General features: G+C 37.7%; 2 protein-coding genes and 1 non-coding gene across 3 annotated transcripts; 2 read left to right on the top strand and 1 right to left on the bottom strand.

The window, feature by feature from the left end:
- Positions 1-11,168: 11,168 nt before the first annotated feature.
- LOC136225263 (small nucleolar RNA R71) lies at positions 11,169-11,275 on the bottom strand. Its single transcript, XR_010686987.1, has one exon. It is a non-coding gene; the product is annotated as a small nucleolar RNA R71 (small nucleolar RNA).
- Positions 11,276-53,295: 42,020 nt separating this feature from the next.
- Positions 53,296-57,749, top strand: LOC136221626 (ent-kaur-16-ene synthase, chloroplastic-like). The gene is made up of 13 exons (XM_066009020.1): positions 53,296-53,461; positions 53,656-53,699; positions 53,783-54,074; positions 54,169-54,349; positions 54,450-54,658; positions 54,742-54,862; positions 55,107-55,204; positions 55,296-55,629; positions 55,803-55,901; positions 55,996-56,211; positions 56,713-56,854; positions 56,953-57,198; positions 57,272-57,749. The coding sequence occupies exons 1-13, from the start codon at positions 53,416-53,418 to the stop codon at positions 57,569-57,571; spliced, it is 2,328 nt and encodes a 775-aa protein (XP_065865092.1). The 5' UTR covers positions 53,296-53,415; the 3' UTR covers positions 57,572-57,749.
- An 8,001-nt stretch (positions 57,750-65,750) lies between these two features.
- On the top strand, positions 65,751-68,105 carry LOC136224317 (cytochrome P450 CYP82D47-like). The gene is made up of 4 exons (XM_066012613.1): positions 65,751-65,828; positions 65,945-66,191; positions 66,546-67,240; positions 67,323-68,105. Exons 2-4 carry the CDS (start codon positions 65,960-65,962, stop codon positions 67,956-67,958), a joined length of 1,563 nt encoding a protein of 520 aa, XP_065868685.1. The 5' UTR covers positions 65,751-65,828; positions 65,945-65,959; the 3' UTR covers positions 67,959-68,105.
- Positions 68,106-72,089: the final 3,984 nt, after the last annotated feature.

Below are 72,089 nucleotides of genomic sequence, written 5' to 3'. Positions count from 1 at the left end.
GCCTTATAAGAATCATCTGTGACAAAGGTGGTCCCAAACCTCGGGGTAAAGTATGAAGAAGTCCACGAAGCAAGGACCTATGGAGCGTAATTGGGCCAAGAACAACAACTATAGATATATGAGCAGTTGTCCCAGTTAACCTCTAGCATCGCCAGGACCTGGGCCGTCAAAGGGTGGACCTCTATCGTCCCCAAGTCAGGAATAAATGCTTGGAACACATTATATTGGTGCGACATCCGAGGGGCATAATAGCAAGAGGATGAGCGAACACCAGCGCAAAACATTCTCCTCCCGCCAAAGCCGGTCGAAACCCTAGTCAAACGCCACCAGGGGCACATCCACATGATATCTTGATCAGAAGCACCCTCTAAGAAAATTCTCCATTGATCAAAGGACAAGCCTCGCACCCTCAAAGTCCGATGGAGGTGCCACTTGGGGGAATACGACGAATAGGGTCCACCGAGGTCATACCGAGTCAAAGGGGGAGTCATCATTTGGAACTTCTCTTGAAGCCAAATCTAAAAAGGAAAAGGAAGAAGGAATGAACCGATGGAACTCAAGGAGATACATACTGAAGCATAGAGTATACCTGAAGTAACAAAGGGCTCCCAGACAGATGGGAGGATCGTCCAGCCATCCAACTTCTCTGGCAGTCATCCAAGCCTAACAGCGTCTCCATGAGGATGGTGGGATAAACTGAGTAACCATTTCCCATCCAGGAAAGCAAAGTCAGAATATGATAATCCCCCTTTCCTGTAGAAGATACCAAGAGGTAATGGCTGAGAAGGAGGAATCTCACCGAATTATTGAAACCAGCAGTTGAGGGGGAAATGCTCAGTATATAGGAGAGGAGATCCGGCAACTTGACGAAGTGGTGCTGGTCTGTCAGAGAATGAACCCTTGCCTTGGAAAGCTCGAGAAGGGAGCACATCAATTTCGGGTACGAGGGGTTAGGATCAGGAAGGGCTGGTCGAAGAGGGGTAACAAAGTGAGAATCCATAATGGCCTCAAACTCCTCTAGGAGGGGACACAACTCCTGGGGACCGAAGCGGAACACATGGTAGTCATGGTCCCAGAAGGTGATGGCAGCTCGGATTAAGAAGGCGTCTATTTTGACTTCACATAAATATTTTAAAGCAGCTAGCTGTGGACAATCGAGAGCGTCCCAATCTAGGCGGCGCAGGAAAGAGCGAAGAACATCAGAATTGGAATTAGCCATGATGAGAAGTGTGAGAGAAATGAAGAGAGGGAAGCCTTTTTATAGGAAAATGGAATGATGTCATGGGCGTGAATGATGTCATGGGCGCAAATGATGTCATGGGCGCGAATGATGTCATGGGCGCGAATGATGTCATGGGCGTAAGGACAAATGACGTCATGGGTGTAAGCGTAAGTAATGTCATAAGTATGATGGATATGGGGAAATTAGCGCAAATGATGTATTAAAAGGCGAAAGAGAGATAAAAATATTGGGATGGACGGAAGACTGGTTCAGCAGAAGAATACAGTGGTAAGGCTAGTCGACGAGAGACGACCGGAAGATTGAAATTGATGTAAAACGTCATTCATGCGCATTCATTTCATACATACATGCATATACCACTACACGAATACAAAAATAAAAAAAAGAGGGTAAAGAAAAAAGAAAAAGGTACGACATGATATAAAGGTAAAAAGTAAATAATTAATTACCGGGTGCATAGACCTCCGATTTGCAGTCCGTTTCAGCCTGCGTTTCTGCCAGGCGGTGGCCAATACCCCAAGGGGATAACTCTAAATGACAGCCGAAATTTACAGAACAGTGGTGCCAGTTAAAATAACAGACAACAGTCAACAGAAAAATAATTTTTAGTCTAAAGTGTTCCAGACGAAAGGATAAGGACATTCCTATCAACAACTCCAGTACACGAGACAGTATCTCCAATCAGAAATACAAACGACAGTGTCTTAAAAATTGCTATAGAGAGCCATTTTACCCACGGTCGATGACCAGGGTTTCTAGAGAGAGCCATTTTACCTACGGTCGATGACCGAGGTTGCTATAGAGAGCCATTTTTACCACGGTCGATGACCGAGGTTGCTATTGAGAGCCATTTTACCTACGGTCGATGACCGAGGTTGCTATAGAGAGCCATTTTTACCACGGTCGATGACCAAGGTTGCTATTGAGAGCCATTTTACCACGGTCGATTACCGAGGGTGCTATAGAGAGCCATTTTACCTATGGTCGATGACCGAGGTTGCTAGAGAGAGCCATTTTACCTACCGTCGATGACCGAGGTTGCTATAGAGAGCCATTTTACCCGCGGTCGATGACCAGGGTTGCTAGAGAGAGCCATTTTACCTACGATCGATGACCGAGGTTGCTATAGAGAGCCATTTTTACCACGGTCGATGACCGAGGTTGCTATTGAGAGCCATTTTACCTACGGTCGATGACCGAGGTTGCTAGAGAGAGCCATTTTACCTACGGTCGATCACCGAGGTTGTTATAGAGAGCCATTTTACCCGCGGTCGATGACCAGGGTTACTAGAGAGAGCCATTTTACCTACGGTCGATGACCGAGGTTGCTAGAGAGAGCCATTTTACCTACCGTCGATGACCGAGGTTGCTATAGAGAGCCATTTTACCCGCGGTCGATGACCAGGGTTGCTAGAGAGAGCCATTTTACCTACGATCGATGACCGAGGCTGCTATAGAGAGCCATTTTTACCACGGTCGATGACCGAGGTTGCTATTAAGAGCCATTTTACCTACGGTCGATGACCGAGGTTGCTAGAGAGAGCCATTTTACCTACGGTCGATCACCGAGGTTGCTATAGAGAGCCATTTTACCCGCGGTCGATGACCAGGGTTACTAGAGAGAGCCATTTTACCTACGGTCGATGACCGAGGTTGCTAGAGAGAGCCATTTTACCTACGATCGATGACCGACGTTGCTATAGAGAGCCATTTTACCCACGATCGATGACCGAGGTTGCTATAGAGAGCCATTTTTACCACGGTCGATGACCGAGGTTGCTATTGAGAGCCATTTTACCACGGTCGATGACCGAGGTTGCTATAGAGAGCCATTTTACCTACGGTCGATGACTGAGGTTGCTATTGAGAGCCATTTTACCCGCGGTCGATGATCGAGGTTGCTAGAGAGAGCAATTTTACCTACGGTCGATGACCGAGGTTGCTAGAGAGAGCCATTTTACCCACGATCGATGACTAGGGTTGCTAGAAAGAGCCATTTACCTGCGGTCGACTTAGACTAGGGTCCCCAGGAGAAGCGTCCATCGGCCCCCGATTCAAAGGCAAGGACGGGACAGACAAGGCGAAAATCGAAGACAAGGCATGAGCGTGCGGCGCGGAGATCAGGTATTCCTCCTCCTACTGTATATGTGTCTTTTACTTTAATATATTTCCATTGCATGTGCTGCGTTAGCAAAAAACTTTTTCAAAACACACACATCACTGTCAAGATAGAAAAGTAAGGGCAACTGTAGACACCGAGTCGGAGGACCTGTGATGAAAACCCACGACAAACGGCTAAAGCGGTTGATTCCGTTAGTAAGGAAATTTAAAAATCAAAGGGAAACTCAAAGCGCCGGCACGTGATAGCCCCGCTAACAAATTCAGCGTCTTTTGAGTGAGGTCGGGCATGTTCATCGTCGTGTCGATGTATGAGAGGGCCCCGGAAGTCGGACGTTAGCCGACGAGTGACCAGTGTCGCTCCCGGTGATAATCGTCGGTCCGCAAATAACGGCGCGCGACGCGTCGAATGCCCGCCCGACGGGCCGGGTGTCGAACGTCTCCCGTCGGATGACGGGCGTCGCTCGTCGAGCGTTGGGCGCAGCCCGAGGCACGTCGACGTCGCCCGACGTTCGACCAGCGGACGCCCCGCGGCGTCGGGCAGACGCCCAACAACGTCGGGCGAACGCCCATCATTCGTTAGGCGTACGCCCAACTATTTTGGGGGTGCACCCAATGTGATTTGGGCGTCGCCCAATTCCCGTCGGGCGACGCCCAAATCGTTTTGGGATCCGTGCCTAAATTAGTATGTAATTAATAGATTTTTTGAATTTTTTCCCAACTAAGCAGTTTTGTATAAAAACTAATGGACTTGTATGCTTAATCACGTTTTTTTGTTAAAGCTTCTTATCTCACGTTTTCAAACGCTCGAGTCGTTCCAACGGCGATTCGAGTCGATATCATGTAAATTGATGGGGTTTTGAAACGTACCTAAATCGTTCCAACGGCGATTAAGGTACGAACCGTGTAAATAAACTCGTTTTTTGGGGAATGAGATTAGCTTAGAGTTAATATATAAATTGAAGCATGAATCACACTGTGAATAAATCAATTCTTTCTTCTCCCTCTCTCTCCTATATACTTTAAATTTATGCAAAATGGGTGATTCTTTACTAAAATGGCTTTCAAAGCGAGAAAGAAAAGGTTTCAAATGAATTTTAAACTTAAAGAAATATGCGATTAGTCCGTTATCGCCTAACACGCTAAGTAGGAGGCCGGTGGTTCATAACCGGGCGATGTCGGGGTACCTAGTAGCCTTTCTCTAGAAAGGAGCTAGCCTTCTCGGCTCGTACCTAAGTTCCCCGAACCCTCACCGGTCTCTCGCAAGGGATCGGTGTTCATTTCCCATTCGTGGGTGGCGACTCTTCCATACTCCAGGCTCCGATCCTACCGAGCAGCTTGATTCTGCGATTGGTTGCTTTCGGCGCCAATCACAGCATCTGTCGTCAACGGTGTCCACCCCCAGGTCTGTCCGGGCAAGGCCGCGGCACCTACAACTGGATCCCATATCACACAAGAGATCCAAACGCGTACTTAGATAGTAACACCTTACCCGTCGAAATTACATTGTAGAGGGTTGACATTGAGAACAATGTCGCTGGTCAGTTTACCAAGGCAATTGGTAGTACTAGATCTATAGTGGTTAGGGCAACACCCGCTTGGAACTAGTTCAAGTGGGAGACTGTTGGTGTGCCCTAGTTCATAGGCATTGGTTCTTATAAAATGTATTTGTGTTACATTAATAAAGGCATTAATCTAGTTCATTTATATCTTGTGCTATAATATGAATAGAGAATCTTTGATTGATAATCGTAAAACCATATCCCAAGTCTATTCTATCATGGGAATGATTAGGACCACAGACTTGTATATTCGACGACTGTATGGTGGTAATTGATACTACCCATAGCACTTGATAAGTCAGTTGTGAATATGGGTACATGTTGTATACATGTGACTGGATCGATCCGCTCGAGAAAACTATATGGTGGTTGTGTCATTAGTTGTTTTTTAAGTAGGTCTCTAACTGTCTTCAGACCAGATTTCATTATAATATCGATGTGGGATCCGGTTCACTTTGACATACGCCTAACAGGTCTATAACAGGATGCCAAATACGGGTATGATTGGGTGAACATGTGAACACGTTGGTATTGATAGTGAAGTGATGGAATTACCACTCATGTAACACTGAGATGATATCACATGCCACTTGATAAGTGAGATTGATAAGTGTTTGGCCACACCCTGATAAGTAGTTTACTTATCTGATTCATTAATCTACTTAAGATCAAGAAATATCATAAACATCAGAGAGGATGACAGCCGTCATGCCTCTAGTTTATAATATCGACATCAAATGGTAAAAGACATTAAGAGGTAACTACAGGGTCTCTGCATCTTTAGACTGCTGAAATTCTGTCTTGGTTAGGGGCAGTAATGGTTTTCTAGAACCCACTTACTGTCTGTGGACCGTGACCCATAGGATCGTGCACATCTAACATCTGAGTTAGAACTTATAGAACGGTACATTGGAGAGATGAAATTAATTAATTAGTTGATTGATAGTAAAATGTCAAGGTAATTAATTAGTGGTTGATTAATTGATTAATTGATACTATGTATCAAGGTAATTAATTAATGGTTTTAGGGATTGAGTGTTTAATTGATTAATTAGTTTGCGGGATGTAATTAATTAATTTGTAAATTAATAAAGTTGCATTCGGCAAATAGTTAATTAAATTAATATGACAATTTATTAATGAGTGTTGTTTGTTTAATTAGGGTGATTAAATTTAATCCAATTATAACTAATTGAATAAAATAAATACTATTGGTATTTATTTAAATGATTAGGTTAGGATTGGATTAGTTTTATAATTAACCAATTAATTCTAAACCAATTAGGTTTAGGAATACACTATATATATATAAATCAAAACACTCTAAACCTAATCAACCTAACACATAATTCGGCCACCATACATTCACAAAGAAAGTGAATTCGCAGACACTGATTCAAGTGGGAAAAGTGGGTTTTCTTGGCTAATTACATTATCTCTCCTGTTCTTTCTCCGTTCTTCGGCTAGCACTGATTCTAGCTCGATAGCTGTTCGTGCACCTGACTACGGAAATCTTACTACCTTGTGGATTCTTCAGCCGTCTCTAGAAGAGACAGTCCGGGTATGTTTACATCCTTAAACGGTTTAAAAGATTTTATTCAATCAATGGTTAACGGACAAAGATCAAACTATAAGGGATTAGAAATAATTTTTAAACCGCAATTCCGATGCGTTACAGTTGATTAACTGGCTATAAAATTAATCTTAGCGCCACAATATTAATTTTATAAATAAATACATTATTTTTTTTTATGTTTTTTAACTCATTACGGCGCCACAGGTGCCACTGCCCCCTAACAATTATAAAAAAAGTTTAAAAATAAAAATAAAATTTATAAAATAAATTAATTTATTATTTTATAAAAATAGAAATAAAATTTATAAAATAAATATAAAAATAAATTATATATAAATTATACGGATATCGTTGTATTTGTATAATTTTCAATCAAGATCAATTTTAATCACGTACTACCGAAAATTTGAAATGACTTGTTTAAATGTTATTTAGCTACATTGTACCTTCTAAATTAGTTTGTAGATAAATTGAACCAGTTTCATACAATTTATTTTTTAACTATATTAATAACACGGTAAAATATTTTAGACAGTTTCAAAAAAAAAATAAACCTACTACATATAAATTAATCACATTTTTTTAAAAATTGTCTAAAATATTTTACTGTGTTATTACTATGTTTTTTTTTTGTTAGTAATACACTAAATATTTAACCTTAACGTGTCAAGCAAAGTACAGATTTAGTTCTAACGTATGAAATTGTGCAAATTTAACGCTAACGTTTCTAGGCAAGATCAATTTTAACCATACGCTACCAAAAATTTGAAAATATTTGGTTTACTGTTATTTAGCCACGTCGGACATTCTAAACCAGTTTGTCAATAAATTGAAGCAGTTTCATACATTTTTTGTAACTATATTAATAGGGATAAGATGCAAAAATACCCCAACGTTTACATATAGGAGCAATTTTTTTGTCCAACTCGTACAAAATATAGTATATTTTTTAATCTTTTTCACGTTTAATGATATGTTTGTGATCTGTTACTAATGAGTGATAAAATGATGCAAATGTGAAGTGTAGATGACAAGATTTATGGCCGAGAAGATAGTTTTATAAATTATTTCTTAAATGGTCCAACTTTGTAAACGTTATGGGTAAATTGCTCTTGACTGTCAATGTTAGGGGTAAAATTGCACCATTTTAGATGTTAGTGGTAAAACTGTACCTGGTTGTAAACGTTAGGGGTATTTTTGTATCTTATTACATATTAATAATACAGTAAAATGTTTTAGACAGTTTCAAAAAACTAAACCTGTTACATATAAATTAATCACATTTTTTTTTTGGTAAGAGTCACAATTTTTTTTTGAACTGTCTAAAATATTTTACTGTGTTATTAATGTACTAAATAACAGTTAAAATTTTTTTTTCAAATTTTTAATAGTGCATAGTTAAAATTGATCTTGATTGAAAATTATACAAATACAATGATATTAGTATAATTTATATATAATTTGATTTTTATAAAATAATAAATTAATTTATTTTATAAATTTTATTTTAATTTTTAATTTTTTTTCATACTTGTTAGGGGCAGTGGTGTGAATCCCACTGCCCCCACTTGTTTGGCAAGAATCCCTTTGGATTCCTGCCATTAACTCATTACGGCGCCACCTACACCGTAATGAGTTAAAAAAAACATAAAAAAAAAATTTAATATATTTAACCCTGGTTGGGAAACAACCTCTTCCAAAAAAAATTTCCAACCAGATATTATGGGGTAATTTTTTATAAAAATTACTCCAAACTAAGATTTTAATCCGTCACTTTAAGTGGTAGTTGAACTTTCAATCTACAAATGGACCAGGTTTGGAAGAGAGAAAGAAGGGTAAATTACACCCATGGCCACTGACCTTTTTTAATTTTAACATTGCAACCATTGAACTTTAATTCTTAATGGTATAACCACTGAACTTTACAATTTTTAACAATGGTGGCTACTCAACGTCTCAAAACAACCGTTGAAGGTCTCAAAATAAAAAATTCGAAGAGTTAATGATATTTTAAGGAACTTTAACTCTTGAAAATTTTCATTTTGAGGTCATTTATGTATTGTTTGGTTAGGAAATAGAGTGAATTTTTAGATTGAGGAACCTAAAAAAAATGATTTTAGATAATAAAAAATGTGGTTTCATGGTAAATGTCATTCTGAACAACTTTAATTCTTGAACATTTTCATTTTAAGACCGTTAACGGTTATTTTGAGGAGTTTGTTAAAGTTGAGTGGTCAACGGTGTTAAAAAATGTAAAATACAGTGGCCATACCGTTAAGAACTTTAAAGTTTAGTAGCCACAATGTTAAAATGGGTAAAGTTCAGTGGCTATACCGTTAAGAATTTTAAAGTTCAGTGCTACAATGTTAAAGTGTGTAAAGTTTAATGGTTACAATGTTAAAATAGGTAAAGTTAGTGGCTATGTGTATAATTTACCAAGAGAAAATAAAGAAGAAGAAGAAAGAGGAGATGATTTTTTGGATTTTTTAGGCAACTGGTTTAGAATATAAAATATGTATAAATATATAGCTATAAAAAACGAAGTTCTAAATTATAAAGAGATTACTTGATTTTGGAACTTATTAATTATTAAAAAAATGAAAGAGAAAAAAGGGAAAATTATAAAATTGGGTCAAATGGGAGATATATTTACACATTTAACTCACTTACTCAACATACTACAGTTAAACCTCGATAAATGAATGTTTGATAAAGTAATAACCTCGTTTATATAATAAATTCTTTCGGTCCCGACTTGGGTGATAAGTGCAAAATGTGTATACTACTCTTGGCAACTTTGGGCATAAAAAGAATAATAATACATCATATTAATATACGTTCCACAGATTGTTTGTGATAAAGCAGCTGTCTGTTCAATAGCAGAATCCACACGGTGAACAAGTAGGAAAGGAGTGCAGAAAGAGCAGAACAAGGGCGAGAACAAGAACCCGCGAGTGCAGCTTGTATCCGAAATCGTGTAGATCAATCATCCCTAAAATCATTAGAGACCTTTCCTCAAGAAGAGTTAATGTTGGAGGCAGAACAACCATCCCTCACAAAAAAAAATTGATAAAGCATGGATTGACTGATGTGATGCAGACTGTTTCAGACTATTTAAGGAGCACTCATTTTGTATGTTGAGCATTCAGATTCTTGGATCTGAACCTTAGCTTTGTAATTTGTTTTATGTGTTTGAATGAATTGTTGTTTTCCTTATTATAATTTTATCTTGCCTCATTCAATCATGAGTGAGTAATTCATTAAACATGTATGCAGCGGAGCAGAAACAGGTAAAATGGCAGGTTAACTTCCCTCTAAACTCATTAAGTATACTTAGCTTGGTTGTTCAATGAGTAATTAACGCTAAATAGGAGTAGCTAACCTGTTTCTTAGCAGAGCAAGTACGAGAAGACTCTCTTTACAAAGCTGAACTTTCATTGAGCACATTTAATTATGAAACGGAGACGTAATTAATTAAATGTTAAAGGTTTTAGTTGTTCCAATTAAATGCTTTCCTGTTCTTAAAGCTTAAAGATAGATCGATTTCAAGGAGACTTATTGTTTTTAAAGAATGTTGAGAACAAGGGACACCTGACTCGACTGGTTTTCGTGAAAGACACTTTAAGCCAAAGTTGTTTCTACTTAATGAACAAGAAGTGGAGTGTCTGTTCTAAGTCATTTCTGTGCATGATGTGTACCTGTTCCTCTCACATCTGGAGTTAAATTCATTTTCTTTGCTTGTTTTAATATTTCATCGTGTCAAATTACACCACAACTTACCTTAAGCGATTGGTTACTCTTAAAACTTGGCTATACTCATCTTTACAAGTGTTTGTGTGTGCTTGTTCTATCCTCGTGGAGATGATATCTTACTTATCACTTTATTACTTGTACCTAGTGCACTTGCTAGTGTTCACATTTTAGGACAACAAGTGTTTAGCGCCATTGCCGGGCGATAGGAAATCCAATCATAATACTTTTAAAGTGTATTAGTCAATTTGACCTGTTTGTTCTAGTGTGCAGGGTTCTAATTGTTCTATTCACTTGTTCCTAGCGTATGCGAAGAACAGGTGCCCTACTTATTCATTTTGATCCTGAAATCGAAGCAACTCTCAGACGAAGAAACACAGTCAGGAGAATAAGAACAAAGCAAAGGCTGGCGGAACCAAATCAGCCTAGAATAGAACAACACCCTGAAGCTGAAAGGCAACCGGAGGAACCTCAACCAGAACAACCGGAGAACAGGGAGGAACAGCAAGGAGATAATATAGATGAAGAAGAACAGCGTGCTGGTCCCCCACTCAGGATGAAGGAATACTCAAAGCCATCAACAGAAGGCCACTCATCCTGCATAGTAATTCCTGATGAAGGAAACAATCTCTTCGAAGTGAAAACCTTCATGATTCAAATGCTCCAAACAACTATTCAGTTTGGAGGACTACCAAATGAAGATCCAAATTCTCACATCCAAGACTTTTTCACAATGTGCAATACATTCAGAACAAACCGAGGAGTATCAGACGATGTCATTCGACTCAAATTATTCCCCTTTTCTCTGAGAGACAAAGCCAAATGTTGGATGAAAAACCTTCAACCAGGCTCCATAAGCACTTGGGATGCCATGGAGAATGCCTTCCTCACCAAATATTTCCCACCAATGCAAGCCATCAAATTACGAAATGTCGTATCCCATTTTTCACAGCAAGAAGATGAGTCTTTATCTGAAGCCTGGGAACGATATAAAGATCTGCTGCAGAAAGTTCCAAATCATAAAATCCCCATGTGGATGCAAATCCAAACTTTTTTATCATGGTCTTACTAACATGCATAAGATGCAACTTGAATCAATGGAAAATGGGGATCATGAAGAACTTGAGCCAGAAGCACTATATGAACTGATCGAGACACTGGTCAACACCAGTTACAAATAGCATGCAAGCAGGGAGGATGGAAGAAGGGAAACTAATTCACTAGTAGCGGAAGAAGTGTCCAAACTCGTTGCCCAAGTAGAACTCCTGAGCAGACAACTTACACGGCTAAACGCACCTCCAGTCAACAATGTGCAAGTGGTTCAATACGATTTCTGGGAAGGAAATCACCGATCAACCGATTGTTTGTGCAGCCAACCGAGTACAAATCCAGAACAATGTGATTATGCAGGAACGAGTCAAAGGCCACTAAATCCTTATTCCAACACCTACAATCCTGCTTGGAGAAACCATCCCAATTTTGGCTGGAGCCAGCAACCAGACAAACAATCAAGTCAACCGTACCAGAGCAATAAGAACAACCATAGTGGGTACCAGACAAACAACCAGCCCAGAGAAGACAAGAAATTGGAAGACATGTTGATGCAATTCATGCAGCAAACACAAAATTCCTTCAAGTACATGGAAACACAGATCCATCAGCTCACCAACATAGTCATCCTAAGGAACAAAGGAGTCCTCCCGAGCAAAATAGAGGTAAACCCTAAGGAGGAAGTCCAAGCTATCATGCTGAGAAGTGGCACAGAACTACCAGATCGAGCAGTGAATTCACTCCCTATAACCTCTAAAAAGCATCCGAATGCAGGAGAACATAATGTTGGTCCCTTATAACATGACAAATTAGTTCCAAGGGGGGGGGATAGGAACTATTTAAAAATTTGTCCGTTGAGGCTGACTTCTTTTTCTATGAAAAGATTTACACAACGTCACTAAGTAGATTCAAGACACAAGCTTCGTCAACTTGTGACTAAGTCTGCTTCTTTACTTGAGTCAGGAAATAGCACTTAGAGTCTATTCCTGAACTCAGCTTCTTAGTAAACTTAACTCAGCGTGAGTTCTTTACTTAGTCAATTTTATAGCAAGCAATATATATTAAAGGAGTTTAAGGGTTAGAAAGATATTACTCAGCAGACTTATCCTAGTTCGGCCTCTCCGCCTACGTCCAGTCCCCGGAACTCGTTCGGAGCTTTTTGAATTCTCTACTGAGCTCTTTAAAGGTAGAGCACGAAACCTTTTACAAATAGAAGCTGAGTATAACAATAGTACCTTCCTCTATACCTCTACTCACTCCTATATCTACGTTGAGTACTATAACCGAGTACTCAGCCTCTCCTTTCTATTCTTCTAGAAATGATAAAGTGTTTGTCCTAAACAACGATTACTAAGACACTTTAGATGATTGGAAATCACTCTAGACTTTTACACAATAATATGGAAATTGGTGTAAGGTATTTCCTTTGCTTTTCTCACAGAATCTTCGAGTATGAATTTGGTCAGCGTTTTGACAACTTGAAGTTCTGTGTCGATTGAAGCAAATGGATGGCCTTTATATAGTGACACTTGAGGCACCTGGTCATTTCGAATTTTGAAATAACCGTTGGAGGGAAACGGCTTCCTGTCATTGTCACTCTGGGCGTGCTCAGTGTCGTTGGCCAATAGGATTCTTGCATCTTCTGTCTTCGTCAGTCTTCGGCAGAATGTTTCGCCATTTAAGGAAAAGTCCACGAGACAGCTTTCTGCGCTTTCTGAACTTTTCCCAAAGTGGAAATACTTTGTCTGGAAGTTGAACATTTGCCTGCCGCTGTCTAGACTGCTTTGTCGTCCAACTCAGCAGCTTGTTCTTGAAGTTTTTGCCACGAAGGCTTCTCGATCCTTCTCTTGCTGAGTCGTCGTTTTAGTTGATACGGCTTTGTTTTGAACTCTTGGGCCGAATGGTATTGATGTGTTGACTTGGGCTTGACTTTCACTTTATGGGCCTTTGGGCTTTTTAATCTCAATGTCTTATACACAATTAAACTCAACATTGAACAAACACATTAGTGTAATAAATCAAAGCATTTTAAATTTAATGTGTTAGAATATTTTTAGCATTGCTTAAATAATTTTGTCAAATCAAAATCATGTGGAAAGGTGTTTCAACAAACTCCCCCATTTTGATGTTGGTAAAAATATTCAGTCGAAGAACTCAGTGTTGAGCTCCCCCATGATAGTTAACCTTATTTTATCAAATAACTCCCCCCATAAGGGTTGAGCTACTGACTTAGTTTTACTCTAAACATTTCAAGGTTTAATTGAGTAAGTCTAAGGTCAGTTTTCAGAGATAGGTCAGCTCATGGAACATATTCTATTTAACTCAGTTTTATGCAGAAGGTTTAAATATCAGAGAACGCTGAGTATTCTTTGTTCAATGAGTTTTAGTTAAGTGGACATATAAGAAGTGGTCAACATGCATGATCAACACAATAGACATATCATCAATTAATATAGACAGTGTGGCACAGTTGATTTAATGAAGATGCGTTTTAACAAATTATATCAATCACTTAAGTAAGCATCGCACAAGAGTAGTCAGTATGAAAGAGATATAGATGCATATAATTTGTTTTGATTTTAAAGTCAGCACAACAGAGTTCACAAAAAGAACACAGATATAAAGGATCAGAGACAAAAGCTAGCTATCCTAGACAATACAAGTTAAGCTACTTTTGTTTGCCCTTGCCCTTGTGTTGCTGACTAACTGAAGCTTGCTGAGTTCTTGGGGCTTGTTCTTTCTCCCCTGTTTTGCCATCATCAGGTTTGGGAATGAAGGTGGCTTCAATTGCAGCTTGAGTGAGGCGCTGAGAAAATGCCTTTAGCTTTCTCGTGCTTTCATTCATTCCGTCGAAAATTGGAACACCATCATCCACAATGGATCGAGGAATTCCGATTGATGCAGCACTCAGCATACTTAAGACAACGGCTTGAGACTTACCAATCCAGTGCATGGTTTCAGTGAGCATGGCGAAAGCTTAATGAAACATCTTGAGCAACGAGGAGTCATAATACTCACGCTGATCATTGATTTCGCACACATTGCTAAAGGTTGCTCGAGAATACTTCAGAATCTCGTTGGTTTTAAGCTCGTCAGTTGCCATCTCTTGTCTGTTTAAGTTCAGCAGATGCACAGCCTCGCTAATTTGCTCGATAGAGCATTGAGAGGAGTTGGAAAGCTGGTGATTGGTTTTCTTTTGCTCAGTGTGAAGCTGGCTGAAGAGTTTATGTACTTCGACAGAAGTGGCATATGCTGAGTTCGCAGCTGACAGTTGATGAAACTCCCTTTATAGTGAGTTTATATGGTTGACCATGGTCAGCTGGAGTTCGGCCAGCTTTATAATAGAGTCCTTCCTGGGATGTTGAGATTTTAGTATGGTCATGACACTCAGAAGATCCTTCATACCTTTGATCTCGGTGAGAAGCTGAGTGACAGATGAAAATGGAGTTGTCTCAATAGTGTTGGATTCAGCGGCATTGGCACTTGATTGATGGAGGTCCTGGATGAGAGCTTGAGCTGAGTCAACAATTCTTCGACCAGACTCAGAAGCAATAAGATAGCTAAAGGATCCATCTTGTGTTGGCCCAGATGCCAGAGGTGGAGTAGAACCGAATAAGGGCAGTGTTTGGTTATGCTCAACATTGGAAGGCCCAGCATTGTCAGTGGCTGGCCTGGAATTAGTATTGTCAGTGGAAACTAACTGAATCTGATTATGCTCATTGAGTTGGGGAAGTGGAGGATCAGCAGAAAGAGTTGCTTGCTCAATGTCAGGCTGAAGCTGACTAGGTGATGGAATTTGAGGAAGTTCAGCGTCCACCTGAGCAGGAAATTCCTTAGCTTGCTCAACAGTTTGAGGAGCGGAATCTTAGAGCACTTGCTCGGCATTACTTTGATTGGCGGAGGCATTTAAGCCGGCATGTTCCTTTGGAGAAACAGAGGCTTGATTTTCTAGTTGCCCTTGGTGAGACTCAGGAAGGATTGAGAAATATTTAAGTTGGACATCTGTAAGATCGGGAATCTCATCCCTCAGCGGCGAGTCACCCATGAGGTCAATGACGGGTGTTTGGAAGACTTTCTTCTTTCTCAGTCTCCTAAGCTTCGGAGGAGTAGGGTCACACGGAATAGACTCAATGGAGTCAGTGGGTGAGGCATCCCTTTGAACAGCAGGAGCATTTTCTTGGTTCTCAGTTTCTTCTTCATCAACCAACTCAGTGTTGATTGGTTCAAGATGCTCATCATCTGCTGGTTCCTCAGTGTCATCCTGACCACTTTCTTCTTCTTCAGACTCATCATCCAGTTCTTCTTCTTCAAACTGGTCATCCAACTCTTCCTCATCAAACTGACCATCCAATTGGTCTTGGTCTTGTTCTTCCTTAACCTGTTGCTCAGCGTCAATTCCTTGACTCTGTGCATAGTGTGAGTTAGGAGGAACGATGAAATTAGTTGGCACGGCCTCAATGGGTCTTAACTCAAAATTGAGCTTCTTCTTCTTCCTTAATGGTTCATCAGCAACCTCTCTTTCTTCTGTTTCAGGCTCAGCTTGCCTAGGTCTTTTCTCAGCTGACCTAGATCCACCCGGATTTTGCTGAGTTTGCGACTTTGGTCTTTTACATACAACTTTGATCCTCTTTGGGGTAGAGGCATCTCCTTTAGAGGTGCTTTGCACAGCTTTCCTCTTTCTTTGTGTTCTGCCCTTTCTAGGCACTTCCCCCTCAGCGTTCTGGATAGCTTCCCCTTTTCCTTCCTTCGGCACAATTGGTAGGTCATATGCCAAACCAAATAGGGCAGCAGCTGTAATTTCAATTCCATGAACTTGGATTTCCGAAACCGTGTCTACTTTGTGATCCTGGAGGATTCGAGTGATGAAAGAGCCCAGCCTAAGGGTTCCTGTACTTCGTAGAAACCCACCGATGATGAAGACATGCATATTTATCGGCGTGTAGGTCAGCATGTGCCATATGAAGCACTGCTCGAAGTTGGTTGCTGAGTTGGTGCAGTTTATTTTGGGGTAGAGGAAATTTGTCAGTATGTAATGGGCCATCTTTTGATGCTGACCCATGGAAGTGCTTGAAATTTTACCTACATGACCCTTAGGTTTGCAGAAGGTCTAAATGTAGTTGGTTTTGGTATGGTCACCGGATTTACGAAGTATAGCTCCTTCGTTTTTCAGCTTGAACAGTGAGGCTAGATATGTTGGGTTGATGGAGATGTTCTTTCCTTGAACATGAGTTGCTAGGTAGTTCCTGTTGTCATTGGCGACTTTCAGGTTGGCATAAAATTCTCATACCAACTCAGAGTAAGTGGGATCCCGAACTGAGAACAGCTCGGTCCAGCCATTGTTCTTGATCCACTCACAGAAAGGTTGCTCGGCATCCACGAATCCTTGTGAGAACCACCGAGAGTGGTCAATCTTCCACCCCCTCACACTCTCGAAGACTTGAGTGTAGGTGCGTTGTACGACTTTCTTACCCTTGTCCTTTTGCTGTTGTTTCTCTTTGGAAGAGGTGGCTTGGACAACTTGAGATTTCTTGCTCGACGTAGTAGCTCCAGTGAGATTACACTGAGTGGGAGAAGTAGGATTGTCATCGGAGCGGCTATGGGAGAGACCGGCACCGGAGATGTTCAGAGAAATTTTAGTCATTTTCTCAGATAGGTTTTTAGGAGGTTTGGGAACTTTGAGAGAGAGAGTATGAGTGCCAAAGATTTCTAAGCGTAAAGAAATAGAAGTGGGAATTCATCCACTATTTATAGAGATGTTGAGTTAATCCAAGGCGTTGAGTAATCCATTTCGCCTCGAGATTCTCAATTGACAAAGATTCTGGCATTTATGACACATACGGCGCGTGTGTTTTCTGATTATATCCTATACGTCATCCTAGGTGGCTATTTAATTCGCGTGCTTTGCATTAAAGTTTGCAACGGCTCTTTTACTCAGTGTTAAGAATTTCAAGCGTTTAAAATTCTGAGTAGTCAGTGTTATGGAAAGGAATAGATCTTATGCGTAGAAGCTCAGCTTGAGGTAAATACTCAGCATATATATTTATCTACTCAGCAAGTAATTACACAAATCATTCAGCATGGTAATTCACTCAGCATGCATATTATGCTTGGATTTTATTAAAGAGGATTAAACATACCAATGGCTTCTCTAAGTATGTTGAATTGCTCACAAGCTAGTGGCTTTGTGAAGATACCAGCAAGCTGCTCATCTGTTGGGACATAGGTCAGCTTGATCTCACCCTTGAGTACATGGTCTCTAATGAAGTGATGTCTGATATTGACATGCTTCATCCTGCTGTGCTGGATTGGGTTCTTTGATAGATCAATTGCACTTTTGTTGTCACATTTGACTTTAATTGTCTTAGTCTGAACGCCATAATCTTTAAGTTGTTGCTTAATCCATAGGACTTGAGCAATACAGCTTCCAGCAGTAATGTACTCAGCTTCAGTGGTTGACAGGGCTACTGACGCCTGCTTCTTGCTGAACCAGGACACAAGACAGCTCCCAAGGAAGTGGCATCCTCCTGAGGTGCTTTTTCGTTCAAGCTTGTCTCGTCCGTAGTCAGCGTCAGTGTATCCAATAAGTGTGAAATCTGAAGTATTAGGATACCACAAACCTGCATTCATCGAGCCTTGCAAATATCTAAGGATTCTTTTTACAGCTATGTAATGAGATTCCTTAGGGTTAGATTGATATCTAGCACAATAACATACTGAGAACTGAATGTCCGGCCTACTGGCAGTTAAGTAAAGTAGAGAACCAATCATACCTCGGTACAATCTGCTGTCTACTGACTTACCATTCTCATCAGCACAGAGGACAGTGTCAGTGCCCATTGGAGTAGATATTGGCTTACAATTTTCAAGTTCATATTTCTTCAATATCTCCTTAGCGTACTTAGTTTGACTTATGAAGATGCCATTTTTCCCTTGTTTGATTTGAAGTCCAAGGAAGAAGTTGAGTTCTCACATCATTGACATTTCAAACTCAGTTTGCATCTGCTTGCTAAATTCCTTGCACATTGACTCGTTAGTGGCACTAAAAATAATGTCATCAACATATATCTGAGCCAACAGGGTATCTTTACCCTTCCTCTTAATGAATAAGGTTGTATCAGCTTTACCTCTGACATAATTTCTAGTCAGCAGGAAACTGGTCAGCCTCTCATACCAAGCACGTGGTGCTTGCTTGAGGCCATACAGAGCCTTTTTGAGCTTATAAACGTGGTTTGGGAATTTAGGATCCTCAAACCCTGGAGGCTGATTAACATAAACTTCCTCGTTTATAACTCCATTAAGGAATGCACTCTTAACATCCATTTGAAACAATTTAAAGTTCATATAGATTGCATATGCACATAAAATTCTAATAGCCTCTAGCCTTGCCACTGGGGCAAAGGTCTCACCGTAGTCAATACCTTCTTACTGACTGTAGCCCTGAGCTACAAGTATTGCTTTATTTCTGACCACGTTCCCTTGTTCATCCAGCTTGTTGCGAAAGACCCATCTTGTTCCTATGGTCTTCTGGCTTCTTAGTTTTGGCACTAGATCCCATACTTCATTTCGTCTGAACTGATCAAGTTCTTCTTGCATTGCATTCATCCAGAATTCGTCATACTCAGCTTCAGCGAAATTCTTTGGTTCCTGGATTGAGACGAATGCTACGTTGCTGAGGTATCTCCTGAGTTGATTTCTCGTCATTAGGGTATTCTCAGCAGCATCAAGAATGGCACTCTCTGAGTGACCTCTTGGTATCCTAATCTCCTTTGGTAGATTGATGTCTTGCGCTGGTTGTGTTTCAACAATCTCTGTAGGTGTAGATTGGTCAGTGAAAGTAATTTGAGTTTCACTTTTACCTTTGGTCAGCCCTTGAGGAAATGACTCAGCGGCTGTTTCTTGGTCAGCGGGTGCTGAGTGTGGGTCATCCTCGGTCAGCGGCTAGTATCTACCTGCAGGGTTAGTTTCATCGAACTCAACATGTACTGACTCTTCTAAGACTTGAGTTCGTTTATTGAAAACTCTGTATGCTTTGTTGTTTGTTAAGTAGCCTAAGAAGATAGCTTCATCAGCTTTTAAGTCAAACTTAGCTAGGCTATCTTTGGTATTTAAGATAAAACATTTACAGCCAAAGGCACGAAAGTATCCAATGTTGGGCTTTCATCCTTTCCAAAGTTCATAAGGGGTTTTCTTTAGTATAGGTCTAACAAGAGCCCTATTAAGAATATAGCACGCTGTGTTGACAACTTCTCCCCAAAAGTACTTTGGAAGCCTATGCTCACTCAGCATTGTCTTGGCTATTTCAACCAATGTTCTGTTTTTCCTTTCAACAACCCCATTTTGTTGAGGCGTTCTAGGAGCAGAGAAATTATGGTCAATGCCGTTGGTTTCACAGAATTCAACCAACTGTTGGTTCTTGAATTCTCCACCATTATCACTTCGGATGTGAGCTAACTTAAGGTCTTTATCATTTTCAAGTTTTCTTACCAAATTTGAAAATGTCTCAAAGGTTTCATCCTTGCTACTCAGCAAGATGATCCAAGTGTACCGAGAAAATTCATCTATAATGACCAAGGAAAATCTTCTTCCACCCAAGCTCAGCGGTTGGACTGGACCGAAGAGATCCAAGTGTAGTAACTCTAATGGACGTTTAGTTGAGACAATGTTTTTACTATGAAAAGATTGTTTGGTTTGTTTTCCAGCTTGGCAAGTGTGGCATAGTTGATCTTTTTCAAATTTAAGTTCTGGCAGACCCTCAACCAATTGCTTTCTTGCTAATTTGGCCAGGAGGTCCATGCTTACATGACTAAGTCTCCTGTGCCATATCCAGGAATTTTCTTCCTTTGACACTAAGCATACAATTTTTGAAAACTTCTTTTCTAAGTTCAGCATGAAGACATTATCAATACGAGGGGCAGTTAAAATTAACTCATTTGTTTTACCCTCGAATATTTTACATCCATTGTCACCAAATATAACTTTTCTCCCATTGTCACATAGCTGAGCTACGCTGAGTAAGTTATATTTGAGTCTGCTGACTAGGGAGACAGACTCAATAGTAGGATTACCACCAACGGTTCCTGACCCTACTATCTTACCCTTTTTGTTGTCTCCAAAACTTACGCTTCCTCCTCGTTTACGCTCAAATGTGATGAACTGAGTTTCATCACCAGTCATATGCCTCGAGCATGCACTGTCAATGTACAACATCTTTGACTTCTCAGCACACCTCAGGCTTACCTGCAATATAGCTAGTTGCTTTTAGGTACCCAATTCTTTTTGGGTCCTTGCTTGTTAGGTTCAACAGGTAATGCATCATATTTTATTTTATGACGACATACTTGGACAGTATGTCCATTCTTTCCACAAAAGTCACAGCTGACATTCCATTTAGGATGTCTCACTAACTAGTCAGCAACCCAGTGTTGAGCGTGCCAGCACACCTTTGTGGTGTGTCCTTTCTTCCCATAGAAGTCACACTGGACATTCCGCTGAGGATTCCATCTCTGCTGACTAGTACTTCGGTACTCAGTGTTCAGAGGATTATTTCTTTTATTCAAAACCTTAAGTTGGTTCTGAATTGATGTGACGTCCTTCCTCAGTTTCTTAGAATCTAATTGGACCTCAATGACAAACGTTTGCATGATTTCCACATTACTATGCAAAATCGAGGTGTCCTGGAGAATATATCGAAGGTCACTCAGTTTGACCTCCTCAACCTCGTCACATCGCTTGCTGAGTGCTCTAACCTTTTTATTACATTTTTTGACAAGTGTGTAGAGATCACTCAGGGCATTAACCATTTTATTTCTGAGCAAGGGTAGTGATATTACCTCAGTTGAGTGTTCCTCATCGTCAGATGCAATGGAGGGGTCAGCATGCTCAGAAACACACGGCTCAGCAAGCTCATCTGCCATGAAGCAGATCTTTGATGACTCAGTGGCATCAGCTTCAGATGATGATGAATCATCACTATCACTCCAGGTTGCCACCATTGCCTTCTTCTCGTTCTTCATTTCTTTCCTCAGCGAGGGACATCTTGACTTGATATGGCCAGTTTGATGACATTCAAAGCATGTAATGGGCTTTGAGCTATCTTTCTTGTACTTGCTGTCGCTGGAGTCAGCTTTGTACTTATGAAACTTCTTGTAAGGCTTCTTAGAATATTTGTCATTCTTTTTGAACAGCCTTTTCATCTTTCTAGTGAACATAGCCATTTCTTCATCGTCTGTTGAGCTCCCATCAGTGGAGTCAGCTTTCATGACAAGAGACTTTTGCTTCTTGTCTTCAGACTTTTCCTTCACCTCGAAATTCTTCATTGAGATCTCATGGGCCAGCAGTGAGCCAATGAGTTCATCATACTTGTAGGTGGTTAAGTCTTGAGCTTCCTCAACAGCAGTTTTCTTTGCTTGCCAGCTTTTAGGAAGACTCCTAAGAATCTTCTTGACTTGCTCTTCCTCAGTGAAGATCTTTCCAAGTCTCTTGAGCTCGTTGATGATGTTTGTGAACCTTGCGTTCATGTCAGAGATTCCTTCATCATCATTCATTTCGAACAGCTCGTACAACCTCATATGCTGGTTGACTTTGGATTCTTTCACCTTGTTGGTTCCTTCATAGGTAACCTCGAGCTTCTTCCAGATCTCCTGCGCTCATTCACAACCTGAAATCTTGTTGTATTCTGCAGCATCTAACGCACAGTGAAGCATGTTTATAGCCGAAGCATGATTTTGTAGCTTATTGAGATCATCCTATGTCCATCTAGTCTCAGCTTTGACAACCGTTTGGCCATCAATAGTTTCAACAGGAACAAATGGGCCTTGGACTATAGATAGCCATGCGCTCATGTTTGTTGCCTGAATGAAATTTTTCATTTTATTCTTCCAAAAGGTATAGTTAGACCCGAAGAATAGAGGAGGCCGAGTTATGGACAGACCCTCAGGTAAAATCTGAGTTGTCAGATTTCCTAGGAGAAACCGAGTGCTGTTCTCAGCCATAGTGGGGATCAGCTCAAGGTAGTTAAACCATGCACAGTGAGCTTTTAATCTCTGATACCACTTGTTGGTCCCTTATAACGTGACAAGTTAGTTCCAAGGGGGGGGATAGGAACTATTTAAAAATTTGTCCATTGAAGCTGACTTCTTTTTCTATGAAAAGATTTACACATCGTCACTAAGTAGATTCAAGACACAAGCTTAGTCAACTTGTGACTAAGTCTGCTTCTTTACTTGAGTCAGGAAATAGCACTTAGAGTCTATTCCTGAACGCAGCTTCTTAGTAAACTTAACTCAGCGTGAGTTCTTTACTTAGTCAGTTTTATAGCAAGCAATATATATTAAAGGAGTTTAAGGGTTAGAAAGATATTACTTAGCAGACTTATCCTGGTTCGGCCTCTCCGCCTACGTCCAGTCGACAGAACTCGTTCCGAGCTTTTTGAATTCTCTACTGAGCTCTTTAAAGGTAGAGCACGAAACCTTTTACAAATAGAAGCTGAGTATAACCAGAGTACCTTCCTCTATACCTCTACTTACTCCTATATCTACGCTGAGTACTATAACCGAGTACTCAGCCTCTCCTTTCTATTCTTCTAGAAATGATAAAGTGTTTGTCCTAAACAACGATTGCTAAGACACTTTAGATGATTGGAAATCACTCTAGACTTTTACACAATAATATGGAAATTGGTGTAAGGTATTTGCTTTGCTTTTCTCACAGAATCTTCGAGTATGAATTTGGTCAGCGTTTTGACAACTTGAAGTTCTGTGTCGATTGAAGCAAATGGATGGCCTTTATATAGTGACACTTGAGGCACCTAGTCATTTCGAATTTCGAAATAACCATTGGAGGGAAACGGCTTCCTGTTGTTGTCACTCTGGGCGTGCTCAGCGTCGTTGGCCAATAGGATTCTTGCATCTTCTGTCTTCGTTAGTCTTCGGCAGAATGTTTCGCCATTTAAGGAAAAGTCCACGAGACAGATTTCTGTGCCTTCTGAACTCTTCCCAAAGTGGAAATACTTTTTCTGGAAGTTGAACATTTGCCTGCCGCTGTCCAGACTGCTTTGTCGTCCAACTCATCAGCTTCTTCTTGAAGCTTTTGCCACGAAGGCTTCTCGATCCTTCTCTTGCTGATTCGTCATTTTAGTTGATACGGCTTCGTTTTGAACTCTTGGGACGAATGGTATTGATGTGTTGACTTGGGCTTGACTTCCACTTTATGGGCCTTTGGGATTTTTAATCTCAATGTCTTATACACAATTAAACTCAACATTGAACAAACACATTAGTGTAATAAATCAAAGCATTTTAAATTTAATGTGTTAGAATATTTTTAGCATTGCTTAAATAATTTTGTCAAATCAAAATCATATGGAAAGGTGTTTCAACACATAATACAATCGAAGAAGCCAAGGAACAACCCATGACCCCGGAGAACAACCTTAGAGATAAGAACAAACCTACATACCTGCCACGAATCTTGTATCTAGAAAGGCTTAAACATCAGCAAATGGACAAGCAATTCGGGAAATTCCTAGAAGTGTTCAAGAAACTGCATATCAACATTCTATTTGCTGAAGCATTGGCCCAAATGCCCATGTATGTGAAATTCCTGAAGGAACTGCTTCAGAACAAGAAAAAGCTGGAGAACGTAGCAATGGTACAACTGAATCGAGACTGTTCGTCCATCTTGCAGAAGAAGCAACCTCTTCCGTAGAAATTAAAAGATCCAGGGAGTTTTTCGATTCCCTGCTCCATTGGAAAGCTTAACATGGATAATGCATTATGTGACTTAGGTGCAAGCATAAATCTGATGCCTTATTCAATTTACAAACAGCTAGGATTAGGGGAACCCCAACCTACCAGAATGTCTATTCAATTAGCTGATAGAACAATCAAGTACCCAATAGGGATCATGGAAGATGTCCTTGTCAAGGTTGATAAATTCATTTTACCCGTGGATTTTATCATCATGGACATGGACGAAGATGTACATGTACCAATCATTCTAGGGAGACCTTTCTTAGCCACTAGTAAGGCCCTAATCAACATCCAAAATGGAAAATTAATTCTAAAAATCCATGATAAAAAAGTAGTGTTCAAAATGAATGAAGCTATGAAACATCCCCCATCTAGTGATGATGCCTGCTATTTCATGGATTCTGTTGATGAAAAAATCTTTTTTGCAGGACCAACTGAACTCTGAATAAGAGAATGAACAAGTGTTCGAAGATGAGACAGTGGCTCATCCAGTCATGTTTGCAAACCGGCGACCACTCTTTGAGCCTTTGAACAATCCACCAACAACTGCTATGAAACCATCCATAGAAGAACCACCCTTGCTTGAGTTCAAGCCTCTCCCATATCACCTAGAATATGATAGGGGCATTTCGTCCCTATCTTTTAGCGTGATTTACCGTCTAATTTGAGACTAAATAAATAAGTTTAATTACAAAAATAAAGTGTTTTAATAAAATAACAAAATGAAAATAAAATTCGTACTGTTGGTTAATTATCTTTATTTTCAAGTGCATTTAGGAAAAAAACGTCAAGCTAACTCGGCTCTCGAGAATTGTATTTCAGATAAAAACAAGGAGCAAAAATCCATACACATATGCGGGGCGTATCACTCCTCACGCGGGGTGTGGAACACTGAGTCAGAAATAATTTCCTTATCCGCAGGCACCACGTGGAACTCAACCACTGATACGCGAGACGTACCCTAGTCTACGCGGGGCGTAGATGCAATGATTAGCCCAATCGTAAATGTCAGTCTGTATTGTCTCCTAAGTCAACCATCGTACGCGAGGCGTGTTTTAGGATACGCAGGGCGTAAATAGTGTAATTCGAGCTCTTTTAAGCCAGGAACCCAAACAGGCGCGGCGTATGTCAATGTACGCGGGGCGTGGTTGAGACAACAAGATCCGATTTAGGTCCACATGCAGGAAATTATTAAAGGAATGGGTGAATACGCGTGGCGTCCTCCACCATACGTGAGGCGTATCATGGGAATTCTACAGAAAATGATGTTGCTCCATGCTTGTACTTTGTGAAATTACAATTTTACCCCTAGCTTGATGTGTATAAATAAGAGTGACTAGCACTCATTTGGGGATATACCTCTTGATATAGCTTTTGATATACAATTCTTGTTATAGATTAAGCTCTTGCTACTTAGTTTTAGATTCAGATTTTACATAGCAAAAACTCTATCCCCTTGAGAGCTTGTTCGTTCATTCCGGCATTTCGTCAAAGTTCCGTCCCGTCTTCGTTCACCAAGCTCGAGAGTTCCACCTCCAAGTCCTAAGAGACGGCTTTGAGTCTCGTTAGCTAGTTCCGAGGGCGAATTCTTCCCTTTTCATTTGCTAATTAGCCTGCACTCTTCCTATGTACTAGGCTTGGTTGTATTACATATTTACATTTTCCATATTTATAATTTATGATTTACAATTTCTACTTCTTTATATGTGTTGATGTTTGCTACTTGTTTTGATATTCGTAATTGATTATTGTGTAGGAAGACGCGATTTCCGATGCCATTCGGGTTATCTTTAGGGATTCATATAGGTGTTGCCTTACCAGAAGTGACAAACTGGAAACCGTAGGAATTGACAAGCCATGGAACTTACGGGCCCTAATTTCTGATCCCAAGCATTAGACACGCCTTGACTAGGAACCACGTAGTCTAAGTACTTCACGGGTCGATCACACTACACGTAGTCCTCATTGCAAGAGTAAGCCATTAGCCGTATATATTTAGAATCATTGTTTATCATATTTATAACTTATCACCATTCATATCACTTCGTGGAGTTTTTGTGACGTAAATCTGTCTCATTAATAGCTTAGGAGTAGTTTGTAGTTGGTTCCCATATCAAACCCAAAGTATTCACCGCTTAGATAACGTATAAAACTGATTCGTTTAATACTTGTAGTTATAAATCTTGTGGATTCGATACCCGGTCTTAACCGGATTATTACTTGATACGACGGGGGTACACTTGCCCCTAAGTAGTGACGTCTAGTAGAGATAGAGAATTTAGAAAGATCACATCCATAGTCGTAACACACTTATCATAATATATATTTCGTAAGCTCTACCAAGGCGCCACACACATCAAGTTTTTAGCGTCGTTGCCGGGGATTTATAGTTTCTTGCAATATTAGACAAAAACATTTTATTGTTAGTCTAAGCATTTGTAGATATTACTTTCTTTTTGTGAATAATTTATTTTGTTTCTTGTTGTTACTAATGATTTTTTCCATGGTATGATGCCTCATAGTTGTCATCTGTGGGACGACCGCATGGATGACGAATGTTCGCACCAATAATCAACCTCGCAATTCGATCTGGTAATCTCTATGCTTAAAGATATCCACATAAGATTATCTAACACTGAGGCATATTGTAGGGATTTGGAAAATCAAATTGCCAGATTGAAATCTCCTCTTGATTCAACCGCGGACGAATCAATTAAAGACGCCAATCTGGTTGGTCAAATTGAGGAGCTCGAGTTAATTGAGCTTTCTCAAGAGGATTCTCCAAATAATGAAGGTTGTCTCAATTACGAGGAAACAGAAATTCTAATCGAGGAGCCAGTTGAGTGTGAACCCGTGGAAAAGAATCCAAAACTAGAAGAGATTGAGGTTCCTTCTAGCTCAGAATATTTCACTCTTTTTGAACTACCAAAAGAGTCAAAAAGGGAGCAAACTAAACTCTTCAATAATTTGTTTAAATATAGCTTTTGGTTTTCGTTAAATTTCTTTGAAACTAACAACCCGTTTTGTAGGTACGGATTGTTTATTCAAGAATTTGCATTTTTAACGCGAATGGAAGCATACACCTAGGAGGAAATTCTAAGTCGAGCTCACCGACTATAAAGTAGCGCTTCTTGGGAGGCAACCCAAGCTCGAATAAAGTTTAATTTTATGTCTTTAATTTACCTTTTAAGCTATACATTATTGTGTGCTTAATTATTTCTTTCTACATTTTATTAGGTGTTCGTGTAATTTTGTGTCAGTTTGATGGGGCGATTTGGAAGAGAATTGTAAGTATTGACGTTGGCAGAAACAAAACAAAAAAAAAATAATAATAATATATGAAAAAAATTATTTTATTTTTATGCTATTATGTTTTATTTTAAAAAAAATATATATATATATAATATATATATGTTGATTTAAAAAAAATTATTTCATTTTATTTTTATTCTATTTTATTTTATTTATTTTTGGAATATATAATATATATATATGTTGATTTTTAAAAAAAGTGCTGCTGGCCGCTGCGGCACGCTCCGCGCGCAAGGGCTGCTAAAGCTCCAGGAGCTGCGGCACGCGGGGCGCACGGCATCACGCTCCGCGCGCAAGCGCTGTCAAAGCTCCAGGAGTTGCGGCACGCGGGGCGTGCAGCGCTGGCAGGCAGCGCTGGGCACCACCGCTGAGCGACGCCCGCCGGCCGCAACAGGTTGAAATTTTATTTTTATTTTTTTCTTTCTTTCTTCTCTAATTTTTTTTAATAAAAAATATATATATAAAAAAATCAAAAAAATAAATAAATTAATAAATTTATAAAAATATTTACATTAATAATCTTCCATCCAATTAAAATTTTAAATTTCATATTTTAAATAAATACCAACCGAGTTCGAGAGTTGATGCCTCTAACACTTCACAAGTCATTACTATCGGGAGCAGACCATTTCCACCACCATCGGAAGATTTTTGAGGGAGTCTTCTCTACCTTACTCTTTCTCTTTACACATTGTGCTTCAAATTTAACTAATTTATTTAGTTTGCTTGAATAATTAATTACCCCATAATCAACTCACCATTCCCAAACCTTTCATTCCCTTTAACTCTCTTCCCCACCTTCATTCACTCCCCAATACAAACTTTTGACTTTCTCAATCATCTCTCACTCTTCCCAAGCTTCCTTTCACATCTCACTCTTCCCAAACTTCTTCTTTTCTTTTCCCCATACACATCAATTAATCACATGAACCAAAATGATAATAATAATAAGAATAAAAAAAAAATCATCCCATTGTAGTTTTTGTAATTGTCATGTTTTTCTTGCTTTTATATTTCATTTTTAATATATCTCTATGTTTCCGTTTTCCCATTCCGTACATTTTCGCTTTATATTCTTCCAAACCTAAAATAAGGATTACGCGGAGCGCCCCCTCTGGCCCGCCCCGCGTAATCCACTCTCTACTTCAAAAAGCGGCCTGAAACCTGGATCACGTGGGGCGCCCCATTCGGCACGCCCCGCGTATCCACGCTTCTGCCCCAAAAACACAACGCGTACAACCCGACCTCCAAGGTCCTATTTTTAATTTCAATTCTTTCTTTATTTTTGTTTTTGTTTACTTTTCTTTTGCGACGTCCTTGGAATAGACGTCATTTTAATAACGCGGAGGGCCGTGCAACCCCGCACTCACCGTTTGTTTTGCACTAACAAAAACAAAAACAAAAAAATCAAATAAAAAACAAAATAATTAAACTAGTTTATTGATTCTTAAATTTTTTCGACACACTACCTCCATCGGAAATTAATTAAAAGTTCTGTTATTTGTTCTTAAATGTAAAGACGTTAAATCAAAGGATCAGTTTGGTTAAGAAATTTTAGTCTTGATTCTGAAGTTATAGAATTTATGCAAAGCCTAGGTTCATACTAAACAAAAGCATTGAGTCCTAACCCACAGGTTATCTATATAATGAAATTTAAAAAGGCAATAAAAACGGGATAGTTGAAAATTTGACGAGAACTTGAACCTACACAATTTAATCCGAAACTTTTGTGAGGTATCTTTGAGCCTAAAAGAGTTCGTACGAGAACTTTATTTCTTTCACAATTTTTCGAGAGCTTTGACTTCACTCGACTCAGAATTTGCATCTAATGCCGGGTTAAGTACACTTATTTTGGTAAAAATGGCAGTAGATGATAAAACGAAGCCACTTAGGCTAATTATTTTCTTAACTTATTTTTCTCGTTGTCATTAACCTCTAGGAAACCCCCTCGAGCCTATTAACCGACTTTTTGTTGTTAAATACCTTTTTAACATCTAACCCTTTTTCCTCATGCTCAAATACCAACAAAATCAAATCGAACATGAACTACCCGAAACAAGCCAAGGCCTTGATAAGTAAGCACCATAAGCTTTCGAAATCGTTTTTGTGCCGCTCTCAAAACAAAAAGAAAAAGAAAAACACAATAAAGAGCAAAAGGCATTCTCAAGCTCCACCCGAGCAATTTCGAGTTATATTTTACGAACTCGCCAAGGCCGAAATAAAAACACGGTGCGATCATCAAAATGGTGTTTGAACTCGAGTTTCTAAACAATTAACCACTAAAAAGCCACCCACATTACAACCCCCTCCGGGTTCATTTTTAATATTGCCTAGACCATAACATAGGAGGAAAAACCCAGATAAAAATGCAAACTCAAATTGACTTCGAGTAAGTGCAAAGGAGAGTGCAAAAGCACCGACCCATCAAAATTTGAACGTAAGAGTGAAATTCCTTGGTGAGGTACTATCGGGTTCTCAATAGATAATCGACCCCGTTAATATTGCCTATTAAATTTGATCATGGAGGTTTCAGACAAGTTTTGGTCACTCATTTGTTTGCGTAGGTACTTGCCGAAAACTTTGCATAAAACTTTAGCTTTGCGATCACGCACTTGGTAAAACCAACCGACGGTTTGTTTCTTAATTATCTCAGTCCTTTGTCTTTCGATCTCTTTTACTTGAGGACAAGTAAAACTTTAAAGTCCGAGGAGGTTTGATAGGGGCATTTCGTCTCTATCTTTTAGCGTGATTTACGGTCTAATTTGAGACTAAATAAATAAGTTTAATTACAAAAATAGAGTGTTTTAATAAAATAACAAAATGAAAATAAAATCCGTACTGTTGGTTAATTATCTTTATTTTCAAGTGAATTTAGGAAATAAAACGTCAAGCTAACTCGGCTCTCGAGAATTGTATTTCAGGTACAAACAAGGAGAAAAAATCCATACACATACGCGGGGCGTATCACTCCTCACGCGGGGCATGGAACACTGAGTCAGAAATAATTGCCTTCTCCGCAGGCACCACGTGGAACTCAACCACTGATACGCGGGACGTACCCTAGTCTACGCGGGGCGTAGATGCAATGATTAGCCCAATCGTAAATGTCAGTCTGCATTGTCTCCTAAGTCAACCATCATACGCGAGGCGTGTTTTAGGATACGCAGGGCGTAAATAGTGTAATTCGAGCTCTTTTAAGCCAGGAACCCAAACACGCGCGGCGTATGTCAATGTATGCGGGGCGTGGTTGAGACAACAAGATCCGATTTAGGTCCACATGCAGCAAATTATTGAAGGAATGGGTGAATACGTGGGGCGTCCTCCACCATACGTGAGGCGTATCATGGGAATTCTGCAGAAAATGATGTTGCTCCATGCTTGTACCTTGTGAAATTACAATTTTACCCCTAACTTGATGTGTATAAATAAGAGTGACTAGCACTCATTTGGGGATATACCTCTTGATATAGCTTTTGATATACAATTCTTGTTATAGATTAAGCTCTTGCTACTTAGTTTTAGATTCAGATTTTACATAGCAAAAACTCTATCCCCTTGAGAGCTTGTTCGTTCATTCCGGCATTCCGTCAAAGTTCCGTTCCGTCTTCGTTCACCAAGCTCGAGAGTTTGATAGGGGTCAAAAACCCCTATCTTTGGGTATGGTTTTAGGACGGGTTTTAGCATTATTTAGTTAATAAGCGAGCATTTCTCGCATTTAAATGCTTTTGTGAAAGTTAGTTAGGAATTGGAAACGTTTTATTTATTTTTCGTTGTTTAGGCTCGTTTTATGACCAATTTAGGCAATTACGGCCAAAATAGCATTCATAGTATAATTCCGTTATCTTTTGAAGCTAATTGGTCCGTCAAAAGTCACACCAAACGAAGCGTTTGCTCAAAATAAGCAATTGGCGGGTCAATTTAGCCTTTGGACTAATGTTATCTGGAGTTTCTGTACATGCGCAGGTATAAGTTTGGACGAAAAAGGCATCGACGGCAGTCGGCAAGCACACGGGGGCATACCGGGCAAGAATGCTCGACGAGTGGGCCTCCGTAGGCCATGCCTGCTCGCCGAGCAGGCCACCAGAGGCCTGCTCGGGCGAGCAGGATGCATGCTCCCCGAGTAGGCCGCCAGAGGCCTGCTCGGGCGAGCAGGATGCCTGCTCGCCGAGCAGGCCGCCAGAGGCCTGCTCGCCGAGCAGGGCGCTGCTCGTCGCGAGTAGCGCCTGCTCGGCGAGCAGACCTGCGGGAATTGGTCAAAAAGACCAATTCTGCCCCCACGATGCCACGACGGACCCCACGACTTCCTACCTGCATAAGGACACGAAAATAGGTCAAAAAGAGGGTCGAGCCACGCCTATAAATAGAGTTTTTCCAATGTAAATTAGTATCTTTCATTATTTGTAAATTATCTTAGCTTTCCCCTTGAATTTCCTCTCCATCTCCTCCATCTTCATCAACCTCCATTGAAGCTCCTTCAAAGCTGTTCTCGAGGAATATTCAAGGTCCGTCCTTAAGACCTAGGAAGCCGATTGCAGAGTAGACAGGTTCCTTGAAAGGGATTTTCGTATCTCCTTTTACTTTTCCTTGTTTTTACTCTTTGATACAGTCTATGAATCCTAGGCTAATTGTATCATGTGACATTATCATTCATCTTTAATAATATTTTAGCTCTTATTTTGTTCTATGATTAATTGTTTAATCTTTGTCTTACGCTTTATTCAATTGGTTTAACTCATTCAAAAGCCCCAAAATCGAGTAGGCACATATTGTGAGCTAAATCTGACCTAGTCAGAGCCTAGGAGATTGACGACCTCTTAGTTGATTAAGCCCAAATTGCTGAGCCTTAGACCTAGTTTCGGCCTTACAAGGGAATCACGCACTAGGAACTTCAGGAGGGTAAGTAGTGTTAATCGCCTTAAATACAAGTGACTTAGATTAGGTTTTTAACCAATAGACCTAATAACCTAACCTCATTATTATCGTTCATACCATGTTCCTTCGGGTAATTGCATTAGTGAAAGATCAATTAGGAGTAGTTTAACTTAATTAGGCGTAGAATAACTTAGTTAGAACTAGATAACTTAGCTAGGAGTAGCATAATTCAACCTAGGAGTAGATTAACTTAATCAAAACCAATTCAAACCCCACAAAGCCTAGATAACACCTGAGACCTAATAATTCGATACTTGTGGTAAATAAGTCCTGTGGATTCGATACCTGGACTTTCCAGATTTATTACTTGATAACGACGGGGTACACTTATCCATTAGTGAGTCTTCTTCACCGAAGGCGAATCAAGTTTTTGGCGCCGTTGCCGGGGATTTATTTCTTCTGCAATATCGAACCAAAGGTCCTTATAGAATTAACCCTTTTTCTTTACCTTATTTTCTCTTTTTCATCCACTCTAGGAAGCCCCTTTGAGCCTATATTTTTGTAGTTTATAGATTTTTCTTTCGTTCTAACCTATTTTTGCAAACCACAACTTGGTTTGCTACTTAACCCAAAATTTTTGCAAAGCTCAAATTGAGCCTTTGTTTTCTTCTAGCGCTTTATCTTTGTTTATGGCATCAAAGTAGCAAGCCAAAAGGCTAAGAAGTGAATGAGCATTACTATCCAAAAGGAAAAGAAAAACAGAAAAAGAAAAGAAAAGAAAAGAGACGAACAAAAAGGGGAGAACTTCGTTCCCCAGTTCTTAAAATCAAAACGTCTCAAAGAAAAAAAAAAGAAAAAGAAAAAAAAAATTTATGAATAAAAAGCTCAGTCACTTCATATTTGCTAAAACCATTTGAACTTTGTTTTTCTAGCGCTAGAACTATTAACCCTTGTTGTACCTTTAACCCTCTAACCACATTACAACCCAAATTCGAGGCTGTTTTTGATATCATCGGAGTCATATAGCATAGTAGAGGAACTCGGATGAACGTGCAAAATCAACGTAATCCTAAGCAAGAACATAAGCCGAGAGTAAACACTTTAGCCACCAAAATTGTGTGAATTGAGTGAACTACCTATGGTGAGGTGTTTTACTTAGCGATCCCCTCAAGCTCGTTTAATTGAACATGTGTCCTTTTGCTTAAAACTATGGCCTATGATAATTGAAATGCGGCTTTTGGATATCGTGTCTCTACTTTGTATTTCCGAATGCATGTAATTACAGATGCTCGAAATTGTGTCAAGCACCTAGTCAAACCGGGAGGTTTTCTAGCTTGCTTGTGATTGCGGGTTTAATTTTTTAGTTTACTTGGGGACAAGTAAAGTTTTAAGTGCGAGGAGGTTTGATAGGGATCAAAAACCCCTATCTTTGGGTACGGTTTTAGGACGGGTTTTAGCATTATTTAGTTAATAAGCGAGCATTTCTCGCATTTAAATGCTTTTATGTGAGTTAGTTAGGAATTGGAAACGTTTTATTTATTTTTCGTTGTTTAGGCTCGTTTTATGACCAATTTAGGCAATTACGGCCAAAATAACATGCATAGTATAATTCCGTTATCTTTTGAAGCTAATTGGTCCGTCAAAAGTCGCACCAAACGAAGCGTTTGCTCAAAATAAGCGATTGGCGGGTCAATTTAGCCTTTGGACTAATGTTATCTGGAGTTTCTGTACATGCGCAGGTATAAGTTCGGACGAAAAAGGCATCGACGGCAGTCGGCAAGCACACGGGGGCATACCGGGCAAGAATGCTCGACGAGCGGGCCTCCGTAGGCCATGCCTGCTCGCCGAGCAGGCCACTAGAGGCCTGCTCGGGCGAGCAGGATGCCTGCTCGCCGAGCAGGCCGCCAGAGGCCTGCTCGCCGAGCAGGCCGCTGCTCGTCGCGAGTAGCGCCTGCTCGCCGAGCAGCTCGCCCTGCTCGGCGAGCAGACCTGCGAGAATTGGTTAAAAAGACCAATTCTGCCCCCACGATGCCACGACAGACCCCACGACTTCCTACCTGCATAAGGACACGAAAATAGGTCAAAAAGAGGGCCGAGCCACGCCTATAAATAGAGTTTTTCCAATGTAAATTAGTATCTTTCATTATTTGTAAATTATCTTAGCTTTCCCCTTGAATTTCCTCTCCATCTCCTCCATCTTCATCAACCTCCATTGAAGCTCCTTCAAAGCTGTTCTCGAGGAATATTCAAGGTCCGTCCTTAAGACCTAGGAAGCCGATTGCAGAGTAGACAGGTTCCTTGAAAGGGATTTTCGTATCTCCTTTTACTTTTCCTTGTTTTTACTCTTTGATACAGTCTATGAATCCTAGGCTAATTGTATCCTGTGACATTATCATTCATCTTTAATAATATTTTAGCTCTTATTTTGTTCTATGATTAATTGTTTAATCTTTGTCTTACGCTTTATTCAATTGGTTTAACTCATTCAAAAGCCCCAAAATCGAGTAGGCACATATTGTGAGCTGAATCTGACCTAGTCAGAGCCTAGGAGATTGACGACCTCTTAGTTGATTAAGCCCAAATTGCTGAGCCTTAGACCTAGTTTCGGCCTTACAAGGGAATCACGCACTAGGAACTTCAGGAGGGTAAGTAGTGTTAATCGCCTTAAATACAAGTGACTTAGATTAGGTTTTTAACCAATAGACCTAATAACCTAACCTCATTATTATCGTTCATACCATGTTCCTTCGGGTAATTGCATTAGTGAAAGATCAATTAGGAGTAGTTTAACTTAATTAGGCGTAGAATAACTTAGTTAGAACTAGATAACTTAGCTAGGAGTAGCATAATTCAACCTAGGAGTAGATTAACTTAATCAAAACCAATTCAAACACCACAAAGCCTAGATAACACCTGAGACCTAGTAATTCGATACTTGTGGTAAATAAGTCCTGTGGATTCGATACCTGGACTTTCCAGATTTATTACTTGATAACGACGGGGTACACTTATCCCTTAGTGAGTCTTCTTCACCGAAGGCGCATCAGAGTTCCACCTCCAAGTCCTAAGAGACGGCTTTGAGTCTCGTTAGCTAGTTCCGAGGGCGAAATCTTCCCTTTTCATTTGCTAATTAGCTTGCACTCTTCCTATGTACTAGGCTTGGTTGTATTCCATATTTACATTTTCCATATTTATAATTTATGATTTACAATTTCTACTTCTTTATATGTGTTGATGTTTGCTACTTGTTTTGATATTCGTAATTGATTATTGTGTAGGAAGACGCGATTTCTGATGCCATTCGGGCTATCTTTAGGGATTCATATAGGTGTTGCCTTACCGGAAGTGACAAACTAGAAACCGTAGGAATTGACAAGCCACGGAACTTACGGGCCCTAATTTCTGATCCCAAGCATTAGACACGCCTTGACTAGGAACCACGTAGTCTAAGTACTTCACGGGTCGATCACACTACACGTAGTCCTCATTGCAAGAGTAAGCCATTAGCCGTATATATTTAGAATCATTGTTTATCATATTTTTAACTTATCATCATTCATATCACTTAGTGGAGTTTTTGTGACGTACATCTGTCTCACTAATAGCTTAGGAGTAGAGTTGGTTCCCATATCAAACCCAAAGTATTCATTGCTTAGATAATGTATAAAACCGAGTCGTTTAATACTTGTAGTTATAAATCTCGTGGATTCGATACCCGATCTTAACCGGATTATTACTTGATACGACGGGGGTACACTTGCCCCTAAGTAATGGCGTCTAGTAGAGATAGAGCATTTAGGAAGATCACATCCATAGTCGTAACGCACTTATCATAATATATATTTCGTAAGCTCTACCAAGGCGCCACACGCATCAGAATACACATTCCTGAATCCCCCAGACAAACTGCCTATTATCATCTCCTCTAAACTAAAGCTAGAGCAAAAAGACCAATTATTAACCATACTCCGCCAGAATAAGGAGGCCTTAGTATAGAAGGTTTCCGATATCAAGGGAATCAGTCCTGGAGTATGCGTCCACTACATACTGATGGAGGAAGTCCACAAAGCCTCAGCACAACCATAAAGACGGTTAAAGCCAAACATAAAGGAGGTGGTGAAGGCTAAAGTGATTAAATTGCTGGATGCAGGAATAATCTATCCCATATCAAACAGCGTGTGGACGAGTCTGGTGCAAGTTATTCCTAAGAAGGGAGGCATGACGGTCATAACGAACGAGTGAAATGAATTGATCCCAACTAGAATAGTCACAGGTTGGAGAGTATGCATAGATTACCGGAAACTGAATGAAGCAACAAGGAAGGATCACTTCCCTCTGCCCTTCATCGATCAAATGTTGGAAAGATTGTTAGGGTACGCATTCTATTGTTTTCTTGATGGATACTTAAGATACAACCAGATTGCAATACACCTGCTTGATCAGGAAAAGACCATATTCACCTGCCCATTCGGCACCTACGCATATCGAAAAATGCCGTTTGGATTGTGCAACGCCCTAGCTACATTTCAGAGATGCATAATGGCTATCTTTCATGACATGATCAAGAGAACAGTTGAAATCTTCATGGATGACTTCTATATGTATGGGGAAACATTCACAAGCTGTCTGAACAACCTGGAGGCTGTTCTGAGACACTGTAAGGAAACCAATCTTGTTCTCAATTGGGAGAAATGCCACTTCATGGTGAATGGAGGGATAGTTCTGGTACATAAAATTTTAGAACAAGGATTAGAAGTTGATCGTGCAAAGGTAAAAGTCATTGAAAGGTTGCATGTTCCCTCTTCAGTCAAGGACGTGCGTAGCTTTTTGGGACATGCTGGTTTCTACCGAAGGTTTATAAAGGACTTCTGCAAAATTGCACCGCCACTATCCGCCTTACACCACAAGGATGCAGAATTCAAGATCACAGAAAAGTGTGTTTAGACGTTCGAACAATTAAAGAACAGGTTGACGGTGGCACCTATCCTTGTTGCACCCAACTGGGAGTTGCCATTTGAGTTGATGTGCGATGCAAGTGATACCTGTATTGGAGCTGTTCTGGGATAGCAAATTGACAAACACTTCAAACCTATATATTATGTAAGTAAAACTCTCACTGAAACCCAGCAGAACTATATTGTAACCGAGAAAGAACTACTTGCTGTTGTATACGCTTTCGATAAATTTCGATCTTACATTGTTCTTGCCAAAGTCATTGTTTTCACAGATCACTCTACACTGAAGTACCTCCTCTCAAAACAAGATGCTAAATCACGGTTGATCAGATGGATTTTGTTGCTTCAAGAATTTGACTTGGAAATTCGGGACAAAAAGGACACGGAGAACCGTGCAACAGATCACTTGTCCAGATTGGATATGAACAAGCAAGAGGAACAACCTAACATCAGGGAAACTTTCCCCGACGAACAGTTGTGCAACATTCAGATCAGAAACACTCTATAGTTTACGGACATAGCAAACTACCTAGTCTGAAGGATCATTCCTCATCAACTGACCTACAACCAAAGAAAAAAGTTCTTCTCGGATGTAAAATACTACCTATGGGAAGAACGATTCTTATTCAGAATTTGTGCACATTAGATAGTCAGGAGATGTGTATCACAAAAAGAGGGGAATGCTCATCCTTAACCACTGCCACAATAGGGAAGCAGGAGGACACTTTTTCTGCAAATTGAACAGCTGCAAAGGTGTTAGAAGCTGGATTTTACTGGCAAATGTTGTTCAAGGATACTCACAGGTTTGTCTCATCATATGACAAGTGCCAAAAAACAGGTAACATCTCTTCAAGGAATGCCATGCCTTTGCAGAACATCATGGTATGCAAATTTTTTGACATTTGGGGAATTGATTTCATTGGACCATTCCCAAACTCTTATGGGAACAAATACATTTTAGTGGCTGTAGATTACGTGAGTAAATGGGTAGAAGCCATAGCCAGCCCCATGAATGATGCCCAAGTTGTTATCAAATTCTTGAAACAACTGTTCTCATGATTTGGGGTACCTAGAGCAGTCATAAGTGACCAAGGAACCCAGTTTTGTAATTCACAATTCGAAAGACTCCTCGAAAAGTACGATGTCACTCATAGGATAGCCACTCCATACCATCCGCAAATAAGCGGAGAGGTAGAAATTTTGAACAGGGAATTAAAACGCACCCTGGAGAAGACCGTAGGTTGTTCTCACAAAGACTGCGCGAACAAGCTGGATAACGCCCTTTGGGCCTATCGAACAGCTTTAAAAACACCAATAGGTATGTCAACCTATAGGCACCTCTTCGGTAAGCATGCTATCTGCCTGTAGAATTAGAACACAAAGCTCTGTGGGCTCTGAAATTTCTAAACTTTGACGAACAAGATGTAGGAGATCATAGGAAGCTGCAGTTAGATGAGATGGACGAATTCCGTTTGTTCTTATATGAAAATGCTCTCTTATACAAAGAGAAAACCAAACGTTGGCATGACCAACACATCCAGACAAAGACATTTGTACCAAGCCAAAGGGTGTTCCTTTACAATTCTCATCTCAAACTGTTCCCCGATAAACTCAAGTCTAGGTGGTCCGGTCCTTTCACAGTCACTCAAGTGTTCCCTCACGGAGCAATTGAAATTTCCAATTCGGCACAGGAAAGGTTCAAAGTAAATGGGCAAAGGCTGAAGCCCTATCTAACCCAAGAGAACAACTATATGGAGAATCTCCATATCCTGGAGACTCACTGAACAAGCAGTCTCACTAGTATGCTCTCCAAACACCAGTTGGAGAACAATGTTGTTGTTATGTGTTTTATTTCATTAGTGTGTTAGTTTTTTTCCTTTTTCTGATGTGTGTTATGCTAATAATAAATGAAGATAAAACATGCAGAGCAGCCAACTGACATGCAGGTATCACAAAGCCTATTCTACCCTCAAAAGCCGAAAAAGGACCAATCAATGTGAGGGGCGATGAGGACAAAGGATTCGGAACAGTTATGGTAGAAACTTCCTACTCCCCTCTTTCTTCGAGCAAACCCTTCGGCTCCCACTCCACCTACCCATTAAATACCCTCATTACCGGTATTTCTAACCTACAACACCTTCAAACCTCCACTTCCAAATTTCACCCTCACCATTCCTACTCAAAAGCCATTTCTACAATGCCAAGGGGAACAAGAACAGGACCGATCAAGAAAAAGAAGGGTACCCCTTCAGACACCAGTATGTTCTCAGATCAAGGCGAGCGCCTGAGGAATCGTTTGGCCACCTTCATAAACCCTAAGGAGAAAGCAAAATACAAACTGTTTAGTGCTATGGAATTTCAAGCTGCCCGAACCATCTGCTGGAAGAGCCTCCGCACCCTGGGGCTTGAAGATGAAATACGTGACCTGTTTGACGATGCTGGGTTGCTCGAATTCAGTAGCATCAATGAACCAGCCTACAAAGACCCGACACTTAAATTCATGGCAACGTTCTCTGTGGACACCAAAATCATAGACCCAGACGACAAGATGAAGTACAAGTTCCATCTCATGGGAGTCGACATGTTCACCTCACTCAACACATTGAACCTATACCTGGGAGCAGTCGCAGAAGAGGACTTGATGAGTGAAGAATATAAGAACAGTCTTGTCGGAATGCCAGCTGAATTCATTATAGAACACCTCATTCAACCCTAGTGATTCAAAATCTTCATAGCTGCCAATGCACCCCCTGCGATATCTTCAGAAATATCTGGCATCCACCCTATTCGGCAGGGCCAACCAAAGCTACATTCGCAACAATGACTTGTTTGTTCTCTAGTGTATGGTAAATGCAAAAAGGATCAATGTGGGACATTGGATTCGTATTCACCTGGCTGGCATTGAGAGAACAACCAACCAATGTTTATTGTGCGGTCCTTTCATCACAAAGATCGCAAAAAATGTGGGGTTGTTCAACCCGCTCTAGCACTCTCTCACACTGGCTAAAACCATGGAGCTGTTTGACTGCAAAGCAATGAACAAGCTCTCCATCTGCCATAAAGTGGGCCGGAACTGGGTCCTGGTGGTTGAGGAAGCACCTGCAGAACAATCGGCCAAGAGAAAAGCCTCGGGGGAACCACGCTATGTTGAGCCGATTCAGATGGCGTACCCGTACAGCAAACACAAAATGCTTGATAGCGGGGAAGGGCTGATGGATGCAGGGGACATTTAAATGAGACAAGTGATGAACTATGTGGGGCCATTGTTCGAACATAATAGGCACCTCTACGAAAGGGTCAAGGCTCATGATGGAGAAATCGCTGCTTTGAAATCACTAATGAAAGAACTACAGTACAAGCCTGTACCCTTAAAGGAACAAGCAAGCAGCACCCCTGTAGCACCTTCCCCATCCAAGACCATGTTCCCTGATCCTACCGATGGTAAGAACAATGACGGTGAGACCCTAGTAAAAAGGGGAGAGGAAGAAGTCTCCTCTCCAATTACCGAAGCACTCTTCCTTCACCGTGTGGATTCTTTTATTTGGTAAGGTGTTCTTATTTCTATCTCTTTACTTCTGTCATAAGCAGCTAAGTATGTCTTCTTTCCATATGTTCTTGCATTAGGGACAATGCAATTCTTTGTGTGGGGGAAGGGAACTGAATATGTTATTATATGCTTCATTGTTTTAACAGTTGCCCATATACACTATGTATGTAATTGTTCTACACCATTCATAACTGTTTTGGGGGTAAACATACTTAACCTTGCCACATTAAAATACCCCCCAAGTTTTTGTTTTGTAGAGAAAAGTTACCACTTCGAACAATCACACTAGCAGCAATGTAGGACATTTTAGCATTAATAATTGCATCCCAAGAGTCAATAGGGTCAAGGACTAAACTTATAAAGACTACTCGTTCTCACCATCCATTGAAAATGAATTTTAGCATGTTTAAGGAAACAACCTTTAAATCTAGAGCTCCAATATACCAATCAAGTGAGGAATTGAGCCAATATAATTTAATTTTTTTTCTGAGAGGACCTTCTTGAACAAAGAGTTTAAGACTTGTTTTGGATTCCTGTTCAGACCTTAGGAAAGGAACTCAATACCAGCATGATTTGGGCATTAGGATATTCCCCAAATAAGCGTACATAACAACCCTTTTCTCCACACCATTAGAACAACCACATTTGAAACATTCGTTCTCCTTGGCTAAACCTTCTTAAACGCCACCAAAGCCATCATTACTATCCCAAAAAGAACCCCCAGAAGACTATCAAACCCACAATAAAAAGAATTTGAGCCAAGAAAATCATCATTAATTGAATTATATTGTGAACTAAATACAAATGAAAAGGCAAGCCAAGCACGAAAATCATCAAAATCCTTGTCAAAAAGCATCCAACAAAACAAGAAAACAATCATTGGGAATCGCACAATCTTAATCTTGCTCAAAAATTCAATTAAAAAGTTTGGCAGTCCTTGTTATCCGTAAATCACCTTTCACTCCACACCCAACCACCCTAGCCCCATTAGAACCCGCAAAAGTCCCAATGAGGGTATAGACTCCTGTACAAAGTGTCGAACAAACCGATTCTCAAGTCTAAAGAACACACCTGTTCTTGAACTGGTTGCATAAGAGAAACAGTAAACACACTAAACACCTTCCCTGGACTTTGTGATCAGACTGCAAATTGAACATGTTTGAAATACAGAACTCAATGAAACATAATGTAAAACAAGTAAGGATGTGAACAACGGTAGTTGGAAACAAGCAAGTTCTTTCTGATCATATATTATCTCATGTTCCTGCAAATATTTCTAGTTATTCTAACCTACATAGAAGTCAGTTTTGATGTGAGAAGGCAACATCTCTATAGAAACATTGCTCGAGGACAAGCAATACATTGTTTGGGGGTATTTTGATAAGTGCAAAATGTGTATACTATTCTTGGCAACTTTGGGCATAAAAAGAACAATAATACAACATATCATTCTCATAATATACATTTTTCCACAGATTATTTATGATAAAGCAGTTGCCTATTCAGTAGCAGAATGCACATGGTGAACAAGTAGGAAAGGAGTGTAGAAAGAGCAGAACAAGGGCGAGAACAAGAAACCCGCGGGTGCAGCTTGTATCCAAAATCGTGTAGATCAGTCATCCCTAAAATCATTGGAGACCTTTCCTGAAGAAAAGTTAATGCTGGAGGCAGAACAACCATCCCTCACAGAAGAAATGATAACGCATGGGCTGACTGCTGTGCTGCAGACTGTTCTTGACTGTCAGAACAGTCTGCTAGACTATTTTATTTTAGCTTGAACAATTATTTCCTGGATAATTTCGGGCTAGTTAAGGAGCCCTCATTTTGTATGTTGAGCATTCAGATTCTTGGATCTGAACCTTAGCTTTGTAATTTGTTTTATGTGTTTGAATGAATTGTTGTCGTCCTCATTATAATTTTGTCTTGCCTCATTCAATCATGAGTGAGTAATTCATTAGACAGGTATGCAGTGGAGCAGAAACAGGTAAAAGGGCAAGTTAACTTCCCTCTAAACTCATTAAGTATACTTAGCTTGGCTGTTCAATGAGTAATTAACGCTAAATAGGAGCAGCTAACATGTTTCTTAGCAGAGCAACTACAAGGAGACTCTCTTTGCAAAGCTGAACTTTCATTGAGCACATTTAATTATGAAATGGAGACGTAATTAATTAAATGTTAAAGGTTTTAGTTGTTCCAATTAAATGCTTTCCTGTTCTTAAAGCTTAAAGATAGATCGATTTCAATGAGACTTATTTTGATTGTTTTTAAAGAATATTGGGAACAAGGGACACCTGACTCAACTGGTTTTCATGAAAGATACTTTAAGCCAAAGTTGTTTCTACTTAATGAACAATGAGTGGAGTGCCTGTTCTATGTCATTTATGTGCATGCTGTGTACCTGTTCCTCTCACATCTGAAGTTAAATTCATTTTCTTTGCTTGTTTTAATATTTCATCGTGTCAAATTACACCACAACTTAACTTAAGCGATTGGTTACTCTTAAAACTTGGCTATACTCATCTTTATAAGTGTTTGGGTGTGCTTGTTCTATCCTCGTGAAGACGATATCTTACTTATCATTTTATTACTTGTACCTAGTGCATTTGTTAGTGTTCACATTTTAGGACAACACTTGGGCCAATGAACTAAAGTAATAACCTCGCTAAATGCATTAAGTAATACAAATATTTAAATCCTTAAGGGCCCAATGAAAATATAAATTAATAATTATTGAATTACATACAAAAATATATATATAAATACTAAACCTTTTCATTTGCTATGTACATAACTTAGTTTTAAATGCATTAAGTTTCACCAAAAAAATTGAACGTCTGATGTCTTTTGATTTTTCTTACCACATACAATGTATGCATTTTACAATGAAAAATTATCTATAAAATAATAAATATTGATTTATCATTGAATGAATAATTTATTCATTTATTGATAAATAAATAATCTCGTTTAATGAATATTTTTTTTCAGTCCTAAGGATATGCATTTATTGAGGTTTTACTGTACATATCTAGACTATGTTTGTGTGACTTTCCCAAAATACCCTTACCTTTTCATCTTCCCTCTTCCCCGTGCTGATTACACGAATGTTGCTCTTCCCCAAATGATTCACAAACATTTTATCTTCCTCACTTCCTTTAAATTTCTCAAAATCTGCACCATTTCTCCACATCACCATGTATTTCTCTTCTTCCTCTCTTCATCTCTTGATTCTTCATCTTCCTACTCCCAGAAAACAAAGCTATGGTTCTTCATCTTCCTGTTCCTGCTTGTTCCTAGGTTTCTTTCTTCTTGTGACCATCGAAGAAATGGTTATTCTACGTTATTTTCATCATTTTCCCCGATTTATCATATTGTTATTGTCGATTTTAAGGGTGAAAGGCACGAAAAATATAAGTATCTACTGTTTTCTTTGCGTTTTTCCAGAAAATCACTTCATGTAGTCAATGATTTCGTGAAGATCTGCGATGAGAAAGAGCCTGAAACGTGACGATCTACTTAGCGAATTGATTATTTCGCGAAGTCTGCGAGTATAAAAGTTTATGATTTCACTCGCATACTTCACGAAAGCATCGATATGCAATGTAGATCGTCACGTTTCAGACCTTGCAGATTTCGCGAAAGCATCGATTCGCTAAGTAAAATCATCCTCTTCCTTGCACATTTATATTCGCATGATTCCCTAATCCTCATTTCGCAAAGCCAAATCGTCTTTTTTTCTGCCTAAAACGATTAATTTTTTCTCAAGGTGGTTGAATACATAATATTCTTTCTGGAAGGCCACGTACTGGGGTGAAGGGGAGATGACTTTCGTTCCTGTATAGGGAGAAATTTCCCTCAAGATTGGCCACATTCACTTTAAAATGATTCGTTAAGAGAGATTGTGCCAATCTTGGTGTGCACAATGGGAAACGTCCATCCCAAAAAGTCTGGACTTCCATTTATCATCTCAAAAAGTCTGGACTTCTAGTACAGAGAGAATTTTCCATCCAGATTCGTCAGGTTCACTTTGAAGCAATTTGTCAGGAGTTTATTGTGGCAATCTTGTTGTCACTATGCCATTTTCCCTTTCACATGACACAAGACACATGACAGGCATTTGTTTTCGTGTCGTCTGAATATGTTTTGTGACAGTATTTTAATTCTATATCATCGAAAGGCGAAATAAAAAATGCGCTCGCGTCTCAGATGACGTTACGGTTACAGTATGCTGTCATCCCAAAAAAACGCGATTTTGATGGCAAAGTCACTTAAGCATCAGATGACACTTCGAATAAATGACTGTAATTGTTGTAAGAAAATAAAAAAGCGGCAACCAAAACTTAGAAAAGCGGGGGAGCAAAAACTCTAACTTTTAGTTTGCGCACTTCAAAAAAGAACGGGGTATATAAGGCCAATTTAGCCTAAACCTAGTCTTTCGATCCTCCTCTTCTCCTTCGATCTCCACCTCTGCAAAAGCCCTAAACACAATTCATCTTCTCCTGCTTGGTTTATCTCTCTCAATCGGGTGAATCGTCTTCTAACTCGTTAATTCTTCATCTCGGTAAGGTTCGTTTTAGGGTTTATTTAACACATTACGCTATGTTTATGACGATTGTTCTTGAAATTATTAGACTATCTGCATGTTAGTTTTGACTTAATCTACTGCATATTCTTTCTATAATTCGAAGTTTGTTTGCTTAAAATTAGGTATTGACATTCTGAAATAAGGGTTTTATGTGGTTTTAGTATATCTAGTTATTTTTTGTGTTTATCTGGTTTTTTGGCAATACTGTTCTATTTGGATGATTCTTTCATGTACTTTTGATGCTGGGTTTACTTTGGATGGTTCTTTCATGTACTTTTGATGCTGGGTTTACTTTGGATGATTCTTTCATGTACTTTTGATGTTGTGTTTACTTTGGAGATTATTCTTTAATGTACTTTTGATGCTGGGTTTATAGTCTTTCAGATACATTTTCATATACATTTTAGATTTCTCTGCTGTTTTATGTTTGTCAATGTATGTGTTTATTGTTAATTATTAGTTAGAATACAACTGATTATAGATTATGTTTGTTCAAAATGGATAAATCATGGATGGTGGCTGATAGGAGATCACTACAGTTTAGAATAGGCTTACAAGAGTTTCTGAACTTTGCAACTGCTAATGCTACAAACTCAAACTATATTTTTTGTCCTTGTGTCAAATGTTGTAACCTCAGAGGTGGTAGTATTGACTTTATTAAGGATCATTTAATCTGTAATGGAATTATGAAAACATATACAACTTGGGTATGGCACGGTGAGTGTTCTATTGCAGACTCAAATCATATAGGTGAGAGTTCTGAAACAGTTGAAATGAACCATGACTTAGGGAGAGACTTAGAAGAAGATGGGTGCTCAGTAGAGTCAGATGAATTTATGCATTTTGTTCATAATGGAGACAAGCCTTTGTATCCTGGTTGTATTAAATCCACCAAGATGAATGGTTTACTACAAACCTTTAATCTGAAAGCTAAACATGGTCTGACAGAGTCTTGTTATACTGACATTTTATTGTTGTTTCACACCCTACTTCCTGATGGGAATGAAATGCCATAGTCTGCCAATGAGGAAAAAAAAAAACTCTTCATGCTTTAGGGATGAAATATGAGAAGATTGATGCATGTCCAAATGACTGCATTTTGTATAGAGATGTTAATGAGGGTGCCACTCAATGTCCATCATGTAATGTCTCTAGGTGGAAACTAGCTAGGAATAATACAGAGAAGGTAGGGGTAGCTGCTAAGACTTTATGGTATTTTCCACCAATCCCAAGGTTTAGAAGAATGTTTCCGTAACATCCCTAAAACCCTAACATATGAGTCTTCCCACATTCATATATGTTTTCATGATTGAATACATGCATTTTAGATTCATCTCATTGTCATTAGAAGTTTCATATTCATAATGCGATTACCGTGCGATTAGGAGGCGATTAGTGTGTTGTTAAGATGTAACGATTGGTTAATTGAGTTTGGACTTAAATGAATGAATGCACATATCCTTAATTGATTAAATTAGACTTTAGGAGGGCTGAATTTGAGGTTTGTGAGCAAGCACGAGGTGTCACCCCAATATTAAGACAAAATACACATCTTCATTTTCCAAATGATGTGCACAACTCAATCCTTATGATATTCAGCCACAATTTCGACCAAAGCTTCAGAAAAACCTTCCTTGTTCATACCCTAAACCTCTCCAAAGAAAAATCTTCCAATTTCTTCCATTTTCAAGCCAAACACGTCAAGTTAGGAAGCATACTGGGTGATGGACACAAGTTGAAGGTTAGTATGTTGTTTTAGCTTGTTTTCTATGAGTTGGAGATTCTGAAATACCTAGGTATGATTATAGGATTTGTTTTGGATTTTTTGTGATTGAGTTTGTTGATTTTTGGTGTTGTTTAAAGTGGTTATAGGCTGTCCAAATGAAAGATATGTATCAAGTTCCCTAAACAGAAATCTAGGGTACTGCTTTCAGTCATTTTGGAGCATGTTTTTCATATTGATATTTTTCGAATTTGAAGATACATAAAGAATAAACTATGTTTCTATATGTGTTATGAAACCCTCTGTAAAATATGGGACTTTAATTCCATATACAGAGGAAGAAAACCTAGATGGAACATGACTGCCTCGAAATTGAATGTCATATGAGGCAGCCATGTTGATGTAGCATTTTGAGGACCTTAGATTCCGAATTTGAGAAAGTTTCTCTATACAAACGTGTTCCTAACTACTGGAAGTATATGTTTGTAAAAGGATGTGACAATCCATTATGTTTAGTGTGAGCTAGGTTGAGTGAATTATGGTAGATGCAAATCTGGGTAGTCTGTTTCTTGGCTGGAAACATGACAGAATCATTTTGCATGCCATATATGATGTAGAAGTGATCTTAATATGAATTTTGGATATGTTATACCCATATATCTCTAGTTTCAGTAGGTTTAAGAAACATGGCATTTGGATTCATATAGAGAACGTTATGGCAGAATGTGTGCAAGTAGGTCATGTGATGATCGAAGACAAAAGGATTAGATTGCATGAACTTTGTGGAGTTAGTGTCTTGTAAATCATATAACATTCATTAATTTATATTTTCATTAAGTTTATGTTAAGGCTAATTGTATAAATGTTATATGACATTAGGAGGGCAAGGTGAAATTGAACGCACACCTGATCGTGTAGAATAGATCGACCTGAGTGCGACGGTAAGCATATTGCTTATATATGTGTATGAATGTATTGTGCCTTGTAACTTGTTGAGTGTGAGATGTGGTTGAATCTGATGTGAATGATGTGGATAATTTTTTAGTGTTTGTGATACGTTGTGATAGATAATAAAGTGATATGATTGAGTATGTTGCAGTGTTATGAGTAAATACGGCGTGTTGAGCCTTGTGCACATACTTGAACTGGATAATGGTTGGATTAGAAATGAATATGAGCTTGCTTAGATGGATATGTGAAATGGTCCAAGTTGAGAGTGCTATCCGAATATTGTGAGCCGAAAGCACATGTGTTGAGATATATGAGTACGTGAGTTGAGTGTAACTCCTCCGTAGCACAGATGATTGTATTCCGAATTTAGTGAGCCGAAATACAGATTGGGCCCAAGGACCATTTTATATATATTGTCTAAGTATAGTAAGACCTTTCTAAAATAAATATTACTATACTAAGTGAAACAAGTGAATATCTTTCTATTGGAAATTCTAACTTGGTACTGATGATATATTTTGATCTGTGTTCTTTACATTGTATACATATATGCGTAATATGTTTATTGAGTAGGCAGCTCACCCCTTGCCAACAGATTTTACAGGTTAGGTGGAGTTCTTCTTGCTTAAGGTCGCACCGGCAGTGTCAGTCCATTCTCATCTAGGCATTTTGGAGTCTTGTGATGTACTTTTGTTTTGTAAATCCTCTATGTAGGATAATGACTTAAACGTGTATTGTAAATTGTAAATGCTTTCTCTTATGTATAATATGTAAAGTTTATATGAGATTGAAGTTTATATGATTGAGAATTGAAAGCATGTCTATAACTGATATTGTGTGAGATATCATGTGATCCAAGTGAGGGGGTTACAGTTTCAGTCCATAGTTACCGCTAAGGAACTTACTTGGCACTCGACTGGTAGGAAAAAGGATGGATTGATGAGACATCCAGCTGATTCCCCAACTTGGCAAATGATTGACACTAAGTGGCCAGATTTTGGTAGTGAACCTAGGAACCTTAGGATAGGACTATCTTCAGATGGTTTTAACCCATTTGGCAATCTTAGCAGCACCTACTCGTGTTGGCCAGTCATAATGGTTGTTTATAACCTTCCGCCATGGCTATGTATGAAACGAAAGTACATGATGTTAACTTTGTTAATTTTCTAACCCAAGCAGCCTGGAAATGATATTGATGTGTACTTTCAGCCTTTAATAGATGACCTAAAAGTCCTGTGGGATGATGGAATTGATCGGGTGTATGATGCAGTGAAAGGAGAATACTTTAGGTTGAGATGGGTCTTGTTGTGGACTATTAACGATTTTCCCGCTTATGGGAACTTATCAGGGAGCATTGTTAAAGGGTACAATGCATGTCCTATATGCATTGACCAGACCAAACCGATAAGGTTGAAGTATTCTAAAAAGATGGATTATATAAGGACTCGTAGGTGGACTGCAAAAAACCATCCTTATAGGAAACAAGCTTCTGCTTTGGATAATACTGTAGAAAAGGATGATCCTCCTAAACCATTAACTGGGGAGGAGTTATATGAAAGAGTTCAATGCTTGCACAAAGCTAATGGGAAGGGTGAGAAATCTGTTCCGTATAAGGATGACCCTGAGTCTAGACCATGTTGGAAGAAGAAGTTTGTATTCTATGAACTAGAATATTGGAATTTCCTTCCAGTCAGGCATAATCTAGATGTAATGCATACTGAAAAGAATTGTTGTGAGTCTATTCTTGGGACACTATTGAACATACCGGGTAAAACAAAGGATGGAGTTGCAGCTAGAAATGATATGATTAATATGGGGATCCGTACTGACTTGAAACCCACATCTGGTGAGAAGAGAGAAGTTGTGCAACTGGGCGAGAACCAATATGATGGATGGAATCAAATGTATAACCAAAACTTTTGGACCTGAGTTGTTCGGAGTAGAACGAAAGCAATTATTAATGCCTAGCGATTTATATGCAATGTTACACTTTCATGAGATGGCCGCATGCACAATTACATTTTACATGAGGTACATAAATGCAATACACAAATTTATTAATTTGGATATCTATTTCATCAACACTTATACATGTATTTGCTCAGTCATCTATACCATGTATTGAAAAAAGCACAGATGGAAGAAAGGGTGTTATTTGTTGATCCATTTACAACTTTTGCTCTTGGAACTAAGAAAACTCCAACGGACCGCTCGAAGGAGTTGATGGGTCGGTTCAAACAGGGTGGTGCTAATTCTATATTCCTTATTCCTTACAACTCAGGGTAACTATGAATCTTTTATACTGTGTGTTTATCAGTTGATTAACTGATATTGATACAACTGAAATGGATAATGTTTGCAGATCATATTGGACTCTCACTGTTGTTGACATTGAGAAGAAAAAATCATATTGGTTAGATCCATTGAAAAGGAGATTGCCAAATTCCACAGAATGGACGGATATTGTGAGCAAGTAAGTTACCAAATGCCTCTAATATGTACGCCATTCAAATAGTTACTCACATAAGTTATCATGTTGTTACGCTTGTTGCAGTGCGATGAAGTTCTATTATGCACAGAAAGACCCAAAAAAGGTGACGAAGACCAAGCTGAAGATGACACCGCTTCTAGTGAGCTTTACAGTTACACAAGCAAGTGTATATTGTCTTTTTTGGGGTCTAACCATTATATTTCGTGCCACAGGGGATACTTGAGCAACGAGATGATAAAACATGTGGTTTTTGTATAATGCTGCATATGCGGGAGATCGTCATGGATAAGGAATTAAACTTTGTTGCAAAGGTACCATAATTCATTACCATAATATTATGTTCAGATATATGCAGTTGTTATCAGTGATATAGAGCAAATTCCTAATAGTAAAGCATTTATGTTTTGCAGTGGATAAACAAGTGTGGATTGACTTACAGCCATTCGGATTTGGATCATCTCCGCACAGAATGGGCAGATCATATGCTTTACTTGAAGTGACAATGGATTGTGTATGTAATCCTGTTTTCGTACAATATGATAATCAGTTTGGGGTACACCGTTGTTGTGCATATTTTGGGTCTTTTTTGATGTACAATGATATCCCACTGGTTCTGTGTATATATTGTGCACAACTGGTGTACATGTTATGTAAATAATGGATAGTTAAGTTATATATATGAAGTTTATAGCTTGGTTATAATTGGAATATTAGTATCATGTAATTTCAATTGCAGTATGTACAAGTGCATTAAAGGGTTACAAGTTATGTGACATAGTTAGGATAAAAAATCTGGCGTCTAATGCATCAATGAATGAGTGCAAAATTAAAAAAATTGTCATATTATGACGCGTGAGACGATACCAGGTTAATGAAATACTGTCATAACTAAAACGCTAAGATGACATTAATAAAAAAATAGGACTGTCGTCTTACAATTAACGTAGTCAAATTTCATTGACTTTTATGACATTTGATTAAATGAAAAATGTCATGTGAAATCCACGCACAAGACAAAAAAAATTAAAGACAACGTCAACTGAAACATCTTTGAACGACAGCAACAAATAGGAAAACTATCGTCGTGACTTATCTACAATGACACAAACAATAATAAAAAATATCGTATGACAAGAAAAAGGTCTATGGTTTTACATACTACAATGACGGTGTATATAAAAAAGCTGTCATTAGAAATTATCCAATACTACGGTTTTAACAAAGTCGAACATCGTTGTAACATGGAAAAGATGACAGACGCTTCGGAAGCGCATGTCGTCTGTCGCGTCGAAAGATGACAGAACTCGACCATCGTCTGATGCCTTATCAGACGGCAGCAAGCCCTGTGACAGATTTATATCGTGCGGAAGACGGTTTTGAACCGTCGTCTGAAGAGGGTTTTGGTGTAGTGTGTAAATTTTGATAATGTTATGATTTTAATGTTAGAATCCCTTATTGTTTGGTCTTTTTTGTTATATACCACTTCGCAAATACTCTTAAAAACACGTCCAGATTTCGCATATGCGGATTAAAATCATCTACTAAACCAAACATTAGCTTCACATACATCGCGAAAGCATCGATTCGCGAAGTCAGACGGGAGGGAGACGGCCGCGCCATAAAATTACAAACATATTGAGGGTATTTTGGGAAAGTCACACAAACATAGTCTAGATATGTAGTATGTTGAGTAAGTGGGTTAAATATGTAAACGAGTCTCCCATTTGATCCAATTTTATAATTTTCCCGAGAAAAAATAATAAATAAATAAATTATTTATTTACAAATATTCAAAAAGAATATAATTTTGTAATTTTCTGCAACTTTTTAGAATTTACTAAGTTTTGAAATTTTGTAATTTTCTGCAACTTTTTGTAATTCAAAAAGAAAATTGTTTATATTTTTACAAATATTAATTCAAAAATTATAGTTTTGAAATTCAAAAAGAAATTTTTTATATTTTTACAAATATTAATTAAAAAAAATTTATAATTGTTAAATTTATCAAAAATTCATGTTTTAGTGTGAAAGATTATGATCCTGTTTGGCAATTAGCTGTTAGCTGTTAGATGATAGCTGATTACATTAGCTGTTAGCTGATTACCTTTTTGGATAACTGATTTGATTAACGGATTGTATGAACTTGTTTGGTAAAATTTAGCTGATTGCTAATATTTGTTTATATAAAATGACAAATAAAGATATGATAAATCATTTATTTGGGATTAAATAGTGCTCCATCCATTTCATAATAATTGCCGTTTTGAGGAAAAAATTTTGTTTCAAATTATTTGACGTTTTACACTTTTCAATGAGCATTAAATGTGCTTTTTCCAATTTTGTCCTCATATAATAAGAGGAAAGAAATTTGCAAGAGAAATTTAAAAATTAATTGCAATAGGGTATCAAGTTTTTAAAACTTCAATTTATTTGAATTTTGTTTTCATAATAATAATAATAATAATATTAATACCTGCAATCTAAGTAAAGGAAATTGCTTAATTGGGAATAAAAATATAAATAGTTTATACTTCATTGAAATTATATGTATCATGTCAAAAATTAAGTGAATCCAAAAATTATAGGTATCATGTCAAAAATTAATTGGAATGCCAAAAATTATTATTATTAAACCTTAACTATTAGTTTAAACTTTTAATTCGGTTGGTTTTATGATATGATATGAGCACTTTTAAATCAAGTGGGTAAGAGTTGGAATTAGAAATTAAACACATTAGAATATAGTTTGTTTCTCTTTGACCAGAAACATGGCCAAGTAGAAATATCCAAGTGTGCCAGGAGAGTTTATCATGCATATGCATTCAACATGTTTTCTATTTATACAGAGAGTTTATATATAAATGTTAGTGCAAAACAAAGTTTAACTCATCAATCTCTTCTCTTCTCTCTCTCTCTTGTAATACAATAAAAATGCTACTCTCTCTCTCCACTTCCTCCTTCAAGCATGCTATCACAGGTAATTTTAGATTTCGGTTTTCTCAACAAAAAAAACTTTGATTTTGTTTATAGATCACCGTATTAGAGTGTGACGTGACATGAACGTAGTGCTATTTTAATGAATAAGACCAAAAATATAAATGAAAATATAATTTTCCCTTTTCTAGTGGAATCTATACTAACTCAAAATTATTATTATTATTATGATGACAGATGGGCCTTTGAAATTGAGGAAGAAGGATAATTTACCCTTATTAGTAAGAAGAAAAACTCACTGTTTTTGTTATTATTGTTTAGTTTTTGTCAGTTTGTTTGAGTAACAAGTGTATGTATGTGATAGGACGTTAATGTGAAAAGAATTGGAGATGTAGCCAGGAAAAGTATACCTTTACTTGGTAGTGCTTCTTCCTACGATACTGCTTGGGTGGGGATGGTATCTTCTCCGAATTCATCAGAGCCAGAACCTTTATTTCCAGAATGTCTGAAATGGATAATGGAAAATCAACATCCGGATGGATCATGGGCTCTTTATCCTTCTCATCCCCTTCTTATTAAAAACTCTCTTTCTTCCACTCTTGCCTGCCTACTTTCTTTGCATAAATGGAATTTGGCCCCCCAACTTGTCCATACTGGTACACTTTAAAATTGGACACCTCTAAGTCATTCAAAATTTATTTTTGTGACTATAAACACAGTCATTCTGATATAAATACTTATGGTAAATAGGGCTGGACTTCATCGGCAGTAATCTATGGGCAGCCACAGACACTCGGCAACGATCTCCAATGGGGTTTGACATTATATTTCCAGGCATGATCCACCAAGCCATCGACTTAGGCATCAATCTTCCTTTCAATCACTCTTCAATTCACAACATGCTCTCCAACCCACATCTCCATATCACAAGGCATTAATCAATATTATACCTTTTTAATTACTAATTTGTACTAGTTAACTTAATAATCATTTATCATAATTATTAATTTTTTTTTTTTCTAAAACCGTAGTTTGGAAGAAGGAAAAACAAGCCATCTAGCATATTTTGCAGAGGGATTGAATAGATTAAACGATTGGAATCAACTACTTAAATATCAAAGAACCAACGGTTCACTTTTCAATTCACCATCTACAACTGCTGCTGCTGCTATTCATATTCGTGACGAAAAATGTCTCCATTATTTGAAATCTCTAATCAAACAATTTGATAATGGTGCCGGTATGATCATAATTAGTCCCTTTTTTTTCTTATTAATTAGTATTATTACCTCCAATTAAACTCTCAGATTTTCTTTGTTTCAGTTCCTACTCTTTATCCTCTGGATGTGAATACCAGAATCTCCATAATCGATAGTTTGGAAAAGTTTGGAATTCACAGACATTTCAGCGACGAAATTACAAATCTACTAGACGATACATACAGGTGATACACAAAAGGATTCAATTTTCTCCCATGTTAAAATCAGATCTCATTTTTACGTTTCCATAAAATTCGTCAGTAAATATAAGGAAATTTCGTCCTCCATTGCGTCGGTAAATTTCGTGGCAAATTTGCGTCGGTAAACTTTTAGATTCTATTTTAAAGAAGCTGAGTGAAATAACTTGAAAGTAGCTGAAAACATTATTAGTTCCAATATAAAGATAATTAATTTCTAATTGGGGAACAGATCCTGGATGCAAGGGAATGAAGAAATATTTTTAGATCCTGGAAGTTGTGCAATGGCGTTTCGGCTACTGAGAAAGCATGGTTATGATATTTCTTCAGGTATATATTATCCTGGATTATGACAAAAAATTATTTCACATATTTGATCAATTTATGCAAATTAGTACTCATGGTATAACTTTGGAAACAGATTCCTTGGCAGAGTTTGAGAAAAAAGAGATTTTTTACCATTCATCATCAGCTAATAGTGCACATGAAAGTGATACAAAGTCTATCCTTGAGCTATACAAAGCATCCCAGATGAAAATTTTGCAAAATGAACCTGTTCTTGATAGAATTTATGGTTGGACAAGCATTTTTCTCAGAGATCAGTTAGTGAAAGGGTTAATTGAAAACAAGAGTTTGTATGAAGAGGTTAATTTTGCTTTGGGACATCCTTATGCTAATTTGGATAGACTAGAAATCCGCTCTTACATTGAGAATTACAACCCACATGACGTCCCACTTCTTAAGACATCATACAGGTAACGCCTGAATATTGTTTACTGTTTACTGTTTGTCGTTTGTCGCCTAATAAGTATCAATAACTATTTCTCAATTCAAACAAAACATTCTTATACATATTTTAATCATTTCAATTTAGTATAAATATAGACCTCCATGGTAAAATACTAAAATAACTACTCTGTTTTACTAGGTCTTCCAATATTGATAACAGAGATTTGTTGACAATTGCATCCCGAGATTTTAACATGTGCCAAGCCTTGCATCGTGAGGAACTTGATTATCTTGATAGGTATTATTATTTTGAATCATTACATGTTGACTCTTATAGGAAAAGAAAAGAAAAAGAAATTTGATTTGATAATAATTATTTGTATAAAAAGCAGGTGGGTGAAAGAATACAAATTGGACACTCTAAAGTTTGCAAGGCAGAAGACTGCCTATGGGTTTTTTACGATTGCTGCAATACTTTCGGATCCTCAGCACTCTGATGCTCGAATCTCATGGGCACAAAACACTGGTTTTGTCACGATTGTTGATGATTTCTTTGACTATGACGGTTCAATGGAGGAACTACATAACCTTATTGACCTTCTTCACAAGTACATATTTACTTCTTTCTCTTATTTATTTATTTTTTGATAAAAAAGAAAGAAAACACCAAAAAACGAAAAGAAACTAAGGCGGAACCATCCTAGGAAAGCCAGCTCCCACGGGATCATCAAGCAACAGATTTACTTCTTTCTCTTATTATTATTACTTCCATAAATATTCAATTTTTCACCTAATAATATAAATACAACCCCCCAATCTGTTTTACACTCCTAGATTCATAAATATATTACGAAATTAAGCCAAAAGAAAGGTAATATAAACTTAGTAGGGGTTGGGATAGGGTCATGGAGGGTCACTCAATTCCCGGGGGGAAATAATAATCATAAAACATTTCGACGAAAGTATCTGCCGCTAAACATAAAATATACGTCGTTAATGTCATTATCTACAGAATTGGTTACAGATTTGATGTCACGACGGAATTGGCGACGATAGTTCCCGTTAGCTTAACTCTTAGTTTTAATTTCCTCTTTTATATGAATATACAGATGGGACGATCACTTAACCGTTGGATTCAAGTCTGAAAAAGTGGAGATAATATTTAATGCAATGTATGGCACAATCAATGAACTTGCCGCCAAAGCCAAATTACAACAAGGCCGATGCGTTCGAAGTCACTTAATTAATTTAGTAAGTGATTCCAAAGTAGATTCCTCTAATTTTAATTCCTAATATAAATAATTAAATTACTTTTCTCTAAATTAAAAATATTGATTATGTATATGCAGTGGATATTAGTGACGAAAAATATGCTAAAGGAGGCAGAATGGGCAAGATATAATGTGGTACCTACAATGTACGAGTACTTGGCAGCAGGACATGTAAGTATTGGGTTAGGAGTTGTGCTTCTTATTGCACTTTATTTCATGGGGTCTCAGCTTTCTGAAGATGTTGTAGCAAGTCAAGAATACAATAGTATTTATTTACATGTCAGCATCATTGGCCGACTTCTAAACGACCGCGTCACTGTTAAGGTACGTAAAAGTATAATTATACCCTTAACATTTGTCTGTCGGTCCATTGTTTTAAGACAATGATGTTTTGCAGAGAGAAAGTGCAGAAGGAAAATTGAATGGTGTGAGTTTATTGATGGAACATGGCCGAGGAGATGTTGATGAGGAAACTAGTATGAAGGAAGTAGAAAGACTAATTGAGAGTCATAAGAGAGAATTGTTAAGGTTAGTTGTGAAGAAAAAAGAAGGGAGTGTTGTCCCAAAAGGCTGCAAAGATCTAGCTTGGGGACTTAGCAAGGTTTTGCACCTTGCATATATGGACGATGATGGATTTACATGTCCTGTTAAGATGGTTAATGCTACTAATGCTATTATTAATCAGCCACTCCTTTGAACTCCTTAGCCCTATTTCTTTTCAGCGACGAATCGAGACTTATCTTTCGTGTATATTTTACTTTTTTGTGGTATCAATCTACCAATTGATGTATTTGGAAGAGATTTCAAATTTGTAAAGATCGAAAAAGTATTATATAATCAAAAGTAAATAAGATGTTACGAGATTATGTTCCTCTTATGTGAATTAATTGAACCTTTGAAGAGAAAAGAAATGTGACATAATAAGCATCATTCTGTCTCCTTAGCAGTAGTATCTTCCTTGGGTTCAACCATGAGTGTTTCCAAGGGTTCGAGGGCTTCTTCCTCCTCCAACACATACTTGATCTTTATACTCTAGACCTCATAATTATTTCCATTAAGTTTGAGACCCTTGTTGAGTTCAGCCGCTATAGATTTTTTAGCTGAATCCATTGTTCCATTGATAAGTTTTTCAGTTCAATAGATGCAAGTTATGTACGCAATCTATATCTAACTAATTTAGTTTTCTCAATTAGATATTTGTGCACAGAAATTGTGCATAGAAAACTAAGTTACGAGATGTAACCTGTCTTGTAATGTATTATAAGCATTTTGTTCAAAGTTTAACGTTGACTTTAGATTTATTATACAAGCATTACTAGTTTCATCCATGGATGGGAGTAACTGTTTGAGCAATTAATCATTTATAAAACAATAAATTACTATTCAATAAACCATAATTGAGCTTAAAAGTATAAAAATTTAAGATTCAAAACCATATCATAACTAACATCCAATCATGTGATGCGGAGCATCTCCCTTGAGGATCGAGTCCGGGCGAGGGAAGTTGAAGGAGGAACCAAGCACGGACAATCATGTGAGTAAAGGGGCCAAAAACAGTCACACTCTCCGCTTGACTTAATCTCACGCTCCGCGTGGAGTATGAGTGATGCGGAGGAAGTGACACTTATTGGATCAGCAGCCAATCCATGCTCCGCTTGGGACACTTAAAAAGCCTTGTGGATCAGCCTTGCTCCTTACTCCAACTTCCTCCTATTTATAACTCTGACACTCCCTAATTACAACCTATGTCACTCCCTATTTACAACTATGCCACCCCTTTACCCTTACCCCCAATCTACCCTTATATTTACCCTTTTAATTAATTATGTAATTTGCCCTTTATTATAATTTCCCAACTAGCTTTTGAGATGATATAAATTTATCTTTTTCTCTTTGTAATGTAACTTTTATCAAATACAAAATTATCTTCTTCTTTGTGAAGTTTGTTATGGTTTGTAACCTTCAACAATGTGGGATTTTTTATTTCCTTACTGTTTAGCCATAAAACCCCGGGATTAACTCCTTCTAGTTTGGCTAGAGAAGAACCTCTTTGTTAGTTTACTATTAAAACTAACTCGTCCCGAAATAATCTACATCATCATGTAATAAGAAACTAACTAAACTAACTAATTAAATTAATTCCAGGGATAACCATGTTGCCTTTTTTGCTAAACCTGAAACAGATTGTTTTTTTTTTGTGATGTGTGTTAGGAATTGCAAGAAGAAATGAAGGAAGTTGAAAATATATTCTGAAGCTTTATGCCTTTATTGTTTAATTATCAAAGGAAAAGAAGTGCCTATAAATAGGCTTACAGGGTAAACTAAAAGGCTAAAAACTCTCAACTAATGGAGAGATATTTGAGGAACAACAAATCAGAAAATCAAGGAAGAAATATTCAAACAAATAAAGTTGTTAAAGACTAAGTCATCTGATAAAAATATTTAATCAGATTTGAATTAATTCTCAACACCTCCCCTTAATTCAAACCTACAAACTCCAAGGTAATACCTGAAATAAACATGCTTGTCATGAGGAAGAGACTTAGTAAGGATATCTGCAACTTGCTTCTATGTGTTGCAGTAAAATAAACCAATTTGTCCCTCAGCTACAAGGTCTCTGATGAAGTGAACACGAATGCTTATATGTTTGGTTCTACTGTGGAAAGCTGGATTTTTAGTCATGAAAATTGTTGCTTTATTATCATAGAAAATTTGAGTTGCTTCTCTTTGTTCATGACCAAGTTCTTCAAGAATTCTTCTCATCCATACAGCATGCTGCTGAAGTTGCAGCTACATATTCACTTTCTGAAGATGACAAAGCTGTTGTTGGTTGTTTCTTTGAGCTCCAAGAGATGGAACCTGAACCAAGATTGAATGTATAGCCTGTTTTACTCTTCCGAACATCCAAACACCCAACCCAATCGCTGTCAGTGAAGCCAATCAATTTGAAATTAACAACATGGCTATACCATAAGGCAAAATCAAGTGATCCAGCAATATAGCGCATGACTCTTTTCACTGCTCCAAGATGATGTTTTGATGGAAAATGCATGAACCTGGAAATTACCCCCACCGAATGAGCAATATCTGGTCGAGTGTGAGTTAGATATATCAAACCTCCTACTAAGCTTCTGAAATATCTTGCATCAGCTGCTTCAGTCACATCTTCAAGATGCAATTTCTCATTCAAATTCATTGGTGTAGCAGTAACTTTACAATTGAGCATGTTAAATCTATTGAGAAGATCAGTCGCATATTTATTTTGATGAACAAAAATCCCATTAGCTGCTTGTATCACTTCCAAACCAAGAAAATAATGTAATTCACCCAAATCTTACTTTTCAAATTTGTTCTTCATGCAAACTTTAAATTCTTCAATTAAGAAAGAGGAACCCATAGATAATATCATCTACATAAAGGCAAACAATGAGAAAGCTTTTACCAGCTTTCTTCAAATAAAGTGTAGGCTCATTCTTGCTTCTTTCAAACTCATTCTCTTGGAAATAAGAATCAATCTTGTTGTACCATGCACGTGGGGCTTGCTTTAAGCCATAAAGTGCTTTCTTCAACCTATACACTTTTTTCTTCTTCCCCTTGAACAACAAAGCCTTCCGATTGGGCTACATAAACTTCTTCTTCTAACTCACCATTTAAAAAGGCAGACTTAACATCGAACTGATAAACAGTTAATCTGAGTTGAGCAGTCAAGGCTAGAAGAGTTCTTACCGTTTCAAAACGTGCTACAGGAGAAAAAGTGTCTTCATAGTCGATACCTTGCTACTGTGAGTATCCTTTGACCACTAGTCTCGCCTTATATTTTTGAATTTCTCCATCAGAGTTGTACTTAGTTCTGAACACCCACTTGACTCCAATGGCCTTTTTTCCTTCCGACAGCTTCACCAATTCCTAGGTTGCATTTTTCTTAATTGCCTCCAATTCTTCCTTCATTGCTTTACACCATTCTTCTTTAGCTATAGCTTCTCCAAGTTTGTTGGATCTTCTACCGATAAGGCTTGTGGAGCCTCAAAAATATCTTTCAATGATCTGAATTTTCTTGGTGGAGTTTCTTCATTTGATGAGTTATTTCTGCTTGATTGGGAGGATGTGGAATTTGTTGAGGCTGAATGAATGGAGCTTATTGAGGCTGAATTGATGGAATTATTTGATGAGTTGCTGCTGTTAGAGGATATGGAGGTTGTTGAAGTTGAACTGACAAGTCCAGATGTGTTCTGTGGAGCTTCATTTTCAATTACAACAGCCTTAACACCATTTGATTCTTCATTCCATACCCATCTTTCATCTTCATCAAAAACAACATTCTTGCTAATAATCACTTTGCCACTAATCGGGTTATATAGCCTATATGCTTTAGATTGATCACAGTAACCAATAAAAATGCATTTTGCTGATTTATCATCAAGTTTACTACGATTATGAGAATCAATTAAAGAATAGGCAATACAACCAAATATACATAAGTGGCTTACCGAAGGCCTTCTTCCTCTCCAAGCTTCATATGAGATTTGATTTAGGACAGCTTTTGTTGGAGATAAATTTAGAAGATAGACTGATGTGGCTACTGCTTCTGCCCAAAAAACATTCGGAAGATTTTTTACTGTCAACATGTTTCTTGCCATCTCTACCATCGTGCGGTTCTTACGTTCGGCCACACCGTTTTGTTGTGGTGTATAAGGTGCTGTCAATTTCCTGTGAATGCCATTTTCTTCACAAAATGTAGAGAATTCTTTAGATAAAAACTCACCACCTCGTCGGTTCGAAGAGCCTTAATGAGTGTGCCACTTTGCTTCTCGACATAGGCCTTAAACTTTTTGAAATTGGAGAATGTTTGTGACTTGAGTTCTTGAAAGTACACCCAACTCATACGGCTGTAATCATCAGTAAGAAGCAAAAAATACCGACTCCCGCTAAATGATGCAGTTTTCATTGGACCACATAAGTCTGCATGCACTAATTCAAGAGTTTTAGACGCCCTCCAAGACCTGTCTACAGGAAAAGGACGTTTGCTTTGCTTTCCATAGACACAACCCTCACATAATTCAAGTGAATCAATTTGAGGCAGCCCATTCACCATTTCTTTTTCTCTCAACAATTTCAGCCCCTTGACATTTAAATGCCCATATCTCAAGTGCCAAAGTGTGGATTCATTGTTTTCTTTGACGGCAAGAGCATGACACTCTACACTAGAAATAGCAAGAGGAAATAATTTGTTTCTAGTCATAGAAACATTAGCAACAACCTGACTAGAATTTTTCTTTTTAATTACACATGAATTATCATCAAACAAAAGAGAAAAACCGCTCCCTATTAACTGCCCAACACTCAACAAATTATATGACAAAGAAGGAATGAAATAAACGTCATATAGAAACTTGATATTACATGCCCATTGTTTATTGCCACAGTTCCTTTTCCTTCAACTTGCATCTGCTTATTGTCACTGATTCTCACCTTCAACTTGTAAGAATCATCAAACTCCTTGAATAAAGACTTTTCGTTAGTCATGTGATTGGAACACCCACTATCAAGGCACCAAATATCACTCATGATCTTTGTATCATCATGATAGGCCATGAACAACTTGGCCTCCTCCTCCTTTTCTTCTTCCTGCTCTTCTTGAACAGCATAACTTGCATGCCTTTCTCGATCTCTTTTCCAACATTCAGCTTGAACATGCCCATATTGTTGGCAATAATAACATTGGATATTGCTTCTGTTGGTTTCATGTCCTCTGCCTCGGCCACCTCTTCCACGATAACCTCATCTTCCACGTCCTCCGCTGGACATCTCCATTTTTACATGAAAGGCCTTTTCTTCATCTGGTTCATATTTCTTCAGTCTCACCTCATGGGATTGTAGAGATCCCATTAGTTCATCAAATGTGTAAGTTGCCAAGTCTTTAGACTCTTCTATTGCTGCCACTATATGATTGAACTTTGAATTCAGGCTCCTCAATACCTTTACAACAATAATTTGATCTTTAATTTCCTCTCCATAGGATCTCATTTGATTGACAATAGCATCGACCCTTGTAAGGTAGTCATGTACTGATTCTCCATTCTTCATTTGTAAGGTTTCAAAATCACGACGAAGGGATTGGAGTTTTACCATGATTACCTTCGAGGAGCCTTGGAAGGATGTCTGCAAGGTTGTCCAAGCTTCTTTGACAGTGTTTGCGGCTGATATTTTAGTGAAGATTGAATCATGAACAACCTGCTGAATGAAGAGCAGGGCTTTTGCATCTTTCTTCTTGTTTTCCTTTATCTTTGCATCGTCATCTTCATCAGGGCACCCATTTTCCACTAAATCCCACAAGTCTTAAGATCTGAACAAGGTTTTCATCTTGATGCTCCAGAATTCATAGCAATCTCCTTTGAAAACAGGAATTGATGGGTGGGAAATATTTAGGGTATTGCTGTTTGCCATAAGCACACCCAGTTACAACCTAACGTCGCTCTGATACCACTTTTGTTAGGAATTGCAAGAAGAAATGCAAGAAGTTGAAAATATATTCTGAAGCTTTATGCCTTTATTGCTTAATTATCAAAGGAAAAGAAGTGCCTATAAATAGGCTTACAAGGTAAACTAAAAGGCTAAAAACTCTCAACTAATGGAGAGATATTTGAGGAACAACAAATCAGAAAATCAAGGAAGAAATATTCAAACAAATAAAGCTGTTAAAGACTAAGTCATCTGATAAAAATATTTAATCAGATTTGAATTAATTCTCAACAATGTGTAGGGAGATGACAAAGGGAAACTACTGTTTCTGGTAGCATACTGGATGTGCTGGAATTGGCAGAACTTCTGGATTTTGGGAGAAGGAATGAGATTCCTCTTGATACAGTTAGCTCTATCCTTAACAAATCTGCCGACTCCAGGTAGGCGTTGGAGACCGGGGAAGCCTCCATTCACGGGCCTGTTGGATCTGATGTTCTCGCTGGTTGGCTAAAATTGCGAGCTTGTCGGTTCAAACTGAACTTGGACGGATCTCGGCTGACTAACAGATAGATTATTGCAGGAGATATTATCCAAAATGATGCAGGTCAGAGGGTTGCTCGGTTTCATCATTGGGTTGGGAGTAGTAGCTCCTTTGGAGCTGAAGTTTGGGGGGGTCTATTTGGGTCTTTTTACTGGCGAGGGATTGTAATGCCCGGTTCCTTGCTTTAGAGTCTTACAATTGGGAGCTCATCCTTGATATCCATCGTCTTATGTGCCATGTTTACCATGAGCAGAATCGTCTTGCGGAATTCTTGCCTCTAGCGTTCATGGGTTGGCGCTTGGGTTCGTTAAGCTTATTCATCCCCCGACTATGTTGTTGTAGTTTATTATGATCTAGTTGGTTCTTGTTTCCCGCGGTTTATCCCAGGCTAGTCTTGTTGCTTTGTGTTTTTCTCATAAAAAAAATAAGGGTAAAATTATTATCATTGTAAGCAAATCATTATTTTTATAATATATTTTAAGAACTAGGTTTTATAAATTAGGAGTCTAAGATGTATTTTTTAGGGTTTGAAATCTATGAATTTGAGTCTAGAAGTTATAGATTATGGCATAAAATTATACTTTATTTGTGATATATAGAAAATAGTAACATATTGAAATGTAAAAATTAATTATTTAGGGTATTAGTAATTATATGTAAGTTCATTAAGAATATATATGTATAGTTTGGACCAATAATTATTCTTTATAGATTTGCATTTGAATTAAAACTTAATCCAACCTAACCCGTTGAATACTTAATAGATTGGGATGGCATAAGTTGTTTGTTTGAATGGGTTGTAATTCAAACATAAAAAATTTACTCATTGTAGACCCTAAAACTTACATATAATCAATTACATTTGAAAATGTGAAGTTCAATATATATCATGTATGTACATATCAATTTAATAAAAAAAATAATAATAATAAATCGTAGGTTTTTTATAATCTATATTTAATTGTAGTACATATGTTTTAATTTAGAACAAGTACCCAAATTGATTAAATATATACTTAGTAAATTGTAATATGAACCCAAAAATTGTTACATAACCATGAATAGAAAAAGAAAATATAATATTAAATTATAAATAAAATAAGCAATAATATATTAATATTGATGCTTCTAAAAAAATATTATACTTAATGAGTGAATATATCAGCCACTTAATTTCTGTATAGGTCATTCAAACGTTATAATGCTTGAAATTTATAATTAGAAAAAGTGAAAAAAAAAAACCCTCTGTGATTCCACTCGTTTTCAATAAAAAAAAAATTTAAATTCTGTGGTTCCACTCGTTTTAAACATCCCTCTTTAATAATTTTTTTAAGGTAAAGTTCAAATAAAACACCTGTGGTTTCACTAATTTTCAGATAAAGGATTGTGGTTTACTTTTTGTCAGAACGAGGACTGAGGTTTTCAACTTTAGCAAAATAAGGATTTTTTCGATTGATACTATTAAAATCACCCTTAACAACATCAAAAATGACATATTTTAAGAACTACTAATATTCTAAGCAACTTTAATTCTTCAACTTTTTTTATTTCGAGATTATTTAGATGATGTTTGGTAAAGAGAAAGAAAGTTAATATTTAGAGAGAAAGTTCCAAAAAAGATGATTTTCTAAAATCGAAAATGTAGTTCCATAGAAAATATGACATTGAAAATTTCATTTTCAGGTCGTTAAAGATAGTTTTAATAGTTTTAACACCCTCATTATAATTAACACACTCACTGTAGAAACTAATTAAAGATGGACTAAAAGTAGTCTAATATGGTCAAAGAAGAGTAGCAGTACCAGTGGCGTATATAACATGCCCGAACATCGTTGCTGACTTGTCTAAAAATTTGGTGGACAATTTGGTCATTTAAGCCCACTATCACTCCTATATAATTGTTGCCGTTCCTCTGTCCTATCTACACCCAAACCTCTCGTCCTCGACTCTCAAGGTTACCCTTAACTATGTTTTAATATTCGTTTTGTTATTAAACTTAATCAATTCACAATTTCTTTACTTTATAATTACAAAATCAATTGTGAATTAACAATTAACTTTCATGATTAGGTAGGTGGAGGAAGCATGGATTTGTTTTCCAATCTACTTGCAATTTCAGGGGTTATAGCTCTGCTTTTACTAATTAAGCTATGGAAGAGGCCACATCACAATGAAAAAATGGCAAAGCTAGTTCCAGAAATACCAGGTGGCATACCTATACTTGGCCACATGCATCTTCTTCGAGATAAGCAAAATCTCGGACGAATTTTCGGAGGTTTTGCTGATAAGTATGGTCCCATCTTTTCTGTAAGACTTGGTAAGCATCTATGCTGCACGGAAACTCCTCTTAAATATCATTTTATGCGTTTCCATTTGTGTTTCTTAGCTATGTTTTAACACTACTAGAAAATAGATTTTCCTCACAAATGTTCAAAACTCGACACTAAAACTTCTTGTGATGAAGTTGAAATGCGTCGCAAAAGTGCGGCAATAAATTTATAATGACAAAAGAATTAAATCGCCACAAAAAGATATATTTCGACGCAAATTTCCCCTTATAGAAAATACTCAACTGTCCACTGAAAATGTAACACAAAAAATCATAAGATAAATATTGGTAACTAATGATAACGATATAACTTTTTCTTGTTTCCATTTCCGTGCACCATAGGTAAATGTCGCGCTGTGTTTATAAGCGACAAACCGGGAATCAAAGATTGCTTCATCAATAACGACATAAACATAGCCTCTCGCCCTCCTTCAACTCAAGCGCAGTTCCTCGGCTACGACAATTCATCGTTCGGCTTTGCCCCTTATGGTCGCTTCTGGCGTGACATCCGAAAATTAGCTACAGTTGAACTTCTTTCCGGGAGAAGGATTAAGATGTTGAACTACATTCCAATTTCAGAGCTAAACCACCTAATGAGAGATCTATATAACAATTCCACAGGCAACAATGGCAGTTTCAAGGTCGATATCACTGAATCTTTTCAACGGATGGTCTTAAACACAATTACAAGAATGGTTGCAGGGAAGAGAGTTTTTGATGGAAATCATCTTGCAGAAAAAGCCAAGGGTCGAAATTTAAGTCATATAATAAGGGAACTTCTTGATGTTACAGGGCAAATTGTACCTGGTGATGTTATTCCATTTATAGCTTGGTTGGATATTAAAGGAGTTGTCAAAACTATGAAGAATGTTTGCGACGAAGTTGGTACGCTTGTCGATAAATGGATTGAAGAACATAAGATGAATACCAATAAAAATGAAGATGAAAAGGACTTCATTGATGTTATGTTATCTGAAGTTACTAATTATGAAGAGATGGGCCTTGACCAATCTGCCATTATCAAAGGAACAGCAACGGTAATCATCCTTTTCATTACCTTAACATTAATTTCAGTATTAAGATCTAAATTTGCCTCTGATATTAGTATGTTTGTTGCAGTCAATCATAATTGGAGCTTCAGATACAACAGCAATATCAATAACATGGATTTTATCCAACTTAATGAACCACCCAAAAGTACTAAAACGTTGCCAAGAAGAACTAGATCTCAAAGTTGGGAAGGACAGAATAGTACAAGTTGAAGACATAGAAAAACTAGAGTACCTCTCAGCAGTGATAAAAGAAACACTTAGATTATACCCTGCAGGGCCAATAGGAACACCAAGAATAGTAACCGAAGATTGTTACATGTCAGGATATTTTGTTCCAAAAGGGTGTTACTTGTTTATAAACATATGGAAGGTTCATAGAGACCCAAATCTATGGTCTAATCCTGAGGAATTCAAACCAGAAAGATTTCTGAATGAAAAAGCACATTTGGATATAACAGGGAACAGTTATGAGTACTTACCATTTAGTGCTGGAAGAAGGTCTTGTCCTGGGAATTATTTTGCAATGCATATTATGAATTTGAGCCTTGCTAGATTTCTTCAAGGGTTCAATGTTGCTACTCCGAATAATCAGCCTGTGGATATGACTGAAGGACAAAATATAGTTATGCAGAAGGAGTATAACCTTGAACTTGTTCTTACTCCTCGTCTTGATCCTAAACTTTATGAGCTTGACTGCAACTAAAGGTAGTTGTTACTTTTTATCTGTTCTATGTATAATAAGTTTGGATTGAAGGCACAAAATGTTAGTAGTTTTTGTATCTTAACCCATTTTGATATGCTATATTAATGTCTCAACTTAATAATACTACTTTGTATTTTTCAATTTCAACTTTTATCTTAAGTCTTACTATATACTATAGGAGTTCAGTATGAAATTATAAGTATATTTGGTTGGAGAAATTTATCCATTTTAACATTATGGCCGAACTTCAATTCTTAACGGTATGACCACTTTTTAACATCGGTGGCCACTCAATTTTAACTAACTCCTCAAAATGACCGTTAACGAGCTCAAAATGAAAATATTCAAGAATTAAAGTTGTTCAAAACAACATTTACCATGAAACCACATTTTTTATTTTCCAAAATCACATTTTTTTGAGCTTTCTCTCTCTAAAAATTTACTTTGTCTCTCCTAACCAAACAACACTTAAATGACCTCAAACCGAAAATTTTCAAGAGTTAAAGTTCCTTAGAATATCATTAACTCTTCGAATTTTTTATTTTGAGGTTGTAACGGTCCTTTTGAGGTGTTGAGTGGCCACCGGTGTTAAAAAATGTAAAATTCGGTGGTCATACTGTTAAGATTTGAAATTCACTGGCCATAGTGTTAAAATGGTAAAGTTCAGTGTCCATGGATATAATTTACCCCTATTTGGTTTGGGTGTTATAATTAGTTGTTTCTAGTTGTTGTTAACTCTTCTTGTTTTTTTTTTATTAAAGGCTGGTTAACGAGAAAGCGCAAAAAACAGACATCCCAGTTATACTAGCACCTCTGAAAATCACAGCAAACCCGAACCAATATTATTAAAGGAGCAAAGAAAAGTTACAAAGAACCAAATACAAAAACTCAAAACAAAATCATGTCAAGAGAAGCGGTACAAACCACGCCCCTTAAGATCATGCAAAAAAGTCGAGCAACAAAAATCTGGAATAAAATCTCACCAATATAACTATCAACCATACGACTAAAAGAGGCAAGAGAATCAGCAATTGCATTTCCTTCACGATAAATGTGAGAAATGACAAATTGCACTGAATCAAGTTTTGACAGACAATCAATCCAACTCTGTCGAACCACCCAACGAACACAATACGACTTACTACGCAACAACTGAACCACATAGGTCGAGTCACTCTCTAACCATAGGTGACACCAATCCATGTCAAAAGTTGTATGAATGGCATGAATGACAGCCTTCAACTCGGCTAAAAATGCAAAAGAAACATCAAACAGAAAAGCAAAAACACCAAGAAACGTACCATTAGATGCGATAAGAGTTGTCGCATTTGCGACGAAATGCGACAACAATGGAGAAAATGGAGAAAATTTGTGGAAAATAGAGGAAATTGAAACGATACCATTACAGATGAAGAAAGAGGCAAGACCAACGAGAAAAGTAGGCGTATAAGCTAAAAACATACCATTTCTACGGGAAATTGAACATAATACGTCAATAATCTCAAAAATCGCTAACGATTGGTATCAGAAATTGAAGAAGAAGAAGTTGAACGAAGAAGAAGAAGAAGAAAAAGAAATAGATCGATCGATCGAATAGAACTAAGGGTAATTTTGTCCAAAGTGGTTAAAAGTATCTAATTTGATAAGATGGAAGCAAAGTGGGTTAGATATGTAAATGGTCTCTGTTAGTTGGGCTAGATATTTGTAATTAGCCCTAAGATAATCTTACTAAGCCAACTACCACAATCTAATCTTCCCAATTATGAGAGGCTTATTCAACATGTGTTTAATCAGGTCAGTCTGAAACACCACCACCCCAATTATATAATGTCGCGATTTGGTACAAGAAGAATATAAAGTAAGATAGAGTTCTCTATCGATGATTTTACCTCATTTGCATTCAAAAACCTACTCATATAATAAATTTCTCGCTCGAATCCTTTAGAATTGTTTTGTGCTAATAGACATCTAATGTAATCATGAGTGGTAGAGAGGTAAAGTTTCAGAGGTACACCTGGTCTTGGAGGCATAAGTACAAGAGGTTTGCACAGATACTCTTTGATACTCTAGAAGGCTTGCTGATGCTGGTTCTCCTGTTTGAATTCATCTTCATTCTTTAATGGCAGTAAATCAGAAAATGTCTTAGATTTTCCAGCCAAGTTGGAGATGAACTTATGAATATTTTGCTTAGACGTGCTTGTGAAGGCAAGTGCACCTTAATCGTGTATCAAGTGATAAAATGAAAGTAGAGTATCGTTCCCATAAGGATGGTGACTATGATTACTAATCTTTTTACTTACTATCTATTATTTAAACAATCGAAAGATAGAGTTTGTTGGGTAACCAAATTAAAATTACGTTAACAAGTGAATATAAGTTACACAAATTGACAATGAATATTACTTTCAATGGAGGAAACTAAAGCTTTTAGCTTCACTTAACCTTTTAAAAAATTTTTATCCTTTTCAAGATGGCGCTTTTTCTTATTACCTAATAGATTCTCGAGATATTTATTTTAAACTTTTGATTGATTACTTTACCTTGGTCTCAGCCCCGTCCCTATAGGTCTGGGCAGGAGGGGCGCCTGCCCAGGGCCCAAGGAAATGAGGGCCTCAAAAAATAGTTTTACATTGTCTAGCCCTTTATCACATATATTAATATAAAAAAAATGAAAAATTTACATATAAATTCATATTTGAAAAACTATCTACAATTATATTAAGATTTAATTTTGATTTATGTCCAACTAGTAAAATCAGTACTTTTAATATATTTTAAGGATTAGAATTTATAAATTAGAAGTCTATAATATATTTTCTAAGGTTTATAATTTATGAATTTGGGTTTAGATTTTTTAAATTATGGTGTAAAATCATAATATATAGAAAGTAATATCACATTAAGAATTAAATTTAGTGATATGACTTTTTTTTTTGAAATAAGGTAAACTTTATTAACTAGGATCAGAAACAAGAATGTCAAAAATAATCGGTGGTGGACAGGCTCACTCACCACGAACAAATCTAGATGTAACAGTCTTAGCTAAGCTATGAGCTGCTAAATTCGTTGAATGTTTCACATAGGAAACTGAACATGAGTTCAAGGCTCTTAACAAATCACAACAATCTTTCACTATATCCAATAAATAAGATATTTGACGTTTTTGCTGATGTATTGAACTAATAACCACGAGACAATCTGATCTGACTTAGTTGTAATTTTGTACTTAATTATGATATTTATGTGTTTGACCCAAAAAAATAGCTATTCAAATATGAATAATGGGCCAATTAATTAGAGTTCAGTCCTCATTTGCGAGCCTTTCCTTTTTATATAAATGTCCATCCGTATAGAATTTCACCTTTCACAATCACTAAGCTATCCCTAAATACATAGACTTTTAATAACTAAAATATACCTTTAATAACTAAAGTACATTAGTCCATAAAAAAAATAACATTTAGCAAAAATTATAATAACTCACCAATTAATTCAAAAGAATGTAAAACACGTTTTGTCGATATATTTCCATTTTTTAATTACTTGTCATCTTCTTCGATCAATCTCCCCCAAATTCCAACAATTTCTAATTTATCTCTCCCATAAATGATTGTATTTTTTCAACTCTTCGTCTTCATTCTTCAGTTAAAAGTTATATGAATCTTCATTCAATTCATTATCCATCTTCATCCTTCTTTATATCTAAAACTGAAAGCCATCAAATTTTCTTCAATAATCATAGCAATTTTGGGTTTGAGAGAAGAAAAACCTCATCAAATTCTCCTCACTCGGACCAGACATTACTCCCCTTTATTATTCTTCTTCAAGTTTCATCGGACGTTAATTGATTCTAGAAAATGTAATTTTTGTTTCTATCATTTTCATTTTTCAAGCCACTTTTTATGGATTATATTCTAGCTTGAATTGAAATTCTTTGTTTGTGTATTATGGTGTGATTTTTGGACTTGTTTATTAGGGCCCCTTTTGGTATTTCGCCCCTAGGCCTCTAAAATTTCAGGATCGGCCCTGCTTGGTCCGACTGAAGTAATTAATCTAGAGAAGCATTAAGTTTTATTTAAATCTAAACCTTTTTAAACTACTTTACTTTGGTCCGGCAAAAGTGATTACTTA

The sequence above is a fragment of the Euphorbia lathyris genome, chromosome 3, assembly GCF_963576675.1.
Source record: "Euphorbia lathyris chromosome 3, ddEupLath1.1, whole genome shotgun sequence".
Taxonomy (NCBI): domain Eukaryota; kingdom Viridiplantae; phylum Streptophyta; class Magnoliopsida; order Malpighiales; family Euphorbiaceae; genus Euphorbia; species Euphorbia lathyris.
This window is presented reverse-complemented; position numbering and strand designations above follow the sequence as displayed.

Excerpts from the sequence above, each read along its gene's own strand:
- LOC136224317 (XM_066012613.1), top strand. The coding sequence starts at position 65,960 with ATGGATTTGTTTTCCAATCTACTTGCAATTTCAGGGGTTATAGCTCTG. Across the intron at positions 66,192-66,545 it reads CATCTTTTCTGTAAGACTTG|GTAAATGTCGCGCTGTGTTT; the intron begins GTAAGCATCTAT and ends CGTGCACCATAG. Across the intron at positions 67,241-67,322 it reads TTATCAAAGGAACAGCAACG|TCAATCATAATTGGAGCTTC; the intron begins GTAATCATCCTT and ends TGTTTGTTGCAG.
- LOC136221626 (XM_066009020.1), top strand. The coding sequence starts at position 53,416 with ATGCTACTCTCTCTCTCCACTTCCTCCTTCAAGCATGCTATCACAG. Across the intron at positions 55,205-55,295 it reads TGGTTATGATATTTCTTCAG|ATTCCTTGGCAGAGTTTGAG; the intron begins GTATATATTATC and ends CTTTGGAAACAG. Across the intron at positions 55,630-55,802 it reads CTTCTTAAGACATCATACAG|GTCTTCCAATATTGATAACA; the intron begins GTAACGCCTGAA and ends CTGTTTTACTAG.